We start from the raw sequence: 72089 nt of genomic DNA on the forward strand, positions 1-72089 counted from the left end.
ACCGGGAGACGATCCCTTATTTTGTTCAAAGACTACATCCATTGCCAAACTGTATGTACAAAGCAATGAGATTACTGTAGAAGTGTCTATGTTTTAATATATGACATAGAGATTTCTTGGCTATTTTGGTGCTAGAGCCATGCTATTATTAGTGATCACATGCTAGTCGATGCCCTTATCATTACTCCATCACTCTCTGGTTTACTGTATACAGCAACATGTGTGCAGCAAACAATAGCTATACAATTGGCAGAGGTTCAAGGCACTCCTCGACCAATTTGTCTTCTCGAATAAGGACTTAAAACTGGAGGTCCAGTGTACACATTTTTCTCGTGTGCACTTTGAATAACTCAGTGCATTACGGAAGAATAGGGGATTCTCAGACCTTGTCGTTGTGGATAGACGCTTGGTTTGGTCGCTTCACTTGAATACTAAGTGATCCTGAAGGGAAAATAATGTTGTTGTACCTGTGCTCAATTCAGTCCAGTACAGTGTAAGTCGACACTTTAGGTACATTTATATTAATTACATTTTCAATAAATAAAAAACCCACCCACCTTGCTCCTCTTCTTTAAAAGTACAATTACTTCAATGTACAATTGTTAATACTGCACTGCAGCTTATGACGATTCTTCCTCTCATAAACCGTACAATTTTACTTGTAATTTGATCCAGAACGCATTAAGTATAGCAAGTCTTTCTAATAAGTTTCTTAATAAGAATCATCTTCATCAATCAAGTCAGTAATACTGTATGTCTCAAAATATATTCACATACAAATCTAGGATGGATGTGTCTGACACGGTTTTAAATTCTAAAAATACTTAATACTATAGTTTAAATATTTAGTATTTTTTGTTTTGTATTTTATTTCTACAACAAATAATGCTTTCCCCCAACTAATTATGTCAGAGAGCTTGAGCAATTTCTTGATGTCTTTAAAGTTCTCTAATCGTCTACTAATTTGAACAGTTTTCGAAATCAAAATCTCAAAATGATCAATGATGTCTTTCCCTGTCTTTGTTTGGAGTTTCCCACTTTATTTTCAGTATTTTATTCAATCATTGACATAAAGCACCATCACTGTAAATAAAGTAATAATGTATGCGTATATGGTACATTATTAATAATGGCTTATCATAAAGACAGTAACTTGATCCATAATAAGAAAGGATCTAGCCATAATAACAGTAAAGCAAACACAGTCTTTAAATCAGTAATAGAGGAATATGAAGGAATTCTTTCTTGTGTTTGTCATGAATGCCCATGTAGGTGCACAGTGTTTGACAACTTGGCTCGGTTTAGTTGTAAAAATCGTATGACGTAATATAATTAGATTGCCACCGGGAAGAGGTCAGGTTTTCGCGGGAACTTGAGGAAGAGGGTTTTGGAATTGCTTTGATGCTTGGAAGAACACAGTATACAATCTGTAGTGTAAACATATTAATACTATAGCTTGATTATATCAATGTAATGGAAGCATCTCACTGTTTTTTGGCTTGTCTGCATACAATAGTACCTTTATATTTTGAAAAGACAATAGTCAATATTTACAGTTATTATAAAAATAACATTTTTTTTTTCTTTTGACTATATATCCTGTTAATTGTCAACCAATGGAAAAATATAGGATATATTTAGGTCTTGGTCTCTGTGTGGCTAAACCTATTTAATCTCACTTTCAACCAATTCAGAAGCATTTATTATCATCAATAATACTATGTGATATAGTCCTCCACATGCAAAGCTAAATAGCTCAAAGCACTTCACTCCATTGACAAAGGTTAAAAGGTTAATCAATATAAGATTTTAATTCATTCACAAATTTATATTATAATAATACTCAGATTTCTCACAAGGATTTTACTTCTGGAAAAGTATAAAGTATTTACTGTACTTGAACAGGACACAACATAACATTTTTAAAATGATACAAATACTTACATTATACTATATAGTAAAACACATTCAGTCTAAAAATAAAAATTTGATTAATTCACAGTATTTACAGTAAACTTTAGGACCACGATTAATATTACTGTATATCTAGTCTTTAGGTAGTATTAATTTAGCATCATAACCAAAGTTTCAAATAAAATTAGCACATTAGCATGAAAAAACAACAATTGTTCTACAAAAAACATGCATATGCTGTCAATTCGTTTTGGGCGTGTGGCGCAGTGTGTTGGATGCTGGATTACTGATTGCGAGGTTGTGGTTCGAATCCAACTCTTGCCGTATTGCTTGTATCCTTTAGGAAAGAAACTTTACTTACATTTGCCTCTCCCCACCCAGGGGTATTAAATGAGTACCCGGTTAGATCAAGACACAACTTTGTGCTGATTACTAGCTAAATTATGGGAGTATGTTTCCATACGTGAGTGTTTGATCCAAAAAATGACCGAGCATGCCTTTGAGCATGATTACTCATGAAAAGGGCGCTATATAAATGTGGTATTATTATAATTCCGGCCACCAACGTTTTTATTGGTTATGAGTGTATAGTGCGTGAACCTCCTGCAAACACCACTTCTTGCTCCACTATTGTTGTACTACCGAAACAGAAATCCATTGAGACAAAAAACTTTCAAATGCCAGCGTGGCATTCAGTGTTTTTGATTGTGTGTTATACTTCGGTAATCCAGCGGGTAGTATTCTTATCCACAAACTTCAATCATAAATTTTTTAAGGCAACATAGCAAATCAGCCACCACATAAATGCCTGTTTATTATAATTCCTGCTTATCCATTAAACACTATGCCCAAAATACATTATGAAAATTTGGTACTAATGAAACTAAACAATTTTTTTGCTTTTCACCAAATTTACTATTTGACTTCATTTCATTAAATGTGTATATTAGCGGAGAAAAAAAGCAATTCTTGTATCAAAAGTATACTGTTTAAGTGTAATGCATTTTGCATGTTATCCTAGTCTGTGTTTTGACCTTCACCAGGCATCCATGCTGCACAGTTACAACTGTTTATGAATGAACTAAAATAACAATATGTACAAGGTATTGTACTGCCTGTAAACTTAAAAGCATGATTTAGTACAGTACAGTAGTACTCATGGGTGATGCTGATAATACATTGATATCAGCTTCGTACAGTATCCTGTCATATCTATACCTTTTGTGCAAACCAATTCATTTCTCATCCATTTTTCTACTGCTAATCAACCTTCTTTAATCTGACCTAATTCATTCAATTCAAATGTATTCATCAAAATATTTACAATACTAATAGGATTTTAAAAAAACATAATAAAAATGAAAAAAGGGACATCAAATTAGAAGCTCAAATGAGCTTCTAAACAAACTTGATATTCATATGATACAGTAAATTATTCAAATTAGCTAAATTTGTAATCATAAATGAACAATTTTAGTGTTATATCTCTGACCTTCAGGTATGCTTGGTTATCAATGAAACTAGCAAACAATACAAGGTGTACACATGTCAAGTTACTATAAGGTTGACTCATCACCATTAGTAATAATATGCATATTGAAAATTTCCCATAAAATATGCACATAAAACAATTCCATTTTATATTACAATTTAATAGTTATGCACAATAGTAAGTCTTTATATTTGGATTTCTTTTAAAGTAAAAATACAGTTATAAAACGCAAAATAACAAATTAATTATTAATTACTATCAAAAGATATTATTATAATTAATTTGATTTTTTTTCAAACAATAGCAGTTGTGATGAAAAACAGTTTGACAAAATCTAAGCTATAATTTTTGGTTTTTAAATTAATTAATTATTTAATTATTTTTAACTTTAAATTTGTACATAACTGTAACGATATTTTGTATGGGGACACTTTGTTGGATCCCATAATTGTCAAAAGGTGTCCCCTGTTTATTTATACACATTTGTCAGAAAATAATGTCTTTGATTTTAAAGAACTGATTAACAATAATCATAGTTGAACCTACAAAGGAATTAATACAATTTTTTTTAATTTGGTACCATTGTAATATTTGAAAAATTAAACCTTAAAACTATTGAGTATTCATATTCATTCATTTATTTTCCAGAAAACATAATTAACAACAATACAGTTTACCTCAAATTGTTAAAATATTCTAGTAGAACATTTTTAATATTAAACATAATCTCATGGATCATTTGCAAATATTTGACTCACTGACTTTTTTCCTAGAAGTATATTTATTGACTGAAACATTATAATAAGGAATCAGACATTTTCTTACAAAGGGAAATCAATATTTGGGCTATAAAGATCATTTTGGTTTCTCACATCACTTTATCAGAAATTGAACTAGATAATTAGATATGTTTGCTATTTCAATGGATGGTTCTATGCATATCATGATGTGTATCGAGGAAATTTAATGAAACAAATTTCAATTTTGTTTCTTGATTATAAAGAATACTATGTTATTATCAGCGTATTATTAAAGTTGAATTCTGGTTTTGAATGAATACTGTACATTTTTAAATCTAGTTTTCATTTTTAAGTACCTGTAATAATTTGTTTACTTTTCAAGTTAATTACTGAATGTACATTCTCTCCTATGGTTGGGAAATGGATTATGTTGTTTTGTTGTAAAATGGAAAATAAATTAAAGAAATGTTCAACAAAGTTAAATATAATGAAATGTGTTCATCTAGAATTTTAATAAATATCTTGATTCTTGAAGGAGTTCAGTGGGACTGAGTAACCTTTTTTAAACAAAAGTACAAAAACCGCATGATTAAGGTATAGTGTGTACTGTAAACTTCTTACCAAATTTACTGAAGGCTACTAATACTAAAATCACTTTGCATATTAATGCATTTTAAGAATCATATTTTGTCTCTTCACATTCTCATTAAATTCTGATCTTGTATATAGATGTTATTCATTCATTGGCTATTGCATACACTCACTAAATTAACATTCCAAGTGTGAAAGTTCAAGAATATTCAAAATCTCACATTGAGTAAGGCTGTATAAATACTATATTGACATAGCCTATATAAATACGTGAACGTGATTGGTTGAAACTGCATCACATGACTACTGATACGAGGATCGTAAATTGTATATTTCCCCGAGTCTGATGATATTGGCCGAGTAATTTTCGGGTGATTATCGTGTCCCTGTCATTAAACATACTGTATAAAATCCTGTAAATTCTTGAGAAGTTTGATATTGAAATTTGCGTGTGGCAATGCTCACGTTTGGCGATGACTTTAAATAGGCAATTTTCCAGTTTTAATAAAATTATTCACTGTAAAAAATTTGAGGTTTAAAATTTGTTTTCGATCCAGTGTTTGGTCAAAGTGAATAACTATATTAAAATGTCATATTCAACAAAAAATGTTAAATTTTTAGGGGGACAATCTATCTTTAATTATAGTTATTATTAGTATGTCATATTTTGTTTTTTTTTAACAACAGAATAAATTTTTGTATAGCTTTAAAATATAAAATGAGAAAAAAAAAGTGAATATGTACACTATAATGATTTAGTGTCCACCAGGCCTAGCAATTTGAATTCTAGTAATTTAATCAACAGTCTCACTAAAAATAATCCATCTTTTGAATTTTAATCAATTTCACTTTTCTACTAAATAACATGTAAAGATGAATCATCATTAAAATAAAGGACACACCCTAGTACAGTAAGATTTACTATAGTAGTTTCAAAAAATAGATAGTAATAATAAGATACTGAAGGTACATTATAGGCCTACAGTATTTATCTTTGTGTAAGAGTACATACAGTACTGTAATTCCTACATTAAGTTTAAGCACATACATATTTGTATGTTTATATTGAGTCAAAAACTACAGTAGGAGGACATTGTTTTTTTTTGGCTGTATAAATTGTACATATTTAAAGAGCAATAGAATTAGAGATACCTGGAATTGCATTTGAATCCACCTGTATCCGGACAACTACCCCCTGGACAATTACCACCCGGACAACTACCCGCTGGACAATTATCACCCGGACAACTACCACCCGGACAATTATCACCCGGACAACTACCACCCGGACAATTATCACCCGGACAACTACCACCCGGACAACTACCACCCGGACAATTACCCCCTAGGACAACTACCCCCTGGACAATTACCACCCGGACAATTACCACCCGGACAACTACCCCCTGGACAATTACCCCCTAGGACAACTACCCCCTAGGACAACTACCACCTGGACAATTACCCCCTAGGACAACTAACACTCGGACAATTACCCCCTAGGACAACTACCCCCTGGACAATTACCACCCAGACAACTACCACCCGGACAATTACCCCCTAGGACAATCACCACCTGGACAACTACCACCTGGACAATTACCCCCTAGGACAACTACCACCTGGACAATTACCCCCTAGAACAACTATCCCCTGGACAATTACCACCCGGACAACTACCACCCGGACAATTACCCCCTAGGACAACTACCACCTGGACAATTACCCCCTAGGACAACTACCCCCTAGGACAACTACCACCTGGACAACTATCACCCGGACAACTAACACCCGGACAATTACCCCCTAGGACAACTACCACCTGGAGAATTACCACCCGGACAACTACCCCCTAGGACAACTACCACCTGGACAATTACCACCCGGACAACTACCACCCGGACAATTACCACCCGGACAACTGACCCCCTAGGACAACTACCACCCGGACAACTACCACCTGGACAATTACCAACCGGACAACTACCCCCTAGGACAACTACCACCCGGACAACTACCACCTGGACAACTACCACCTGGACAATTACCCCCTAGGACAACTACCCCCCTGGACAATTACCACCCGGACAACTACCACCCGGACAATTACCCCCTAGGACAACTACCCTCTGGACAATTACCACCCGGACAACTACCCCCTAGGACAACTACCACCTGGACAATTACCCCCTAGGACAACTACCCCCTAGGACAACTACCACCTGGACAACTACCACCCGGACAATTACCACCCGGACAACTACCACCCGGACAATTACCCCCTAGGACAACTACCACCTGGACAATTACCCCCTAGGACAACTACCCCCTAGGACAACTACCACCTGGACAATTACCCCCTAGGACAACTACCCCCTTAGGACAACTACCACCCGGACAACTACCCCTAGGACAACTATCCCCTAGGACAACTATCCCCTAGGAAAACTACCCTCTAGGACAACTACCCTCTAGTACAACTACCCCTCTAGAACAACAACAACACCTATATCATGACACCTACACCTACAGGTATACCTCCATGACCTTAGGTTATGATTATGATCTTACTGAACATCATAGGGAGATAGATTGATCTTAAATGAAAGCTTTTGAATCTTTCAATATGCGTATTCGTCAGCAGTTATTTGACATTAAACGAGAATTGATAACGCTCCAAATGATTAAAACGTATTCCAATCTTGAAAAATAAAGGGGTGGGCTTATTTTATTCTTGCCTGACATAAAGATGCCGTACATAAATCTAGGAGCATACAGTTTACCTAGCTGCACCAGTCAATCGAAAATCTTTAAAAAAAGGTTATTTTCTATTATCCCCTTAATATTGATAAAATTGGCCCGATTTTGTTCTCCCTTTTCTTTTTCAAAACAAATGTTTTATCGTAAAGAGCTTATGTCATGTTGTTTAATGATATACGTTTACTGCAAGTCCAGTAATAATGGATTGGTTTGGCTGTTACTACTTCATAGAAGAACTTTAATTAATTTTTTTTTACATTTTCTCCCCACTCCTGAGAAAATAGGACAATAAACGTTTTTCTAAAGAATAATTATATCCATGATGTGTTTATGTCTAACTGTCTACTTATTTCATTTTATTTCAAACAACCTCCTAATTTTACTTTAGATTTAAAAAAAAGCCTATTATGAAAACATAGCTAACTGTGCCAATTGAGGAAATCGTTTTCATTGTTTGTCCTAGAAGTTTTATTTTTTTTAAAATAAATATCGGTACAGTTAAATTACAAAATAGACTACAAATCTTTAGATACATACATCGATATAAGATCGGTAGAATATTTTAATAATTTCAAGTCAAATATTGTAAAATGTATAGTGTGGTACACCGTCCTCTTAGTCCCCCCTCACACAATATGATTTACAATACAATTGGCACTAAAAGAAGCAGCTTGAATTGGTTACCAATCGTAGTTGTCCGAAGCTGTACAGTAGTTGTCCTATGGGCCAATTGTAATTTTCCTAGTGGAAAGCTAGAGGGTAGTTTTCCTAGGGGGTAATTGTCATAGGGGGTAATATTGCTAGCGGGTAGTTGTCCTAGGGGGTAATTGTCCTAGGGGGTAGTTGTCCTAGAAGGGTGATTGTCCGGGGAGTTATTGTCCGGGTGGTACAGTAGTTGTCCGGGTGGTACAGTAGTTGTCCGGGTGGTAGTTGTCCAGGGTGTAGTTGTCCTACTGTAGATCCGCCACCTAGGATTTATTTGTACTGTATCAAGGGCCCACAAATGTGAAAACGCATTACCCACAAATGTGAAAACAACCACAAATGTGAAAACACATCACCCACAAATGTGAAAACAACCACAAATGTGAAAACGCATATCACCCACAAATGTGAAAACACATCACCCACAAATGTAATAAAGAGCACCCACATTAATGTGAAAATGATCATTGTCCACAAATGTGATAACGACCACAAATGTAAATTAAAAAAAGAACTCTTCGACCACATGTATGTAAAAAATCAAGTCAAACTTAGTGCTATTTTCGGGGTTGAATTGCTTGAGTTGCTTCAACACTTGTGATAAACGCGTTGGATTACTATTAAGTCGATGTTTGCTATTTGCTTCTCACATGCACAATACTATTTGGTCAGTGTTATTTGCATTATGTACGTATAGTTCAAGTCAACATAATCACGTTATTTCAAGGTTAAGGTAATATAATTTTCTACTATCTATAGTGTGTGGTTGTTAACGCGTTGGCTTATTATTTATGTACGTATAGTTCAAGGTCAATAATATATACCATTGTATGCTACTTGTAGTGTATGTGGCTTACAGTACTAATGTACATACAGGCCTTGTCTTTTTAAAATTGTAGGTGTGCTACAAATTGCACCCCTCAATACATGCAGGGGTGCTGTAGGTGTGCCGTTTGTATTTTGGTGTGTAGAAGTTTACCAAATTTAAGTGTGTTGTAAATCACACTCCTCCTCCGCACTCACTCACCACAAAAGAAAAGGCCTGTACATATAGTTCCAAGTCGATGTTCGGTGTTTGTTGCGCGCATGCACGATACTATAAGGTCGTTTATATAACATTGACCTATAGTTTGTGGTTGTTAAGTTGTTGGCTTACTATTATCAGAGAGTTTTTGTGTATGTATAGTTCCAAGTAGATGTTCTGTGTTTATTGCCCTTGCAATACTGCAAGATATACCAATTGCATGCTACTATCGAGTTAACTACACACTACATGAGTAGTAATGGTAAACAACCACACACTAAAGTAGCAAAGATATGACATTGACCTTGAAGTAACGTGCATGCAATGATAACATTGGTTTAAGAATGTTCAAATGCAAAAATGCAAATCAGACGCGCTGAAATGAGTCAAATGTGCGCTGTTTATTTAGGTGGCCCCAATTAAAAAAACAAACACACACCACTTCACTTGCTTGTCAATTCTGCTACAGGACTGTTTTGCAAGGCCTAGGTGGTGATTTGGTCGCCTAGGTGGTGCTTGCTGTGGTAGGCATAATTTCTTTCTAGGCTACAGTTAGGCCTAAGTGTAGTCACCCAAAAAGGTAAGTGAAAATAGTTAGATAGACCCATATTATTTACAGCCGTTATCCGCCCCGTTTTAGAATACACGGTTCCAGTTTGGGAAACCTGTGTTAACGAATCTCAGAGTAAGCAATTGAAGCGAATTTAACGTAGAGCTTTGGGGATTATTTTACCTGGGGTCAGCTATGATTGTGCTAGAACATGTCTGAATATCCCACTCCTGTCAGAAAGGCGCACTCGGCTATGCAGGGATTATTTTCAAAGATTAAAATTATCGTCTCATAGGCTTCATCATCTTTTGCCTAAACCTAGGTTAAATCAGTACAACCTTAGACGTAAATATCCATTTCCTCTCCCTAAAGTTAAAACCAAACGTTCAAAAAAATTTATAACTAACTTTGGCCTCTTTAATTCCTGGTAGTGTATCCCTGTACCCGGGTGCCTCTTTCTGACAAGAGTTTTTATTAAGAGTTTTTATTTTGTATTTTATCATTTTTAATTTTGTCCTTTTCTAATTGAAATGTCCGGTCTTGTATAATACTGTACTGTAGTATTTTGCGTAGATTATGTATTTTTCTAAAAATTACTATATATTATTATATTTTTTTGCATACGATTTATATATTTTTCCATATTTATTTTTGTTAAACTTCAATTTTAATGTATTTTGAAATTGCAATAAACTTTCCTCGTATCTCGTATCGTATATTATAAAACAAATAATGCACTTGAAAGTCTAAATTCGTAAGTTAGTGGACATGATGTTTGGGTCTAGCACTAAATTTGCATGAATTGTTGTTTTTTTACATTTGTGGGCGAAAATGTCTTCTTTTTTAACATTTGTGGGTGCTGTTTTTTCACATTTGTGGTGGTTTTCACTTTTGTGGGTGATGTGTTTTCACATTTGTGGGTGATGCTTTTTACATTTGTGATTGTTTTCACATTCATGGATTCAACAGGTCCCCTTTATCAACACTAGGTATTTATCAATATTACACTGTTACAGTACTTTTTAAATTCATAAATTTAGTTTCATAGTAGCAATACCATAAACAATGCATTATTCTACAATACGCCACAAGTCAAGTTGTGTTGACTTGGTTGGTTAGATGATTTCTTCCTACTTCTACTGTACATTTCCTATAATTTCCTTGCTTCCACATCTCCTTTTCCACTTACACTACTCCGTCCTCCATTTACATATAATAATGATAATTTATTCTATCGTTACAATTATTGTGCATTCCATAGTTGTACAACATGGCTAAAGAAATTGCCATCCAACAAAATCAATATGTTTTGCATATTATTATTTGTCAGTCATTGAATAAATGAAAGTGATATCAAGTTGATCATGATACTATGATACCAATAATCCTCATTTCCATTCCCAAACTAATAAATTATATTGATAAGTTTATGCTTTAGAATTCACCAGCCAATTTGTATGTCTCTTGGGAAATTCTCATGTAAAGTGTTTTAAAGCAAGCAGAGAGGAATGACCTTGAGGTCATTAAGTAAAAGAGCATTCATGTTTTAAGAAGGTATTGAAAATCATGTATCATTATTATTGTATCTAAATAGATCTTTCATAGGCCCTGTTTCTGCTGCCAAGTAAATACCGTATTTAATACGGTATATTTTTAATACTGTATTATACAGTATATTTTTTACACATGGATAATCTATAGTCAACGAAAGTAAGGAACAACATTTGCAAATAATCGGTTGGGGAAACAAATATTTCGGGAAAATTAAAAAACAACAAACAGGACACTACAGCCAGAATTTAGCAAAAGTTAAAGGAGAGTATAGGGTGTGCGAACTTGTCGTTGAAACAAGAAGTCAATAACAAAACAAACAGATACTGTGAAAGCAGAGGCTACAATACAACATCGCCAACAATAACAAATTCTAATTCAGGCAAGGAAGGAATAACTTTTCCCCATTTTGGGGGATCGAAATGCAGGTTGGGTAAAAAAGATGAATTTTAACATGACCACCCAAGATAATTAATACTTCTACTAGCAGAAACAGGCTACTAAAAAATATGGTATAAAATATACCGTATATTATACCATATTTTTATACCGTATTTTGAGGATATGCACAAGAAACAGGCCCACACTGTAAATTCTATGTTTTCACAAAAATAATTTATCTAGTTTCAGTAGTAAGATTTGACGGAAACTAGCAAATTAAAGTGAAAGATAGGGTGTGTTCAGGCTTTCCCGAGTAAAAGTTGGCAACCTGCAGAGTACCCACCGAATTTTACGATAATCGGTTCATGTAGTTGATGTGCCTGGGTAAATAAGCCAGAACTGGCCCAAAGACACTCAATTGGGTTCATTGCCTACAGTTACTTAAATGTAGGGCCTGTTTCAGCTGTCATCAATTAAGGTTTAAAAAAAATAATAATACATTCTTGATTTTGACCAATCATGATTCAGTCAAACAAGATCATGTTCAGTGTTCTCACACAAGCTGAGAATTTGGTGTGAACCAGTCCAAACAACACAGGACTATTAAAGAAAAAAAATAAGGCTAGGTGTGTATTTATTTAATTTCCCCAAGGCAATCACAAACAAAAAATGGATGCATCAATGCATTCTGTCTAGTGGTGGTTGATGACTAATGGAAACTGGTTACCTTTACCTCAACAGTAATTAAACTTATATTGATTTCTACATTAATTAGTTATCACTTTGCATATAAGAAATTATAAACAGAAGAAGTTAGTAATAACAATGAAAATGGTGAACAGAAACACTGTACATTGATAACTACAAGTTCAACATATTTTTTATACAGTAAATTTAATGGTATCTACAATACAGGCAAAATAATTCGGTCTGCAAAAAAATTGATGTACATCCATGAATACCGCCGGAAGATAGTGTCTATCACAAAAAAGAATCTTAATCGATAGTCATTTACATGCCTCGCGAGCTGATCAAGAATGGCATGTCATGGGTCACTATCGATAGAATCCGCACTTGAGAAGTCGTCACATGATGGATCACAGTTCACGAACCAATCATCCGCTCATGAGCCATAGGAATGCAGACTATTAGTGGGTTAAGATTATCTAGGGGTAAAGTACAGTACTTCAGGGAAGGTACTGTAGATAACCATAGCTTTATTTAATAGCAGCTAAATAAACTTGGATATTATCATATGGTACCATCATACTGTACATATCTCTAGTTTTATAAATTATAATAATTTTTTAATGAGAAGCTTAACATTCATGAATTTCTCTGTTGAAATTTCACTTGGCTGAAATAAAGATAATAACTAAAAATAATCAATCTTAATTACGTTTTACTAACTAAAATAATGATTTCTCACATAATTGTCAAAGTAAATTTCAAGGATTTATAAAAACAGGACTTCCCAAAATTCTGCAGGCCATTTTACATGAGGCCATCCTTTTAAGTTGTCGGTTTAATACCACGTAATAGAGATTCTTTCTTTGATATACGTATACGTACGGTATCATAAACACACAGAATTCTTTACCTTTGCACATTTTTTAAAGCCCAATATTCAACACTTTTAAACGAACATTATATGACACACACATTAAAAACTATGAGAAGAGGCAGCCTTTTATGTACCGTATTACCCTTTGATGCATTCCTTTCACGTCTTTTAGGTAAGACAGATTGCACTGAGTCTGTAATCATACATAGAATCGTGCATCTTTATTTTTAGTTAAAAACAAACCAACAATTTATTTAGATATAAACTTATATGAACACAATGGTCTACAACAATTCATTAACGAATTTTCATTTTTAACGACAAATTCAGCCATTCTAATCAGCAGCTCGCTTGCGGACGTCTGTCATGTTGGGTCATGTTCTATCAAAATGTGACTTTTCCTCACGCCAATATAAAATAAAATGAAACAACGACTTACCTGTGTTTTTTAACCAATTATGGAAAAATAAACCGTTCCTACAGTGTATGAAAAACAGTATTTGATATAAAGGTTATATATCAGTAATTAAACAGGCTAAATATTATCCAAAAATCAAATATTTGTATAATCAAATTGAACCGCGGTTCAGTCGTTGTGTATGCTCTGTTATGTTGTTCACAACAAAATTGGCAGCATGTGTTTTTTGTATATTTTGACTTCCGCCCTCTATGTTTACATTATTGACCATTTAAATTGTTGCACAACATTCGGACACGCTTCTTCATTTTGGTACGGTGTGTGTGGGAAGAGAGGTACCACAGTAGGCTTATTAGGGGCGCCTATGTAATAATATTTGTTGTTATATCGTATAAGAATATAACATAGGGTAAGTACTGTTTAGGATCCCAGTTTTGGATAGTGATATTGGCGCTACTGCAGTTTCGCACCACACTGTTATATCTTCGATTTCTCACCTAATTTTTTTTCTCACACCCACATCATACAATTTTGCCATTATGTAACATGTTCCCATGATTTAGCCACCGTTATATTACCTTTATCACAATAAAAAATGCCTTTCAAAACAGCTCATTTTCCTCGAATACTTCGATCGAACTGTGGCCATTTTAGAATCAGAAAATTGCCAGAAATCAATGTATGTTTTATTTTCTGTTTTTTAAACTGCAGAGTGTGGTTTTTATAAAGAACCAGCTGTACATATCAAAACGGCGACGATATAACATTTTATTTTTTTAAAAACAATTCAGTTTTTTCCTATAGTTCATGCATTATTTTTAGATTTTTTTGTCTATGAAATAACGCTTATATTCCGTTTTTATTTTAGTAATTAATTTTATTAATGGTATTAATTTGGTAACATATATATATTGTGTCTATAATAACAAAAGAATAAATGCTAGGGCCTACATGCAAGTCAGGATACATCAAAGCATGAACCAACACAAAAAACACACAAATTCACCCCTCTTTTTATACAGTATATGGCTCTCTGTGTGTTTTTGACACAAACTTTCAGAGACTCGTTCATCATTTCATTTGTAATAATTTGCCTTTATTATTTTAATATTGTTCATACCCTATTCAATATATTAACAAATATATCCACGACACTTTATTATTTTATTTAGTCATCAAAGCATGCATTATGAATTGAAAATATTACATAATTGTTATTAATAGGACGTAGTTATGAGATGTTTCGTTCCAAAATCAATCAATCGAACTTTATAATGTACTAGCGCACGCGCGCGCAATATTCTTTGCCGCAAGTACTTCTGTACGCTGTGCACATCGATATTTCACCGTAAAATGTGCAATTACATTTTTTTAAATATAAGAAAAAGTTTAAAGTATTTTCTTGCTCCTATACTTTACATGCATTAACGGAGACAAGTTTGACACAAATTGATCTGCATATCACGTGACTATAATCCAATGTCGTAACTCTTTATATATATGGCTCTGAATCGGATTTTATAACACTGCCCTCTATAGTTTCTACATATTTTGGGGAAAATGAAGCATACATTCTGGCAATTAAGTGATAAATATAAGATGGCGAACATTTTTGCAGTGTGTTGACAGCGAGTTCAGTATCGTTTAAAATGTTTTGAAAAGTATTGTTATTAAAAAAAAATTACTTCGTAAGTGGTCGAATCGTATAAACATGTTACATAATATTATGTTGTGAGTGTGAAAAAGGAAAGTTTGGGTGAGAAATCGAAGATATAACAGTGTGGTGCGAAACTGCAGTAGCGCCGTGATATTGTGCATTTATGTATTATATTTACAATCTAAAGACTACTAGGGCCTACTACTAGGCAGGGTTAAGCCAAAATATATAGGCCTCCAACTAGAGCTAGGCTAGTTAGGCCAGCTAGGCCTATACTAGGCCTGGCCCTAGCTGGTTATCAGACGATCGGGCCCACTTCAAGAGGATCGGACCCATCAAGGGTGAAAGATGATCGGGACCAGAGACGATCGGGCCCATGAACATTCTCGGAAGATTAAACAAGATAATTATTCGTCAGAAGTCAGAAAAATATGAAAATATGTAGGCCCTAGTAGGCCTATTACCAAATCGGGTTTCACGCATGTGCTAAATTTTGTCGCGAGAGAAAAGTCAAGTTATATCACAGTACTGTACAGTATAGGCCTAGAGCAAAAATTAAATACGGGAATACATACAACCAACACAATAACAATCAAAATCAATCACATTTATTCATAAATCGAGAGTATTTGGTAAGAAAAAAAAAACCAGTAGTGTTAATTAGGGGAAAATTATGATAAAATCAGAAAATTTAAATCTTAATTTACGCAATAAAAGCACGTTGACACTAAGCACTAGGCCTAGGAATGAAATGTATCACATTATTTTATATAACACAAAAGACTATCAGGCCCAACGCTAAGACGATCGGGACCAACTGGTAAGACGATCGGGCCCAACATGGTTCTGAAAATACTGGACGATCAGGACCAACTGGTAAGACGATCAGGCCCAACACATAAGACGATCAGGACCGCACAATGTGGGCCACGTCGTCCGTGGTCCCGATCGTCTGTTCCCCGGCCTAGCTAGGCTAATAACCCTAGAGGCTAGGTCTAGCTAGGCTAGACTTCTAGAGTAGAGAGAGCCAGCTAGTCTGCTTGGCCCACCTGGCACCACCACAAAGCCAAAACTCTTGTGCTTTTTAAAATTACCGTTATTGTAAAAATATGATTCTTTATAATAATAATTTAATATAATGTTATGTAGTGGTAGGAGATGAGAGTTTTAGATGAGTAAACTTTCCTGAGCGCCTGTTGTTCTTCAGCATGTGATTTTGTTGACCGTGACACAATCCGGGGATTCCCCTTAAAATAAAACGTAGCGTGTTACGGACTAAACATGCGGTAACAGTTACCTGCCAAAAGTGGAAACAGTACAAATTTATATTTTTAATTAGGTTCTCTGTCATTATCATTGCAGTAAAATAAAAAGCAAATAAAAGTCTTATACATAATGTTAATGCCGTTTGTAATTATAACATCTGGTTAATTTCTGCATGTACACTTTTGTGGGTAAATCGCCCGACTTTTTATTATGCTTTTATCCATAGTGTCTTGTCAATACGCTACTGTAGATCTTTCCTCAATCTATGTATACTAAGTATTTTATAATAAAATAGGCCTACCCTAAAACATGTACTCTAGTATATCCCCTTATATTGTAGGCATAGAAAGAACGTCTCATTGGTAATAAATACTAATGTTACTAATTATAAACTATTTTTACAATGATTTTCAAAGAGAATACATTCACAAACGTGTTGCAACCTGTAAAATAAATTGAAAACAAAAATTATATACATTAGCTAAATAAACATTCATCCCTTATATTTACATAACAAATATTTACCAGAACCAATTACAGAGTTTTAAAAAATGTTCAATAAATAATTGTTAAATTGGTTAACGTCGAAAATGTATCTAGCCAGAACATATAGGCCTAACTCCTGAAAGAAATAAAACATGAACACAACCGCAAAAGCGTATCAGCGACGCTCCATACCGAATGTTGATTTCTATTGGAGCCAAAATAAAACATGATCGATTTTATCCATATTGAACACAAGACTATCGGGCCCTTGGCTAAGACGATCGGCCCCAACAAATAAGACGATCGGACCAACATGATTCCTAACACATGAGACGATCAGGCCAACATATGAGACAATCGGGCCCAACGCTCGGGACCACATTTTCTGGGCCCGATAGTCTGACAACCAATGATACTAGGGCATGATAGAGGTTTTTAAACTTATACACTTGATTGAATTTCAGCGTTTCTTCAATATCTGAGACTCCCATCCTGAATCTAGGCCTAGGGTCACTTAGTAATTCCTTCACGAAATAACACAGAGACTCTTTTTTTAAATACTAATAAGACTTAAGAGTGATAAAGCTCTGGCACAAACTACCCACACACATGGTTTATGCACAACACTGTATACTTTCAAACCTATGAAAATTTTATTCTTTGAGAGGAGGCCGTCTCCACGAGTAAAAGAAATTACTCTAGTCTAAGGCCTCCTTATATCACTATGGTAAGATATCACTATTTAGGACTACTGTAGGCCTAGCCTAGAGGCACTAGTCAGCTAGGCTAGGTAGGTAAATCCTACTATCTAGGCTATCTAAACAGGCAAGCTTGACACAGTGAGTATGTGCTATAATATACGATAGGGCAGACTAAAGATTTAAATAAGCAAAGAAACATTTCCTAATCATTGTAACAAAAAGTTCGTTTTATGAGACCCACTATTTTATTTGCCTAGCAACATAGTTATTTATATGGTAATCAAAGTTAAAATTGCTATCGAAGTATATACCGAGATCTTTTTCAATAGCAGTCTCCACAATATTGACATGGGTCACATTATCTTGTACAAAATACTCTTCTTACTATTTCTCCCTATATACAAAATCTTACACTTTTTGGCATTGAAAAGTAGTTGCCATTTTGTCAACCACCTGAACATATTATCAAGTGAGATCTGCAAATTTTCTTTGGATTCCCATAATCAACACTTTGGTATCATCAGCAAACATCTTATCTTCTGTTAGTGCAACTTTGGGTAAATCATCTATAAAAAGTAAGAATAAAATCGTACCAAGCACACTTCCTTGCAAAACACCACTTATTACATCCGACCATATCGACAGAGTCCCATTTAACATTACTCGTTATCTTCTTCTACCCTTTAAAAAATCCCAGATCCAATATAGACATTTCCAGAAATACCATTTAGCTTCAACCTTCCTTAACAGTCTCATGTGAGGTACAGAATCGAAGGCCTTTTGAAAGTCCAAATATGCCACATCAATATCAGGCCCATCATTTTAAAGTTTAGTCCAATGTTCTACTATATTTATTAATTGTGGTGTTGTGGATCTCCCAGACCTAAAAACCATGTTGATGACAATAAATTATTGTTGACAAAATGCAAATTAAAATCAAAATGATAGATAGGAGCCTGGTATCACCTGTTGTTAGGATTTTATTTTATAAATGACAATTACATGTTGTTAATTAAATTTAACTTCTATATATTTTTCTTTCCAGAATCAAGTTACAATCAGTTATAATTGTTATGTTAAACTTTTCATTTGTCACATCAACAACAAAACAACATATTTTGACAATTTTTTATATTTAAAAATGTATAAAACATACAATTAAATTAACTAAATAGCAATACCCGTCAAAGATTAGCATGACCTATTGACGTTGATGATGTTTGAAATTGGTTGCCTTTTTTTTATTTTGGTCGTGATATTTAGTAATGGTGTGGAGCCCTGCCAACTATGTTTTTGATCATATAAGTCGTGCTTTACTTTGGTCACACTATTTTTTAATTTGAGACGAATAAATGAAATGAAATTTTTTAAAAATGTTATTTTATTGTGAGCAATATAAAACATTACCTATTTCATGCCGCCCACCCAAGCCTACAAGGCCTACTGTACAACAGAATTGGATAGTGTTGAATGTGCCTAACCCTTTTTGAGAGACTGTTAGAATGTCAAAGGAATAATGTATGATTGTGTTATCATATGGTATATTTTAATGACTTTACAATCCTTAATTATCTCAACAAATTAAGCCTCATATGTTTATTCTACAATTTCTTGTTTTCTAAATGGTACTTTAATTGCATCTTGTAAGGTGTATCTACTTTTTTATGCATTTTAAGCAAATATGTAAAATAATCAATTCTCAAAAATCATATTATTTTAGTAGCAATTCACAAAATTTACAGCATTACAAGCCTCCCTCTTCAGTTTGCAAAAGTAATAAGGAGCCCATCTCGAAAAGAAGCCCACCCAAGTCCTAAAAAGAAGAAGCCCATGTGCTTTTTTTTCAAAGTTTTCCAGTATTCATTGATGATTTTCAAAATGTAATGTAACTGTACTGATAATGAAATCAATATTCAACTTAATTGTTTTCTTCAGTGTGAACTACAAAATGGCAAGTTACACATGCATAACATGCCGAGTAGCATTTGCTAGCATTGAAGTCCAGAGAGGACATTACAAATCTGACTGGCATCGTTACAATCTAAAGCGCAAGGTTGCAGATATGTCACCCATTACTTCGGATGAGTTCCGTCAAAGAGTGTCGTCACAACAAGCACAGATAGCCCAATCAACCCAGTCAGTTAAAAGTTACTGTCAAGTTTGTAACAAGAATTTCAACACAGAAAATGCTTACGCTAATCATATGCAGTCGAAAAAACATAAAGAACAGGAAGCAAAAGTTACTAAAGAATTGGAGAAACAGAAGGAAAAACGACAGGAGAAAGAACTTGAAGAAGAAAATAATGAAAAGAATATATGTGATGATTATGATAAAAAGAAAACAAAGAATCAATCAAAAGCAAATGTTGACAAGAACAAAAATGCTGCAGCAGCTGCAGCTGATAATGAAGGTATTATAATGAATTAAATATTTATATTTTTTAATTTGGTATTGGTCAAGTAACTACTAATATTGTCTGCATTTGTCAGAGCTTTATGATAATAACCCAGTGTATAGTTAAAGTCTAATTCTAGCCTGTTTTGTGCCATTTTAAGTCCTTTAGTAGAGAAATAAGCATGTATAAACCCATTGGCCCGTATTCATGAAAGAGGACTAACTTTAGTCCTGGACTATCTCGAAATGGTATTCATGAAAGGGGACTATCTTTAGTCCTGGACTAAACCTGGACTGAACCTGTACTAAAACCGGCAAAAGACAGTCCACCCAAGGGGTAGGTTTAAGAAGGTTAGTCCTGGACTATCTCAAGAATAGTCCAGAACTAGTCCAGGACTAGTTAGTCAAGGTTTCATGAATACCATATCAAAGATAGTCCAGGACTATCCTTAGTCCTGGACTAGATAGTCCAAGACTAGAGATAGTCCCTTTTCATGAATACAGGCCAATGGGTTGAGATGAGATTAAAACTACAGTTTAAAAAATAACAAATCCTAATTCTAGTTGGGTTGGTCCATTTCATTGCTTTACTTCCTATGTCACATAATAAATTCCACAGAAATGGACTAACTATCACACATGAGTCAATGTATACCCAGGCCATGGGGCTATTTCTCATGAAAATTATTCCAAATTTTAGGGATGGATTTATACTATTAATATCATAAATATTGGTAAGCATACTATTAACACAACCATTTTGGAAATTATAAAGTATCAACGTTTTTCTTAGATGATATGGAAGTGGAAGAAGTAAGCGATGAAGAGTGGGAGAACTATGAAGGTGATGCCATACCAGTTACTGACTGTCTATTCTGCTCTAAGTCTAGCAAGACAATTGAGGAAAATTCACATCATATGATAGTCCATCACAGCTTCTTTCTCCCTTTTATTGAGTATTTAGTAAACCTTGAAGGGCTTCTCACTTATTTAGGTGAGTTTGATTGGAGTGCACACTTCTCACAAAAATTGATCTGCTTTTATATTGAATATAATAATAGTATTTATTGCCAATATTAATAAATCTTTCAGTCCTGAAAATTCTTTCCTATAAATCATATTATTTGTTATTTTTGCAAATATCTGAATAAAAAAAAACTCAATAGAATAAAATCTCATATTCCTGTTTTATTCACAGGTGAAAAGGTAGGCTGTGGGTTCGTCTGTTTGTGGTGTAACAAACAAGGCAAAACATTTTATGCGTTGGATGCAGTACAACGACACATGAGAGACAAAGGTCATTGTAAACTGCAGTTTGATGGAGATGCTGCTTTTGAGTTTTCAGATTTCTATGACTACAGGTTAGAAACACTTTATTCTGTAAATGTCATTAATCCTAGTAATTGGAAGTCACAATCAGCAACTATAAGTGCTTGTGAGTCTCATAGATTTTTGTATTAAAATCTTGCCTTGGTATGATTGTTAATGTTGTGTGTTAAATCAATACCTCAGGTTTGCTCAATAACACCGCATGTCTAGTATGGTAGTGTATGTTCCAAAACATAGCAAGAATAGCCCTGGTTTGTTTGGGTATTCTGTTGTTATTGCTATCAATTGCCTTGTGTTGGGTGAGAAATGATAGTTTTGTTGGCTCATTGACATCCTTTGCCTAAGAATGTGTGTCAAAGTCTCATAGATGCTTTACTTGCCTGAAAATCTTGCTTAATATAGAGCAAGAATTGTATTGCTGTATCTTCTTAGACTTTTCTTGACACATCTATAAAAAGAAATTAATTTTAGAATAACATATTTGTATGCGAACCATTCAAATTTTACTCTCTATCATTAAACATATTGGGTTAAATCATACTGAAACATATTGATTTAACAGGAGTAGCTACCCTGATTACAATCATGATGGAGAAAAGAAATATGATGTCGACATGAAGGAGGTAGAAGATGAGGAGGAGATACCAGAAGATGTGCTACAAAGCACAACAGATGGATACCAACTTGTACTACCTTCAGGTTTGTTGGCACATTTGTTGCATTCACTTTTATCATATTTATTAGTTGGAAGAAGTGTAATAATAATAATAATAATTTTGGCTTTCTGAGATCTTTTCTCCCTGTTTTTATAAAACAAAGTATTGAAACATAGAGAAAAGATCTCAGCAAGATCGAGGAAAGCCGAAAAGGAAACATGAGATTAAAACACAAAGAAAAAGATTGGTTGAATAGAAAATACAGCCTCGAAGAGAAAGGCACTTTCCAAGTTTCAGACATATTAAAGCAGAAATCAAGGCAGGAGGAATTAAGGTTAGGAGATATGATGAAATATGTCAACAGTTCAAACAGAACCGCCAATTTAGAACAAACCAGAAACGGTTTTATCAAACTCTGGATGGAAAGGGAAAAGATGAGGTAGAACAACCTGACCCAATCGAAGTAGGTTCCTTTTGGAGAAAAATTTGGTAGGAAAATATTAAGCACAATGAGTGTGCTTCTTGGCTAGAAGAAATTGAAGTAGGGTTCAGTGCAGTGAAATACAAGATGATATCAAAATCACTATGGTAGATATCAAAACAGCAGTTAATAAGATGGCAAATTGGAAGGCAGCTGGACCTGACCTAGTCCAGGGATACTGGTTTAAAAATTTGTATTGCACAACAGATTAAAATTTCACCTGAATGAATGTATGTCCCAAGAAAATGTGCCTGAGTAGATGGTAAAAGGAAGAACAGTAATAATTCAGAAAAATCCTGCAAAGGGTTCTCAGGCAAGTAAATAGCGTCCTATTGCCTGTCTGCCAATAATGTGGAAACTACTCACTGGAATCTTGGGAGAAAAGCTGTACCAGCACCTTGACAGGAACGACATTCTAGCTGATGAGCAAAAAGTCAGATGAACTAGAAAAGTTATGGTAATGAATGGAAGTATGCATACCAGAAGTAATGTCATGAGACTATATTTACCGAGGAAGGAAGCAGGAAGAGGGCTGATCAGCATTGAGGACTGTGTAAGGAAAGAGAGTAAGTCATTGCATGGCTACCTAAAAAATACTACAGAGTGGATGCTGCAATTTTCTTTAAAGGAGAAGGTGTTAAATGGAAAAAAGAGAATCTTATAGAGGTGAAAAGATGAGGAAACCAAGGGCTGGAAAGAAAAAGCCCTACATGGAGAGGTTGTGCGACAAACAGCAGATGTATCGGGTGAAGATTCTTTGAGATGGCTTAGGAATGGTTTTTTGAAGGAGACAGAAGGTGGCATTGCAAGTTCCCTGGGAGATTTGCAGAAAATACGGAATCGAATGTACTGACAAATGGTATGCATCAGCCATTAGCAGTCGCAGAGAATAAAAACATTCAAATTACTTGGGACATGACAGTTTACACAGATAAGAAATTAAAACATATTTGACCTGATATTACTATTGTAAAGAAATATGAATGGACATTGGTTGACATAGCTGTGCCAGCGGACCTAAACATCATAAACAGAGAGAAAGAAAAGGTAGAAAAATACCAAGAACTGACTTTTGAAATCAAGAGCAGCAAAAGTTATAGTGGTTCCAATCGTAATTGGCGGTCTTGGAACAATTTCAAAAAATGAAAAAAAATTGCATGAAAAGTTAAATCGTAGAGAGTGCTCAGATGTCGGCCATCCTGGGAATAGCACACATATTGAGGAAGGTGTTATGTCTCTAAGCTGCGGGAAGCAGTTGAGACATGACCAACTACCCAGAAGAACACTGGAAATAACCGATAAATAATAATAATATCCTAGATTTATAAAGGGCCTATTGTTGTGAAACCTCTAAGCCTTGTACATATATTATTACTCCATTCATTTTTGGATCAAACATGTGGAAACATGCTCCCATAATTCTGTTAGTAATCAGCGCAAAGTTGTGTCTTGACATAATACCAGGTACCCATTTGTACACACCTGGGTGTAAGTAAAGTATCTTGCCTAAAGATACAGGCAATGCAAGCATTGGATTCGAACCCACAATCTCTCTAATCTATACATGAAACAAAACAGTTAAAATATTGTTCTCTTGCTACCTAATTAAATTGTGGCTCCCTTGAAGCCCGATTTCAACTTTGTACCAGTAGTTCTGCAGAATTACATTTCTTATGTCACATTCTATTAGGACTGTACCATTATTCTGCTGTTTGAATGAGGTGCCAAAAGTAGAACTTCTTTAAATAGGTTCAATTTTACAGTTTCATTTGATCACAAGAACATTTACATATCTTTTAATTAGTAACTCCAGGGCACTATTAATTGGTGGTCAGTTACAACTAGTTTAATCAATTCAGTGTCAGATGGAAAGGAGGACAGAAAAGATATCCTAGATTTATAGTTACAGCACACATAGGCCTTCAGCATACCTTCATTAAAAAAAATAAGAGGAGAGCACTCAATAGCTTTATTAGTCGCGTGGACGCGACTCTATAGTTCACTATGTCGGTCGGTTGGTCTGTCTGTCTGTCTGTCGGTCTGTCTGTCTGTCTGTCTGTCGGTCTGTCTGTCTGTCTGTCGGTCCGGTATCACTATGCATTGTAGCACGCGACTTAATGGCTGTTGGCCTTGTTACATTTATTACAGCTTTTTTTAATGCAGGTGTTTTCAATATTGTATGTATAAAACTATAAAAGTGCACCAGATAATACTGTAACTAAAACATTAAAAATGGCTTTGGATTTTATGTGACTAATTATTATATTAAGAGTTATCATAAGAGTTCATTAAGAGTTTTGTTTAATCTATACTCTGAGCTGGACTTGACGTACAGTACTAGCCAGGTGTAATGTCGACAAGTAAAAATGTACACATTTCTCATAATTTATTCAACAATTTTTTTTATCATAGTACATATTTAAATTCATGCCACCTGATTGATTAATAGCTTTAGAATATTATGATTTTTTTATAGAGGGCACATGCCTCAATTTAATGTTGGTAGTGTGATGAGCTAGCTAGAGCTGCTTGGGTAGCTTGCTTTACTTTTGGTAATTTTCTATGGCTATGTGGGATATAGGTTTAAGATTAGACTATAATTAAATCAGTATAATATATTCATCCCAATAGAAACTATTATATTCCAATGTGTTTTTAAAGATTGAACCTTTTTGGTTTTGGGAGAGTCAATTGCAGTACTATTACTTTTAAGGTATATCAATATCATTGAATGATTACAGTCATTTTCAATAAAATGCTTTCATAGGTGCAAAGATTGGTCATCGAGAGCTATTCCGATATTATAAACAGAATGTTCCACCAACTAGAGAGGTAGCAGTAAGGAACAACGCCACCATAAACAGACTAAACACTCACTATAAAGCACTGGGCTGGTATGGTAGTGGAGGTAAGACTTTAGTACCTGTTTGATGGGCTTAAATTCTAAATTAAGCTACTGTAAGCTATAATATATGAACTTTGACATTAGTTATACAGTCGACCCGCCGTTGAATCTAATGGAATTGGCATAAAAAGTTACATAAGGTCAACAGGCGGAGTTTACTGTATCACCAAAAGTTTTCCTTACAAATGGTTCACACTGGAATTACAGATGAGCAGTCAAATTTTAAGGAAAATGTTGTGTTTTTTACACAACTACACTACAATGTTGTACTGTAATTTGGATACATTGATTGAAAAACTATTTTTCCATTATTATTTTTTTTTTTTTTTTTTTCAATTATTATTTTTAGCATATAATTAATACAGAAAAGTATTAATAAAATTGTTGTATTCATTCAAGTTTTGACCAAATGGAACACTTAAAATTTAAAAAAATCTCCTTTCAGTCCACTTAAGAGAAATTCTAAATCCTTACTATTTATTTTAAGGGAAATATCTCACTTAAATGTGATTGGCTAATACGTCCACATCTCTATGCACTTATAAACTTTCTACTAAACACTTATACCAACAGTTGTCGGAACAATTGTTATGTAATATTAAATATAATGCTGTATTTTATTTTAATCTTGTCATTTCTGTTTCTACAGGTAAAGTCGGTGAGGCGCGACTAGCAGATCTACGATTTATGCAGAAATTTAAGTCTAAACCTCATCTCACAATGGGAATGAAAAATAACAAACTGAAACAAAAGCATTACAGACCGCAGGTTGTATTCTAGAGAGTGCGTTCAAACAATCAAACACTATGCAGATGACATTAATTTCTTTTTAGATATATATTTGCCACCAAATTTCATTTTTGAATTGACAAGCAGGTGGGATGTCAAAAGAGACATCAAAATTAATTTAAAAAAAACTAAACTAAATTTTAACACGAATTATAGGTGATCATTTTTATCATTTTACTGAAATTAATTTTTTTTAAACATGCACATACGTTAACATACGATCGGAAAATGTTGATGTATGCCATCCTATTATACGCTTACAGTATAGTGCTGAGTTGTGCCTATATGCCATATACAATATGTACAGTATATACTGTATATCTATATACAGTGTAGCATAGGTGAAATTACGGGACACACATGTTCTAATTTTTTGGCATGATGACGTTATCAAACTAAACTTTTAAGATGACAATTTCGAAAGATAATTAATTGAGCAAAAAAATATAAGATTTGGAAAAAAATTTGGCACGTAGAAGCGCTGTGTGCGCTCTTTGAAATGTGTATAACTTTGACGAAAAATATGAAAAAACTACTTTTTCACTTCAACTGGCCATATGTTAACGTCACAACATCCGATAGTCTTAATTTTTATATGAATTAATATCTACATTTCATCAGCTTTCATAATAAATTATAATCATCAAGGTAACCTTCAATTCTGAAGAGCTGTAAGATATTCAAATTTACTGCGAAGGTGAAATTACACGGCCTACGTTATTCAAGTTTTTACGCGTGATGACGTCATTAAAATGAAAATAGTGTCAACTCATGATAAAGATAAGTAATTAAGCAAGCACATACTGAAATTTGTGCGAAATTCGAGAACACATAACCAAGATGCGCTCTGTTAAATGTGATAATCTACACAAAAAGATAACAAATCCTAATTTTTAAATTCAAGTGGCCATTTGATGACGTCAAAACATTTTGTACGTAAAATGTGTACATGAATTCATATCTACAACTCAATGGCTTCCAGAATAAGTTAAAAAATCGGGGGTCATCTTGCATTCTGAAGAATTATTTTCATTTTAAAAAAGACCTATTTTTCACCATTTTCAGAACTTTTGTAAAATTAATGTGCGCATTTTGTCATTTTTAACGTGCTCGTATAGCATTATTTTAAGTCGGAACTGACTCAAATTTGGTGAATGTACTAAGGATGGTGAGTAGAATGAGATTTGTAAAAAAAAATCATATTTTTTACACTTTTTAAGTATCGCGCGCGCAAAATTTTTTTTTCGCAGTAATTTTTTGGAACACGCAAATGGCCTAATTCATGCTCTAAATTGATTAAAACTTAAATTTTTAACGCGCAATTTCATGTGCATGACCCTACGTGCGCGTGCGTTTTTATTTGCTAATATTTTTACCCTTGACCTGAAGTTTACGTGTAGTGAATTTCATTAATATGTGATAATGAATTATGGAGATATGATTGATAATGTGATTTCGCAAAATGGCGTATAAATGACGTCACGGATGAGTGATCACGCTGGAAAGCTTATTAGGATTAAGTTATATTATTTGAAAGGTATTCTGAAATTTTGGTAATCATTGACATTATACTTTTTGAGATAATTGTTACACAAAATAGTGTACAGAAACAATAAAAAGAAAAAAAATAAAGATTTCATACAATAACAATAGGTGATCATTTTATTCTAAATGATCACCTAATTAACATTGTCTCAAATAAGTCAGTCAATTATTCCAATATTATATGTATATCCACTGTGAGAAAGATTGTTATACTATTTTCTTTAATATCACAGTGAAATCAGGCCAGACATTTAGAATTGTATTCTTTCAGTTTTTAAGCAAAAAAATGTATTTTTGAATAAAAACATTGAACAAAGATGTCCACATAAAAAGTTAATAATGTTTTAGAGAATAGAAGTAAATAAAAGAATGTGATGTTTAAAACATGCATTATATAATTTAAACATTTTCTTTTAAATATACAATTGAAACAAACGTATTGTCTCAGAATGCTCAAAATAGTAAACTTCATTCTAGCATTTTCTCTTCTAAAAAATGTCAAAACTTTTCTATGAGATGTGTTAAGCACTGGACTGGTATGGTAGTGGAGGTAAGATGTTCACTTTAGATATGTTAAGGCCAAGCAGTGACAGTAAAGTGAAAAACAAACATATAGAACCTATTTCTTATGACCATTTAGTGGAGCGAACAGGCGGTTGAGTGGAAATTCGCTCAGGATAGAAGCAGATTATATTTTGTCAAAACACCTTCTTTCCACCACACCTCTCGCAAATTTTGCACGCTATGTAAATGCGAAAAGCCAAGTGGTTTTTTGCTTACCATTACAACTTACCGTTACCACTCATCTGCACAATGTCTTGGCATTCAACATTTTAAGTAAGTAAGTAAGTAAGTAAATTGGTATCAAAACCAGTCACTCAGTTCCAGATTCTTAGCTTAACATGAAAATGCACTCTGGAAACCAGAAATTTGAAGGGCAGTACAGGGGTGTCTAATTATTGAAGGGGTTGACTTTTATTTAATTTGTAATGGATACACAAATGCCTTATCTATTATTGTTAATTAATTATAATTTTAAATATAAATTTATAATCTTTTAGAATGCATGCGACGTCAAATTTCTTTAGTTCTCAAAAAAACTTTCAATATCTTCCAGTAGAATGGGATTTATTGTATAGAAAGAATAATACATTATTTCTTTAAAAAGGAAATATTAAAACAAAATATTTCTCAATTGTATGTGATATTCTGTCGCATATGTCATGTTTATGGTTGGATTTTATGAATAAATATTAGTAATCAAGAATACTTGTATAGTTGGCATTTGCTATCCATGATGTTTAGTAAATACCTGAATTGCAGTGCTGTATCTCCACATACAAAAATATTGATCAATATGTACTTGTGTATTACAGAGTATTCATATGATATATACTGAAAAAATCTAGATACAGAAAATCAGGTGTAGTAAACCAACACAATGATAATGTTACATTGTTTAAAAGATTACATGGCGAGAAAATACTAGTAAAGTAAGGTTTATGAGACGCCATATAATTTTCTTAAAAGGAAGAAGGTAAAGTTTAGGATTATCTCAACAAAACTTAATCTTTAACATGTTTCTACTTCTTTTTCATCACATTATTTTCTCCCATTTCAACTGTTAATTGTAATATTACACTGTCACCTTTTTTTTAGATTACACAACCAAAAGTCCACAAGTGCTCTATCTGTTCCGTAGCTAAAATTTGAACGTCGCATTTTTACATAGCACAGCATTAACATTCAATTCATAAGGCGGTGGATATTATACAAATAATGAATGTCCTGAAAGTCAGCAATACCAAATTTTTACAGGAAACTGCAACTCATCTAGTCATCATTATGTTTAAACAAAAAAAATATTTTCCAAACGCGAACAGATTTTTTTTTTTCGTACACGAAAAAAAGTACTATTAAACGATCGTTTAATAGTGCGTACTATTGCACGCAATGTGACCCACAATCGTCAAATGACAGGAATTTATTTAGGTGATGCCTTTATTTGCAATACTGTGTTTGACAAACCAAATTGTATCTGTCGCCCTCTGTAATAAAATGTTTGCCTCAGTGATTTTAGGATGGGACGAAAGTACTGTATACAATTGAGTACACACCAGGAAACACAAACAACATCACTATTTGGAAGTGACGATCGAGCTGACATTTTAAAGTCTTCCAAATGCTATAGGGTAAAACTGGCTTTATTTTAGGATGAATTCTTCAGTTTTGAAGCCAGTTTTAGGACTAGCCATACCAGGTATCTATTTAGTATATAGATATCAACAGCTAAGGAGTGAAAAACAAGAAAAGAAAGATAAGCGGAAAATCACCGAAAAGGAGTTAGATATTCTGAACAGGAAAATTGTAAGTGGGAATATGTTATATTGTTGATTGTTTACATTTTGTTGACATGCTTTTAACTGGAAGTCAACACACTAGGGCGGTACAGTATAACCCTTCCATGGGGACACCCCTATTAAGGGGACACATACGTTTCTGTGAACAGTGAAACGAATGAGAGGCAATGATACAACCAACCATATCTATGATTTATGAATTTGGGAGATTACACATGCAAATTAACATGTTTGATGTCACATAGGCCCTGTTTCTGCTGCCAAGAAAATACCGTATTTTATACGGTATTTTTTGAATACCGTATTTATACCGTATTTTTTTGGCAGCAGAAACTGCGCTCATAAAAAAAATACCGTATTTTGTATACCGTATTTTCCCCACAAAATTTGTGGATAAAATACGGTATTTACAAATTTATACCGTATTTTTTGTACCCTTTTCTGCTGCCAATAAAAAATACCGTATATTTTTTGACCTGCGACATGAGGTCAACATCGTGTTTTTATTTTCTGTCGCTGTGAGCTGTTTTACACACGTGTATAGATATATTCGGCGAAAATGTGGAGCGAAGACGTCACAGTATTTACTATATAAATCTGTATGGGGAAAAGGGGTGTGGGGAAGGAGGGGAAGTTAAATGTCCGGCCAACTAAAAGGTAATAAAAGGGACAACCACATTTATAAAGACATTTCTAAAAAAATAAAGCAGGAGTACGGAATAGACTAGTCTCCAAAGCAAGTAAACTCAAAGCTGAAGAGCCTGCGAAAGCAGTACAAAATTGCAAAAGACAATAACTCGGGGAGGGAACGAATTACTTGTCCCCATTACGATGTTTTTTGTGCTCTCACAACATCTCTATCACTAGGGCTAGCCTGTTGAAAGTGAGGCGTAAAACTTCCTTTATTGCGACTTTTAATTATCGACCAAATAAATGAATGGCAATTTGGGTAAAAAGGATGAAATTTAACACGACCACCCAAGAAGTATTGTTAGCAGAAACGGGGTACTGAAAAATACGGTATAAAAAATACCGTATTTTATACCGTATTTTTATACCGTATTTTGAGCAGTTGCAGCAGAAACAGGCCCAATGTCTGTCGAAATTATAACACTCGTATATTTTGATTGATCACATGGTTTTTTGCAAGACTACATCAATTAACATTTGAAAATATTAAAAATGTTGTATGAAACATAGGATGATAACGGTCGACGATAAATGGATAAACATACATTTTTTCTTACATAAAACAAAAGAAATTCGAAAAGTTTTCACTCTAAATAGATATAGATAGCCATTCATGCTATTTTTGATAAAAATATTTTTTTTAATCCAATCAAATGACGTCATGATGAAATATTCTTGCTCTTGTACTGATCAATACGTCATTTGATTGGACGTGTGAAAATATTATTTTCATCAGAGGCAGCAGATGGTTATCCTACAATATAGTCATATGGTGAACAATTTTTAGATTTCTATTTTTTTTAGAAAAGATCCATATTTATCTATTTATCATCAATCGTTATCGTCCTATAAGTGTAAATGGGCTGGCCTTAACTAAAAATTGGATTTAAAAAAAAGCAGGAATTAAGATTCAACTATTGGTCAATAACATCTGACCTTTACTGTTTCCCTTTCACTGTTCATTTTTTATGACCGGTTGTTTCTCTGTATTTTGCATAGAAGTACATTAATTAATATTATACAATCATGGAAGCTTGTGTAAATCAGCTAGTAAGGACAGGTAGCGGTTTTGAGTTGGAAGGGTTAAATATAAAGAAGAGCCCAACAAACACTTAAAGACACTTTACCAATGTTTTTACGATCTAATTTCAGATCACAAACTACATTTTTGTGTAAAAATAAATATTATGTGTGGACCTATTGCGATAATTTTTTCATATTTAAATGGTTACAAATCTTTTAGCGCCTCAGACCAAAATGCATTGTTTATGAATTAAAATGACGTCATTTTTAAAGTTTTAGCTCGAACTACGACTAAAGTCCGGTTTAAGAATACGGGCGTAAGACTGTCTTTGAGAGAACATTCAACACAGTTTTTCTCTTCTTATCACTAATTAACCTTAGAACATACATAAAAGATAAGGAATGACCTGGTTTAATGTTTTTTAAGTTATATATTAATTTTTTTAATAAAGAAAAAAATACAATGTGACATAGAATATTGAAGCATAATTCAAATGCATTTCTTATCTTTGTTTTTTAAGTATGTATATTAAAAAATATTGTGTTGGTTTCATTTTTAATATATTCATTATACTAACAATAAATAATAAATATATTTAAAATGAAAACCAACATAATATGTTTTAATATAAATACTTAAAAAACAAAGATAAGAAATGCATTTGAATTATTTTTCTGCATATTATATTCCAAAATGACCAAGTTTGCAGAATGTTGAAATTGGATGATCTATCTAGTAGGTCATAGAATGCATCAATTGCATGGACCATTGATTTGTTGAATCAACTGTCAGAGTTTGTAATACAAAGCGCGCTGTATCCGTATGGTTTATACAAAATATAATGAGAAATGCCACTTTAATTAAATTCTCGCACTTTATGCCTATAATTTGTTTTACCCTATCCTACTGTGGTTTGAGGTTAAATGAAGGTATGTAATAAATATATCTATTTATTATAACATAATAATCATATACACAGAGATGAAGAAGGAGGCAGTTTATACTGTGAGCAAATAACAATTGCATTATTAAAATAGTGCAATGGCACAGATCAAATTTTTTTTTAATGGAGTGTTTTTGAGCAAACTTTGAGCTGGCGGCCAGATAGACCGCCAAACTCTGAGCACATAGATATGGTAAATTTTTTCATTTTTAAAAAGACCAATATATTATCGATAAACATTCTAAAACGTGACCAATTCATTCAGGTACAAGACGACTTTTCCCCGTGTGACCCCATTAAGGCTTCGTCCCTGGACCCAAATGGTAGAGTCTGTCTGTCTTAAAATCCCCGATATTGGTAACTTTGGGCCTGTTTCTATTGAAAAATAAAAAAAGAACGGTTTTCTTGGATACCAGTTTCGACAGTTGTTTATAAATAAAGATCGCGTTGCAGCTCGATTTTTACTCCCAATAAAACCGGTTCTGTCAATGTGCATTCGTTATGAATGATGTCATTATATACCACAATACAGTTCCATTAGGCGGATGTGCGATTGGATTGAGGTCATACTTTTTTTTTCATAGTGCAATCCCCAAGAATTGCATCCAGTTCGTCATACTGTAGAAGGGGAAGGTAATCGTGTTATTACCTGACATGGTATTGTGGTCCTTGGTTAAAATTTAGGTACGTCACACCCTTTTCAATTTACTTGTCACCTGCGTAGCCGATATTGTCAAGTTGAACTCGTCTTTCACACACACACAATATTACACAATAAGTCTTTCCGATTCCTGACATATTTCTTACGAATCTCAAATTGCATCGGTCCATATTTTTTAGTTAAATAATACTCACTATCTATAGAAATAAAAATGACTAGGTAATCGACCCAGTGCAGCAGAGTTAAGTTTTAGGGTCAAATTGAGACCGTGATTGTGTTGCAGCTAAAAATTGCTCCATGGAAACCGGTTTCATAACGGTTCTTTGCGATCAAGACCAGAATTAATTGGGGTTTTTTAAACCGTTTTTAATTAAGATCGGTTCTTTTTTATGGGAGGCCATTAGGGCCAAAATAGACAAATATTTCCGTACAAACAATTCCGCTCCTGTAAGCCAAACAATGGTGTTAAAGACATAATTCCTCGATTGACAAAGAAATATTGCTGTACGGACACACACATTGCCATATGAACAAATTGGTGAAAGAACAAATTGCTGTGTGGCTGAATTGATGGTATGGTTAAATTGTCGTAAGGACAAAATTGCCGAAAGGACAAAAATTGGCGTAAGGACAAAATTAAAACGTTGAGGGTAGTATGCAACCACTACGCAAAACAGGGGTTATTTTTAGCACAGGAACATGAAACTTTTCTGTGGCGCGAAACTTTTGATTGATTAGAGTCATATTTCCTCATGTTCAAATTTTTTTGAGAGAAGTTGCAAGGCGCTGAATTCTGTTTTCAATGTTTGTTACAATTCTCCCTTCCATGATTATTTTAAATTTAGTTAGACTGTACGCCAATTTTTGTCCTTACAGCAATTTTGTCCTTACGCCAATTTTTGTCCTTACAGCAATTTTGTCCTTACGCCAATTTTTGTCCTTTTGGCAATTCATAACCATATATCAATTTAACCATACAGCAATTTGTTCTTTCACCAATTTGTTCATACGACAATGTGTATGACCCTACGGCAATATTTGTTTGTCACTCGAGGATTTACGTCTTTAACGCCATTTGTTTGGCTTACGGGATAGTTGACGGTTGATAGTACCGTTTTAGCGTACGACGCTACTGTAAGTCAACGTTGTATCCAATCAGAACGTTTCCTGTTATGACACGAAACAAGGTTTGACCTATGATGACATCTTGTATCGTCAATTGTTGTATTCGATTGGGAACTTTCGTTGTCAACGTAAAGATTCGTTGAGTACTTTTTGTATTCGAATTGTAAATTTGTGCTCAACAGAAAGTCATTCGAATAGAAAACGTTGACAACGAAAGCTTTTTCATTAAGAACAATCTCAACGCTCAAAATACTCCGTTAAAGAAGTACTCAACGGAAAAACTGTACTCAACGGTGAAAGTCTAAATCGAATACGACAAATGTGTGAGAGATGGATTTCAACAACAAAAAGGGCAGAATAAATAAGGCCTAAGTAGACTACAAATACAACTGTTACAAAGGCTACAAACTACTATCAATTGATTACTATTATATTTTCTAACAAATTACATAAATAAATGCACCTTGTATTTAAACATAGTGACTACAATCCCGTCCCCTATTAGGCCTAGGCCTAGCTAAGAGCCATTCACGCATTTCATTCAAGCTAAAAACTAGCGTGGTGGGACATCAAGTCACTGATTCATATATACAAGGCAGACTAGACTGGAAAAGTTTAATGCTGAAAACCCACTAACTCCTAAAAAATTCAGTAAACAAACAAGGGGAACTGTGTCATTTTTATTAGCATGTTAAGGGGTTTTTTTTAACTGACTGGTCTGGACTAATCACAATCGATTTTTTCCACCCATGTGGTTAACACAATCTCTATCTTTCTTCATCATTAGGAGGCCTGCTTTATTTTCGTAACACCAGAACCTGGGGAAAATGTTTTTTACTACAAAATAAAACAATAGAAACAGAAATTTGGCTTTACTATATTTTTCTTAAATAAATGCTGAGGTATGTTTTATTTACGGAAAGTTTTGTCATAATTGTAGGGCTGAGATCTAGGCCTATATACAGTGGAAATAATGATGAAAACACGTGGGTAAGAGCACATGAATATGCAACTAGAACCAACCTGAATGACGCACTTCCGTTGTAACGATAATCGTACGCTATGGGTCTGAACACCTCATTTTTTTCTCTGCGGTTTGTAATGTGACCTTGTTAGTAACGTTGTACGCTAAAACAGTCTAACGCCATGGGTCTGAACATAGCCTAAGTAGTTAATTGTAAAATGGCCCTGGAGAAAAAGTTGTGTTTAAATCAATCATTATAATACTATGTCCATCAATCAATAATATACTAACCAATAACTGAATGCCCAGTCAAGAAAATGACCTTCAACTAACTCATAAATGTCCAATCTTGTGGATTTCAATTAAACATCATAATCAGGGAGATAAACATTTTAAATACAAGTGCAAGTAAGAATTTATCTAAAACTATATGTTTAAAGCATACTGTATGAAAGTTGTAGGCTGTCTCTAATCATAAAGAACCGATTTTTAAAATGATGACCTCTGAATTTTGATGAAGAATAGGACAAAGTACCTGAAAATTGTGGCTGTCCATATAGCAGTGTACTCACCACTGCCAAGTACTACTGTCATCATTATAATATATTGTAGTATTCCTCCTGCACATAATCAGACAAAACAATATTAATTTTAAATCCAGCTTATATAATGGATTCTGTTCATCCCGTAAAATCAAGATTGTCATCACGACATTTGAATTACCTCATTGAAAAATTTAGCATGAAATAAAGTTCGCAAACTTAAAAACAATGTCGACTGATTATGAGTGCATACTTAATGGATTCAAGCACCTCTGGTTCGGTAACCTACATTAATGTAGGTAACATCATTAAGGTTGTCCATGCTTGCCTGAAACGATACGTGTATGATAGTGCAGTTCGCTGACAGCCTTTTTGAACATGTATTATAATCATACCAAAGTAATTGTTAAAGACAGTTGCCGTAACTGGTAGTGTTTTTGTGTCTTTGTCTTGTGTTCATGAATCTAGGGCGCAGCTTCCTCTCCCCTCCCTCTCCCCTTCAATTGAACCAGTTGTTCATGCATACACAAAATGTTTCTTCTTTTTTCATCAACCTCTTACTATTAAATATTCTTGGTTCAAGAATATTTATTTTGTTCCTACTTAAATGTTCTAAAGCTCTTTATCAGTTCAATAACATTTAGATGACATAGAATATATAACTGTATTTGTTAAAATAAATAAAAGCTCTTCTTCAGTGCAAAGATTTTTTTTATACACAAAGAATATGATGCGACTTGCTTCCTGCCAACATCTATCTACGATGCAACTTGCATCCTCCCAACCTGGGTGTGTAGAAAGCGACGACCTCGAATTGGACGACCTAGAATTGGACGACCCATAACACGAAACCGACGACCCCTATAGCCTAGCCTAGCCTAGGCGTTAGGCCTAAGTGTGGTATAACATCCCGAAGCCGAACATAGCCAAAGATCTATAAACCATACCTTATATAATACGCGCAAGCAAGCAATTGATTGAAAAAATACAGAAATATCGCCATTTGATACTGAATGTGTCGAAACGAACAAACGAACAGATATGGAACGCCAAGAGTGCATCATTAAAACTGCATTCGACTCGATTAGCACACGAAATATCATAAACATGGCAAACCAGGTCAAAACGGCCCCTTTTTCATCGGCGGGTAAGATTTGCTCAGTGGATTGGTCATTGGTATTTCGACAAACATATTAAAAAGAAATTCAAAAGAAATAAATATTATACATTACATGGTTAAACCATGGATGTATAATTACATCTCGTCTTCATATAACGAACACTATAGGCCTACCAAGCAGCGTGTTGCGAACATGTGCATGGGGAGGGCCATAAGAAAGCTTTACATTTCACATATGCATTGTATACCGTCAAACCTTACCCGCCGCTGAAAAGGGGGCCGTTTTGACCTGGGTTGCCATGTTTATGATATTTCGTGTGCTAATCGAGTCGAATGCAGTTTTAATGATGCACTCTTGGCGTTCCATATCTGTTCGTTTGTTCGTGTCGACACATTCAGTATCAAATGGCGATATTTCTGTATTTTTTCAATCAATTGCTTGCTTGCGAGTATTAAATAAGGTATGGTTTAAAGATCTTTGGCTATGTTCGGCTTCGGGATGTTATACCACGCTTAGGCCTAGGCTAGGCTATAGGGGTCGTCGGTTTCGTGTTATGGGTCGTCCAATTCTAGGTCGTTCAAATCGAGGTCGCCCGGGTCGTTGGGGTCGTCCAATTCGAGGTCGTCGCTTTCTACACACCCCTCCCAACCTCATTGTAAGATGCAACATGCCTTCTGTGATTATAAGGCATCAAAACAAAAGAGTAGTTTGACTTAATCATGAAAGGAAGATTGTAAAACCCTGTGACAAGATACAGTAACTGTCATTAATCTTACATAGCTCCATATATGATGCAATTCCTGCCATACAGTACAACCTCATCGTTCGATGAATCTTTCATCCATTGTATGATGAAAATGGCTTTCTTTAATTGCACAAAACATCAAATATTAGGGTTTCATGAAGGAGGCATTTGAGATAAGTTGCTATCACTTGACTATTCTAATGAACGAAAGTCAAACAATGCTTAATAGTAAGTGCTGACATGTCTTTACATGTATGTCGTAGCACACACAGGAAACTAAGATTGAGCGGTTTTTTTGTACATTTATTCTTCATATTCTAAACATTGCCCTACAAATTAGTTTGTGAAAAAAAAGCTAACAATTTGAATTTAATGAGAAATAAGTTCTTTGTTATACAACTGTGGTCATCATCACTTTACTAAAATGAGAACCATTAAATCAACTAAAATGAAATGAATCAGAGTTCCTGGTAACGAAATATTGTTTTTGAGGGTCTTTTTCTGCTGAAAAAATAAAAATACTCGATTTTTCCAAAGTACCACAAACCACAGAATTGACCGGCGTTGCAACTGAAAATTGTCTTAGATGTTAATCGGTTATCTGGTAACCGCTTTTTAAAAATCACATCATCCATACCCACAATGCAGTTCAAGTTATGGAAGGCCAATGAGAGTTGGTTTGTTTACATCCTATTGCTGCCTATGTAGGATTAAAAATTTAAAAACTTATACGTATTAAGCTATATTATTTGTAAAATAAACATCTAGGCCTACTACCGTACCATAACAACAGAATAATGATGTTATATTAATTAATAAGGGCACGTCGGCAAGAAAGTTCATTTCGCCGTTGGTTCTGCTCCACTAGGGCCTAGCTAGGCTGTATATTTCTACCGAAAACAACAGGCCTAAAAAAAGTACATGCAAAACATCATTAGTCTGGATTGGTGGGATGTAATGGTGTACTTGTAATGCAGAATTCTGGAGTCTCTCGGTATAATTCTCACCCACAAAATAATAACAATTAAATGTTATCTCATTGGTCCACATCGTTGTTTTGCTGATCGTCGTCGATCGCGCAAATAAACAGCATGTTTTGTGAGTGAAGGTTGCCATACTCTAGAGGTCAAAGTGTGGTAAATAATCACTATTTGTGTTGCAGCTAAAAACTGCTCCGCAATAATCAGTTAAAACAAGAAATAATCGGTTAAAACATGCAATGGATTAAGTGTTTTTAATCGGTTATTTTTTAATCTGTTATTTTATTTTGCACCGTTTCTGCTGCCCAAAAATAATCGATTATTCCTGCTCAGCAGAAACAGGCCCTGCGTCCAGTTGGTTAATGGTTGTGAGTGGTATTTTCATCTATTATAATGTAGCATTTAGTAGCATAAAACATTCCATATAATTGCTTCACATTTATTCTCTTTAAACCACCCATATTTCAATTCAATAATAAGTTAAATAACAACCTCTATGGCTAAGGTCACACTGCAGCTTGCGACTCATTGCGATTGAGATTTTTGTAGTGTGACCGAACGTGGATCGACTCGCGCCTGGCTTAAAATCGATTTTAATCCAGGCAACTCAACCCAGACGCGCTACCCAGATTGCCTCTGTCTGCGGCAGGCCTATGCTTACGATCAGTCGTTACATAGGTGACGGTCGATCTCAATGGAGATACAAAAAAAAAGCGCAAACTAAATCAAAACGATAAAGTAAAACAGCCAGAAAAGTTAGCAGAGCTTTCGGGCAACACTAGCCCTTCATCAGTGCAAGTACACTACATATATATAACGGTCGCGTTTTTTCCCCTTTTTAAAAAAACACGCACTAGTGTTTTTGTGAAACGATGTATATAATTTACGTATATACATCTAAGATAATATAGTTTTTAATTTGAATATCTTTTATTTCTTCATTTATAATAATCGTTTAATGTAAATAATTAAGTACAGCTCAGTTTCTCACATCCATACGCCGTTCGTAAATCTAAATGTTTAAATATCAGTGCAGATTACCTCTTTGAGGAGTCGTGTCCACCTTTATTATCCATCCATTATTATTCTCACATCTATCATTGTACATCATAGTCATACTGTATAGGCCCAGTAGATTGATTTATAACGGCATATTATCTATATATTTTATAATTATTATCCTTAAAACCATGCTCACGTCAGAGTGGTGGATATCGAACTTAAAAATCATCGTCATGCATCATCTTCATTTATTGCATAAACCTCATTGAGCTGGCAGGTTGCAGGTTGCAGGTATAGAACGAGTTTCGTAATTAACTGTGATTAAACAAGGCCAACAGCCATAAGTCGCGTGCTAAAACGCATAGTGATACCGGACCGACAGACAGACCGACCGACCGACATAGTGAACTATAGAGTCGCGTCCACGCGACTAAAAACAGGCAATAGGCGCGTCTGTCACATCACCTTCACCTCAGTGAAAGCTAGGGCAAATTGGACCACTGGACAGCAACACTTGTTTATACTTGTTTATAGTAACTCCCATTAGAAATCCCATTAGAGCTATTATAAATTCCACAATATACCAACTTAGACCCCATTTACACTTACGATTTAGGCCGGCCCTGGGTCGGCCCTGGGTCGGCAATTGATAAGTGTAAATACTCCAAAAAGTTAGGCCGGCCCTGGGCCGGACGCAGATCTGGGCCACCTCTCCAGGTAGGTTCAGGAGCGGCTTTTACGTTTTGGGCCGGCTTACGCAGTGAACCGTGAACAACGTTTGACCTTTTTATGAGGTGGTTGTTATGACGATCCGACATTCTCGGTACATACCTTCTTTTTCGCGCGACAATTTGTTTTCTTCATCATTTATATTCCGTAGTTAAATTTATTTGTACCAATTTTTATAAGATGTCTGAAAATCGTGGTTCCAATTGGACATACGAGGAGGTACTTGGGTTGATATTTTGTAAAATGAACCTCCTCTTCATTATCCTCATCTGTGACTTCTTTCAATAAAGTATTCCTCCGCTTGTTTCGCATATACATAAAATACAGCCATATATATATAAAACAGTGGGGTTCATTTTGTTTTTTTAACGGGACGGGACAAAAAACAACAACAGTATAAATATAAAATGGTCGGTTCGCGCGGAAAGTTGAATTGACGATCGAGCGAGAAAAATGTAAACAAACTGTACTTCGTATCCCAGCATGCAATGGTACTTCCGATAAAATTATTTACGACCAGTAATCTGCGTCGGTAGTGTAAACGCTCTGGGCCGGCCTAAAAAGTAAATATTTGCAACCGGCCCAGGACCGGCCCTGGACCCAAACGAAAGTGTAAATGGGGTCTTAGTGAACAGTTAATAGATTATCATATTCTCTCCAGTCTTCGGACAACCAACATTAAGTTCAATCCAATAAAGCTTATATGTATTCAACAGTATAAGTGTATTACTTGTTTTAATGTAAAACAACCGTCAACGTATATCAGAAGATATTACATGGTGGCAGCGGTGGGATATAATAATAAAACCTTTGTGCTAGTACAGTTTAAAGGAATTTTTGTGTCAAAAACCAACGCATCATGGCGGATAAACAACCACATATGGATTGGAACTCTGCAAACATAGGCGATTCGTTTCGGATGTTTAAACGACGAACTGAATTGTATTTTACTATAAAGAATATTTCACAGGAGGACCGCATCAACCATCTATTATTAATGGTAGGTGAAGAGGGACTTAAAAGATTTGATTCGTGGGGACTAACCGAAGAAGATAAGGAGAATATCAATACTATTTGGGAGAAATTTGAGGAGCAAATAGAGCCACAATCGAATTTCCGTGTCTCAAGAATGTATCTTCAGAAACTAAAACAACAACCGGGTGAGTCGATTGATGACTACATTACTAAACTTAAATTCCATGCAGAAAAATGCGCATTTACAGCCGCAGAAAAAGAAACGAGAATCATAGAACAAATGACCATAGGAACCATATTTAAAGATCTCCAAAAAGAACTTCTCACAAAAAACCAAGAATACAGACTTGAGGAGGCCATAACGCTAGCTAGGGGACATGAGGCATCCCTCATGCACCACAAGCAATTAGACGAATTTGAAACACAACATGCAAAAATAAGCTACGTGTCCCGTGCCAAAAACAAATGTAAAGCGTGTGGACAAATGCATCGCCCTCGAGAATGTCCAGCATATGGCTCAACTTGCCACAACTGTGGTAAATTAAACCATTGGGCCAAAATGTGTAGATCGTCGAAAAAAAATGTGCATCCTCGTAATGATCAAAGTACCGACCGTCATCAACAAAAACGACAAAAACCAAAAAGCCATGGAAAAGGCAAGCTAAAATCTAGAAGTGGAATACACTCAATGAATCAATATGAATCTGATTCGGATGATGACCTACTTGAACAACATATGGAAAAATTGACATTTGGTTCAGTGCGCATGAGCAGCATCAAAGCTAGTGAAAAATTCACTAAACTTGACATAAAGTTACCACTTATGGAAAACCAAATAGCTGAACTGAACATCAAAGTTGATACTGGAGCTGAGGGTAATACTCTTCCATTGCGAATATTTGGAAATATGTACCCAAATCATATAAACGCACATGGATATCCCAAAAGCGGAATCCTAAAAGAATCAAACACTAAACTTACCGCATACAATGATGCACATATTCCTTGTTATGGAATATTACCGATACAATGCAAGCATCCAACCAATTGTATTTATACAGAGGAAACATTTTACATTGTGGATTGCAAAGGCCCAGCGATTTTGGGATTACCGACGATACAGAAACTAGAATTAATAAAATTCAATTGCAGTATCACAACAAAGGAAAACAAATCAAGTCCGATAATAGGCACTGCAGACCTAAAAAACAGGTATCCTGACAGATTTGACGGTATGGGAGATTTTGCGAAACCGTACCACATAGTAACGGACAAAAACGTCACACCCATTGTGCACGCTTGCAGGAAAACACCGATTAAACTTGCAGGACAGATCAACGCCGCACTTGATGATATGGAAGCAAAAGGTGTAATAAAGAAAATGAACCAACAGATTGGGTAAGTTCAATAACGTACCCAATCAAACCAGACGGGTCAGTGCGAATCTGTCTTGACCCTAAAGACCTCAATGAGGCAATAAAGAGAAGCCATCATAAGACTCCGACCTTAGAGGAACTCACTCACAAACTAAATGGAGCAAAATACTTCTCTAAACTTGATGCCAAGAATGGCTACTGGTCGATACACCTTGACAATGCTTCTCAAAAACTAACAACATTTAATTCTCAGAAAGGCCGATACTGTTTTAAACGCCTTCCTTTTGGTTTAAACGTATCACAAGACGTTTTCCAACAGAGAATGGATATGATATTAGAAAAATGTCCAGGAACAATTGGGATAGCCGATGACGTAGCAATATTCGGCAAAACTGAAGCCGAGCATGACGCCAACCTCCACAACCTGATGGAAATTGCAAGAGAGTCAGGATTAATGTTCAACTCTAAAAAATGTAAAATTAAGCAACGAGAAATAACATTTTTTTGGTATTGTCTACAGCAGTGAAGGGGCACGACCAGACCCAAAGAAAATATGTGGCAGCAAACTGTAATGAACTGAAACCAAATGAAATGAGAACATACATATTGGATCAACTACATGCCGGCCACCAAGGCATAACAAAAACATGACTAAGAGCAAGAACCGCCGTATATTGGCCGGGCATAAACAACGACATAAAAACAATGTGCGAGAGATGCACAGTTTGTGAACAATTTCAAAACACTCAACCTAAAGAACCACTAATTCCTATGAAAATACCAGAACGCCCATGGCATACTCTTGGAACTGACCTTTTTCATTTTAATTCAGAAGACTATCTAATCATAGCAGACTATTACAGCAAAATGTTCTTCATACGGAAGATGCCCACAAATGTGACGAGCAGTGCTGTAATTCAAGCAACGAAACAAATTTTCGCAGAACAAGGGTCACCACACACTATCATCTCCGACAATGGCCCACAATTTGCTTCGGAACAATACAAACTATTCTGCAAAGATTGGAAAATAATTCATACCACCAGCTCACCTCACTACCCCAGATCAAACGGTTTTATTGAACGCATGATACAGACAGTAAAATCAACACTTAAAATGATCAGAAGATATTACAGCATCTACTTGTTTAACTATTAAATTATTTAAACATTTTCAAAACTTTAAAACAGTGGCATGCCAAACTTTTCAAAAATATTCAATAAAACATTTTTAAAACGATTTTCTAAATGAACACATTACAATTCATTGACACCTGTAAGATAAAATGAAAACACAAATTATTTATAAATAATGAGATAAATATTTATATTTACTGTAATATTATCCTACATAATGTACGGACATAAATAAAATAGAAATAAATATAAGGTGATCGAATAGTTGTTAACGACATGGAGATGATATTTCTGCCACAGTATACATAAGTATAACAATGGATACGCTGGCTTTACGGGCTATACATTGTAACAATTATTGTTTTTAAATAAATTGTTTTCTTTTAAGTAATTGTTTGCATAATAAAAGACAGACGTATATTCTCTATATAATGTATTAATTACAGTACATTATAAATAAAGGTAAATTATTATATGCCTATTATATAATATTTAAACGTGTTTAGAAATGGCCATTTTGAAAAGACACGGTCCTTCTCCGAGACGTGAAATAAAAAAAAATTAATGATTGTTAATAATATTTATTAACCAAATAAAAAATATCCACATAAATAATCTAGTTCCTAAAAAATATCAATTAAATCTATATAAACGAAAAAAATGTATATCATGGATCTCGCTCCAACCAAAATAGCGCGACCGATTTCAAACGCGACTGCTTTCAAACGTGACCGATTTCATCGTAAACCGTTACATATGTGTTTTAAATTTAAATCATCTACAATAACAACAAAATACATAGGCCTAGTGAATTCTAAATAAAATTGTAAGTATGTACTACAGATTGGCTCATGTAATTTATTTAGCTAGCCGACTGATTTCCGGTTTCGTTCGGAGAACAACCCAACAGAAATCGAATTGTGTGACTGCCCAATAAACTTAAGCCTGGCTTGAAATCTCAATCGTGGTGAGTCGTGCCAGGCTTGAGGCTGTAATGTGACCATAGCCTTTATTGTAGAAGGTCATTGTAAAAGCAGGGCTATAAATTCAAGCTGTATGCACTCTTTGGCCCTGTTTCTGCAGCCATGAATATACCATTTATGTGGTAGCAGAATGGGACTATATATATACCGTATATTTATACCTTATCGTTTGTGGATATCATACAGTATATTCCAAAATATACTGTATATTTCTTGCACCATTACTGTTTCAATGTGAATGTAGGCCTTCCTTTTATTCAATCTGATTCAAATGACAGCCGTCTAGAAATATAACTTTTCATCCACCTCATGCCATTATTTGTACCATTCCACTAATAAAAATTCATTATTTGTATAAAATGTCACCAAACATATGACCAAAATATGATATCTGCTATTCAAAATCATATATGGTAGGTCTACAGGGTAATAGGAGGTGTGGTTGTCACCAAAGCAAGTGAACAGTACAAGCATAAAAAATAAATAACTTGGCCATTGACTTCAGTTAAAGACAGGGTTATATACCCGTCCAATGAATTGCTCGGCGAGATTTTGGGGATCAAGCCATAACTATGCCTTCCTCAATCCTCCGACAAAATAGTTCCAGCTGAAATGGGTCATTGAATTATATAGTATATACCATATATTATTTTGATATTTTAACACCATATATTAATGATATGCAGCAGAAACAGGGCCATAGTGGAAATACTGTTGGCACACAAGTTTGAGGCATGGATCTGATGGAAAATAGCCCCTCTGCTAGCGTGATCGCATTTGCAATTCAATTAAAAAAAATTTTTTTTTAGTAATTTTTCAAAACCAGCTCATTTACTGAATGATAATAAATAATAGTGAGATTAAAAAAAGTTGTACTGTAGATTACGCACAACATGCGGGCGAGACCCACCAAGATTCCCATCTTCTAGATCTTGAAAACTGCGGCTTCGAGCTAATGAAATGTAATGACGTCCAGAAACTTTGCGAACTTGCTAAAACAAACTTACATGAGTTGTACAATAATGAGACTGAATAGAAACTTTAAATCTTATTTCATGTCTTCTTATTTTTCAATAGAAACAGGTCCATAGTGTATTTTTTTTATTTGCAAAAGTCTTTACCTAAATACTTGAACTTTTGGCCAACTTGAAAAATGTGTTCTACAAAATTAAAAACATCTAGAATTCAGAAATAATCACCATTACAAGTATTGTAATTAGTTTGTAAACATTTTGACGTTATTATTTTTACAGTTATCTTTATCTTTTATTCAGGAGAAGCTTCTAAAGAAACTAGACAAATATGACCTGTCGGAGCCTGCAAGTTCAAAAGAAGAAGAGGTATTGTATTTCCATTTGTTGATTGTAACAATATGATATTTAACAACTTGTTTTGAAAGTTAGCAAAGACAAAACAAATTATAACTCTTGCCTCTTGTACAAAAATGATGTTTTTTGGACAAGTAGTTCTCGAGAAAATGCAATTTCAGTTTCAGCTTTTGAAAAATTCTGTCCTATCTTTTAACACTAGCAGGTCTAAAAAGTATACTAAAAAGTGCCTAAAATTTAATGGAATGGTCATTGACCACATATCTATCTGTATATTCATTTTGGTAAAGATCTTGTAATTACTTTTTGAGTAATCCTGCTAACAAACAAACAAACACGATCATTTACATATATATCCTTGGCGGAGGTAAACTACAGTATATGTACATATGCCAGGGTAGCATTTTACTCCCTATATTGACCTGGCCCACACTGTCTATAGGCCTACTACCTACGGATAATGATGCAACATTAAAAGTTAATAGCATACATTGCCTGCTGATATTTTGTATCAATATTATAATATAAAGAAAGAATTATGAAAATCTGACTAGTAGTTTTTGAAATATAGGGTTCAAAACATCGACGAAAATAATCGTAAATAAATTGCGCCCTCAGTAGGCAATTGTATTATATTTTTGTATATCAACATTGTAAAATTCAATCAAATATGATATTACATGTTTATTCAATAAAAAAGAGTGTTTATTTAACCTCATTCAAAGAATTTCAATACATTATTTTCCTGACGCCCTGTTGGACATGCAGTCCTCAAAGACAACATGACTTCACGGCACACACATAGACTCTTTTCCCAGACGTTTTTTGGGTCCAGCAGCTTGGACCTATAGTCAAGTTTACAAAATTCCAAAATTGTCAGCCGTACATATATAGCTTTCGCGTTGATAAAGCTTCTTAATGATTATGTCATCTGGGCGAACAATTTAATTTAAGAATAAAATGATAGCACAAACAGCTTGCATGATTCACACAATTTTTTTGTAATGACAACAGTACATAAAAAGAACAACATAAGAAACATAAATGACCTTTAACCTGACATAACAACTTTGAAATAAAATATTTTGATATATATGCAAGAACTATCCATTAAAAACATATCTTGGTATATATGCTTGGTTGCTTTTGAAGCGTAATGTGCTCATCTATGTTTGCAAAGCCATTACTATAGTTTATGACATTTAAAGGACTATGACATAATCAAGTTGTGACAGAGACAATTATCACATCAACAAATGTACAAATGACCTCTGACCTCTACTAACAATAGAATATCAGGCTTTATATTGCTCGTAAAATGCAAGAATAGCAAATCTTGTTAGAATATCAATTACTGCAGTATTTAATAGGAATACATATTTAGAGATTATAAAGATAAACATGAGAGCAAAACACTTTTTGTATATACTGTATTAGGAAGGATGTTCTGAGCCTAAATACTGTACTATTGGAATAAAGACAAAAACCACACAAACATACTGTACCCCTTCAGTTACAAATAATATTGACAGCCATTTTTAATTAACAGGTGGTCCTATAATGGAGTATCAAGTTAAATAAAATTTAAAAATTGCCAAGAAAGCCACTGATAAAGATATCTATTGAGTCAAATGGCCAAGCGGTTAAGGCAGGGGTGCAGTTTATCATACCTAAAGAGCCAACAATATCGGTATGGGTTCCAGGCACACTCTTTTAAAGTCTATATTATTGGTGATTTCAATATTGATATTCTCAAAAATTAAACAAATGCCTTGGCATGTCTTGGTATCATCTTCATATTTTCCTTCTAATATACTTTGTATAATTTAATGTTCCCTAATTCTTCTTATCTGAGCTACTGCAACAAGATCTCAAGATCCTGTATCTTTCTGGGATCCTCGATCCTTCTTCCTCTTCCCCCCAGATTTATTGTTATTTGTCTTATTTTTTCCATTGTTGTTTAAATCTTAAAAGGAAGTAAATAAAGGTTATCTCGAATTGAATTGAATAGTTCTGGTGGTGGAGCAAGTCTTCTTGGATAAGGACTAGTTAACAAAGTTTGTCCGTGTGCACTTTAAAGAACCCAGTTATTTATTTATTTATTTATCACAATTTCTTTAGATTTAAAGGAGTCACCTCTTTGAACGCGTTAAACCAGGATCTGTTGAGTAATGTAGTGTAAATATTGTGATCACCGATTCTCTGAATACAGTCGTTTGAGAAGATTGTAAGATTATTTATTGTTAAGTTTATGTGAGTCATCATATCTACTCAGGTATAATGACTGTACATGCAAACCAACATGCAATCTTTATCTTCGTTAGAAATCGGTATTACTCTTACATTACAGTATGTACTTTAAGTATGAAATTTAATGCTTAAATGTAGTTTAAATGTAATCAAAATAAACCGTTGTTTCATTTATAAATCACATTTAATGTATTCAATGTAATCTACAGTATCTTATTATTTTAAAAATCTCTCTTACTTTTGGTAATATTTCATTGGTAAGCATTACTGTAGAGGTCAAAGTGTGGTCAATAATCGCTATTTGTGTTGCAGCTAAAAACTGCTCCGCAAAAGGTTAAAACGAGAAATAATTGGTTAATACACATGCAATGGATTGAGTGTTTTTATCTTTAATTTTTTAATCGGTTATTTCATTTTGCGCCGTTTCTGCTGCCCAAAAATAATCGATTAAAAAAATAATCTGTTAATAACCGATTATTCCTGTTCAGCAGAAACAGGCCCTTAGTGTTTTAGCAACAGCCTGTTTATAGATTGATATTTGAATATTGGTGATGTAGTTAATGTAGAGTGTGGTAAACAATAGCTGCAGCTGTCAACTGGCTTCTACTTTACTATGCTTAATCAATGAGAAACCAATACAGTCTAAATACATAATATTCAACAAAAATATAAAACTAGTAAGTCAATAAATATGTAGTAGTCATATTAAAGTAGTTTGAATTTGTTGTAATGTAGAAATAAATTAAACTCTCAGTTAAACTAAAATAAAAAAAAAAAATTCACTGTGTTGCTTACATGTCGTTAGGTACCTTCTAATTTTCAGGATCATTCAAAAAAGTTAAAGTAATATTTATCGTAAATATTTTGTTGGAAGTAAAATAACTTGATATTTCAATAAGCTTTTGCAATGCCACCAATATTTGATTTATCTGAAAATTAATAGTCATGGTTGTCTACTTTTGGTTTATACTGTATCTATTTATATAAAAAAAAATTCAGGATGTCAAAAAAAAATTAAATTCATGAGTACTCCGAAACTGAGGGAAATATATGAGAAAGTGCAGAGAGCAACAGAGGGTGTACAATTTTCAGATCCCAAATGATGATACAAAAATAACTCAAGAATTTAATAAGTAGGATAGTTGCATAGTAAAAAGGAAGGGCGTTATAAACATCTGATCTAATAATAAATTGACAATGACAAGTAGGGGTTTTCCACTAAAAGGGAAAATATAATGCATATAACCTATTGATTCTGTCAGGATCTTTATTTATTTATTCTTTCCTTAGCACTATTTTGTCCGTCAATTATTTTGATATCAATTTCATCTAGCTAAGTCAATTTTTCAGAGTATATTCCTTATGGCCAGGAATCGATGTGGTTATGTTTTCACGGTGAACAATCAAAAATTATGCGGTCTAGGCGCGATTTAACGAAATCACGTTTGTAATCATATCTTCACAGGCATGAATCACAATTACACAAAATTTGGTACTCATAAATTTAAGGTCATATTTCATCATATGGCAATACAATTACGAGTGTAGCACATAACGCATACGTATGTGTGCTTAAAATTTTCAAAATTGTCAAAATTTATTTTCGATGAAATTAGAGTACGTTTCAGACAATTTTAAGCGTTTAAAAAATTGCCATGAGTGCGCAGATTTTTGCACGCGCGTTAAACGTTAATATGCACTCTTTTTGCCCGATTTCTGTTTTAAAACCTTTCTTTAATAATATCATCATATTTGATTCACTTTTCAACTCGAAATTGCGTTATACGAGCACATCAAAAGTGACAGGGATGCATGTGTAAGTTAACAAAATGGTAAAAATATGCTAAATTTTAAAATTAATATAGATCGTCAGAATGCTCGGGAACACCTATTTTTCATTTCATTTTCTTGAAGTGTATGTATCATATGTATGATTTATCATCAAATTAAGAGAACAAAAGTTGATTAAGTCATCATTAATTGCATATTAAATTTAAAAAATTTAATTCCAACAATCAAACAAATTATGACATTTTCTTGGCACCCAAAATAACAAACTTAACATTAACTTTCTTCCTTAAAATGTTCATATATTAAAGTTAAAAGTATATAGTTTTACAGTGCATAATTTTTTTTAATTTTTAAAGATGTCATCATAGTAAAAAATTATAATTCATTGCTGTATGTAATAATCTATCTGCACCAAAGTGGTTACTGTATAGTAAATACACGGAGTAATCTTTCTACAACTTTTAGTCAGTTGTGTATGGCTCGGTGGTCTGTGCTCGTGTCTATGGCAGTCAAGGTACCGAGATCGAGTCTCACCTTGGGAAACGAAACGAAATAAGATTTTTTTTATTATCCGTATTGTTTGTTCAATTTTATTTCTTAGTAGATTATACACATGATTTATAATGAAATCTAGATAAAAAGTAACTTATGTCTTTATTATTATGTAACAAATGTGGTTTATGACATTATACGCAGAGGGATCTTTGATCGGATTGTGATACCGGCTATTGTATTTGCGTTAACAAGATCCTATCATATATTATAAATAATTAAAGATTTTGAGAAAATCAATCAATCAATATATGTTTTAAAAATCATTTAAATTTATTTAAATCAATGCATATAACCTATAATTCGTCATCGTGACGAATTAAATCTAGTTCATATATAGATTTTATTTTAGATATAAAAACAACTATATGCATGCATAATGTACTATGTCATATTATGGGAAGGTGGAGGTGTAATCACAGAGGATGCCCTTATGTTAATAAAGATATTTTTATATTCTATAATCTACTATAATTATTGAAAATAAAGCATATTTGTGAAACAACTTCTTGTTGCTGTACAATCTATAGAAAATGATATATCAGTTATTTAAAAATGATTGTTAAAGTATGTGAGCATTTTTTTAGATCCCGCAGTTCATAGTACACTAGCTGCGTAGGTAGAATGAAACGTGCATAATAACAGTACATATAAAACTTGCACACAGCATGACAACTTATTAAAACATTTTATACTCCTACAAATTTTAAACATTTTTGTTTTGTTTTTCTTATAGTGTGTTGTCTGTCTGAATACAAAGGCTTGTATTCATACGTTTCCATGTGGACACAAGATAATCTGCCGTAAATGTTTTGTGAAGACCATTCAAATTGCTGTGTCGCAACGTGTCCTACCTTTGCGTTGCGTCATGTGCAGGACTCGTATTGATCGACTTAAGCATCCAGTTCATAACGCTATATTATTGTGAAATGATTTCAAGATGCCAGACTAAAACTTATTTTATGTGCAGCAAGAACCACTTGTCAAAGAGAGTCAAAAGAAATGTTATTTCCTGCGAAGACTAACATAAAAGATGAGACTCGCTCGTCCAAAATCTATGACCATGCTTGATATATTCAATTATTGGCGACATGTAAACATTGTTTAGGTATAGAAGGATCAATCTTGAGTATGGTAGTCTGCCCAAACCAATCTTGCAGATTATTGTGTTGATCTGATCTTGACAGTGTCTTCTAACCTTCAAAACAAATATAAAATTCCTTGCATTCTATATAAAAAAAAAGCATATAATTTTATCAAATTTAAAAAGAAACATTATTATGAAGATTGACTGTGATGCACATCAGTGTTGAAAGTTGTGTGTGCAAAGTCCTTGGTCCTTGCTTTGGGTCAATAGAACCCAGTAAAATACATTACCTAAGGCATGCTAAGATGATGTGGATGACCATACCTTAAATATTATTATGGTTCTACAATGGAACTGTCATATCAATGGATGACGCAATCAAACATTATTTGCTTTTATACCGTAAACTTGCTATTGGTAATATACAGTAAAGCATATAAGTAAGTCAATATCAAGGATTATAACCTTATACAAAATAGTTTAAAATAAACTGTAGTCAGTATTCTGAAGCCATGAATCTGAATTTTAAAAAAAACCAACCTACTAAATTTAGAAAAATATATTTCCTACTTTTTCATATAAAAACATTGTAATATAATGAATGTATTCATGTGTAAACAAACTAATCAAACCAATTACCTATAATGATACAGTACAATTAAAAGTCTATACCTTTGTATTTAACATCTTGATAAATGGTAAACTTGTGAATATAGGATAGGAACATTACTGTTCTGTTCAGTATGAATTTACTTTATAATTTAAAAAGTGGCTTTGCTCCATTGAGCACAGTAACTATTTTATAATTACAAGAATCCATTGAGAAAAGTCGCACTGATCATTTTAAAGTCATGAACTATAATAGAGTTCAAGGAACTCCATGCAGTCCAGACAGTAAAGGTTGTTGTATTGTGAGAAACAGTGGTTCCGATTCTTCTGAGATGCATTAATTCTTCTACATTTAAGTGTAGAAATAATTAAAGTGTTAGTGTTATGTCTGGAAACATGACTTGTGCTAAGTATAAAAATGGTTACTGCACGACTGGATGACTTCTATAATCAAACAAAAAGTATGGGATGCTAACAAATAATGACCAACAGAAACATATCTGTATATTTCAGATTGAATATATATTGGTAACAGTGCTCAATAGTATTGGTTGAGCTACATATTATACAAACAATGAATGTTTATGAGTTGGATGGTGAGAATATTTCATGAATTGCAAGATTTACTTCTCTATTTAATGAGGCAACAAATACAAATCATTATTTGTTTTATAACACACATACTGATCTAAAATAACTTGAATGAATGAATGATGAATACATTCAGGTGTGTTATAAAACTTGGTGTAATAGTACATATTATATAATACCTAAAATAAATTCCTGTCATTTGATTGGAAGATTTTGGGTCACATGGCATGCAATAGTACGCACTATTAAATGATCGTTTAATAGTACTTTTTAAACATTTCTGTGTACGAAAAAAAAAAAACGTTTCACGGATGAAAAAAAATCTAATGTACAAATTACTGTGAAATACAACAGCGCCACCTGTTTGTAAACACCACCGAGTATATGCAGCAGTAGCAGATTTTTGTGTACAATTTGGAGATACATATGTACTAATTTCATTCAAAAAGGCATTTAAATTAGCTTTAGATCGTTTTTAGGATTTTTATTAAGTAATGGGGACATCCCTACAAGACGTGGAATCGTTGGAAAAAACATAATTAGCCTATATATCATATATAGGCTAATTATGTTTTTTGAGTTCCAGTTGAAGTTTCGTATTGCTGCATCCCAGCTAAGCCTAGTGGGCCTAGCCTAGGCCTGTTAGTATTAGGCTAGGCCTAGGTGTTTTAGCCTTGCTAGGCCTAGGATTGTTTGGTCGTTTGTTGACATAATTAAAACTACAGTAGGTACGTTTATAAAATCCATATAAATAATAATATTTAATATTATTATAAACCAAATTTTACTGTTTTAATCAATGTGAATCAAATGTAGGCCTTGGCTAGGCCTACCTTTATTTGATTCAAATGACAGGAATCTATTTAGATTTAAACAAATAGTGAATGTTTTATATTCGTGTTATGGTACAAATAATGACATTTGGTGAATGATGAAAGGTTGTCGCCTCGTTGATATATAACCTTTCATCATTCACCTCATGCCATTATTTGTACCATTACACTCATAAACATTCATTATTTGTATAATATTACACTACAAATCTGGTCATGTGAAAGTACAACCATAACTAAAATATATTAATTGTATTATTTTAATATTATCATGTTGTTGATCATATAAAGTCTGCGATACAGCCAAACATTGAGTAACTACATATTAATTGTAACATTCAAATAGTACAGTATATTTGTCCTGTTAATATTTATCTTGATTTTAATGTACTTATTCAGTCTAATTGCCAAATGTGTGATCTTCCTATAAAATACCTTCCTCTCCTTTTGATATGTCGTTTATTTATGGACATGGATAAATGTATGAAGTTAGGTCCTGTAGTACTATATCTTGTACTATATATCTATAACTCCCTTGTGCCTTTAAATCAATTAATTCATGTAGAGAGGCCTACAGGTATGTGTACATGTGTTTTTTAATTTAAAAGAAAACAATTGCAATCCATTACCTGGTATTTAGTATTTTTAAATGGCTGAAACTACAAATGTTACAATTGTTGTCATCCATATAGGCCTACCATATTATTGTAACAAAATATATAGATTTTATTTAATCCCCAAAATGCAATGCCCAGTGCATAGATTGTGCAATGTATTGACATTTTTTAAAAGTACAAAGAGATATTTGGTGCTTTTTTTCGTCTGTTTTCCCAATGTATTATTAGTATTATTATGACTTTATTTGCTTCTAGTTATGGGCCTAATTTATCGATTTTGTTCAGCTTAATAGATAGTAGATTTACTGCATATTAACTTTGGTATAAAGTTTTACTGAAGACTTAAAATGGTCAAGATGTTATAAGGGTCATTCTTCAGTAAGTGTCTAATTTCAGGTTTATAAAAAATAGATTTTAAAACATGCATTTTTTAAATTATAAAAGGTTATTCAGATAAATGAAATTACATGGCAAGTGCATGTTTGGCGCAATCTGTATTGATCATCGATCATAAAATTAAAGATGTACGATCGGGACATGAGGTTTTAGGGGGTTGCCTGAAACATTTTTATAAAAATTAACAATATCAATGTTATTATCTTTGGTTTATGTAATTAATTATATTCACAATAATGTTGATTATGATATAAGTCAAGAATTTTTATTTTTTAATGATGTATTTTCAGTCTCTATCTCGCCAAAGTATCGGGACACGATTTTAGACACTTACTGAAGAATGACCCATAAGTGTCGCCATAATCAAAATGCCTACTACATTTCCTTACAGCAAATTTGTAATAGTTTACAAACATCATGTTGTAGTTTAGTGATTATATGTTAAAAATGGAGAGATATTTAATGTTAAAACATGTAGATAATTAATGGCTACACACAGTAACCAGTTAACATAAAAAAACATGATTGATTTATATTTAGTTTATTTTTTTTAGTTTTAAGTTTTAAAATCTGTGATTGGCATAGGAGGAGTATGCAAACATCTCAGTGCATATGTAGTAACAACAGCCATTAGTCAATACCATAGCCGCAACACATGTTGTATTTATTATTGTTCATTGAACATTAGGTTAGGCCTACAATTTGCCGGAATACAGAATTTAGACTGCCTGGCCACCAGAAAAAATAAAAAATGTAGTCAAAAATTTAAAAAATGTTGTACTGAGACTGTCAATAGGCCTACAGATAAACAAATATCTTCTTCAGAACATTGATTTCTGAAACTAGTATCATAATACTTTGATATAAAATGTATGCTCTCAACTCAAATACACAACAATGTCCTAAATAAGCAGAAACATATGTTAACAATATTTCAGACTTACATTTCTAAATTATCTTAAATCTATATTTAGTAACTAAAATCATTAGAAAATTATTTTGTAGATGTCATAGTGTTGTGTTGGGTTTTGCCACACACGCATATAGAGCTAATTGCATTCAAAATGTCAGCATATTTTCATAATAGAAATTTGAAGGCTAATGTTCATGTTACAGGGTTAAGCATTCCCCCTTAATGTTTGATGCAGTTGTTACCTATATTAGGTGTACGAACCTTCATAATGCCAAGTTCTGCCGAGTAGATTAGAAATATATAACATTCCTTTCAGGCCTATAGTTAGGCCTTTCGAGTTGAATCCATTTTGTAGTGCCTTACCTTAACGATACGGGCATACTGTAGGCATCAGTAAAAGCAGGGCCTAATAAATACAAGCCTTCATTCTCCTATTTATTATTATTACTGTTTTTTAATATTAAAAAGTAGATATTGAACAACTATATATTATGAAAAATAATTATAGATAGGACATTTGTTGTCAAACAGGTTAGAAATATCTGCTTATTTTGATATTGAATATTAAAAAATAATACAATGAACTTTACATGTATCACTACTTGTACAATAATAATATTTATTTCATATTCATCATATGCTACTTTGGGGAACTATTCAGCAGACACTTTCATGTGTCCCCAAGATGACCCCTTAATAGAGGTTCTACTGTATATAATGTAATCAATGTTTTATCTTATACAATTATTTATTTTTACATTTTAACCGCTTGTACTTTTAAAAATAGTTCATGCTTTGCAAATATATTAAAGATTTGTTTTATTACTTAACCCTCTTATGATATTTTGCACCCTTATAATTACAATTTCTATAATATAACTTCATAATATTATGTGTTAATTTTGTGAAAGTAAAAGTAAGTGTGTAGTATTAGAGAGGCATGTGTTGCCACCTTGCCTAAACTTATTTAAAAAAAATAATATTTCAATGGTTGTTTAGAGACCACATTAGTCTGGTTCACATCAATAAACGCTCCTCAGCTTAATATTTAAAAAAATTATACACTAATTATACGCTTAACCAACATTTGTTCAGTGTTATTTGAACTACAAACTATGTATTTTATGTTATTGTCCAGAACAGTACTTTACAATTAATCCGTGAATAATACTGTAGTATATACTACAATGACATTTTTACAATAGGCCTACAGTTTTTACATTCCCGTAACTCCCCCCACCTGTAAACTTACTAGTTTCTTATTTTAACAACAATAATCTACTGAACATAGTTTGCATGTGAACCAGCTTAAAGTTGTGAATTTATGATTAATTTTTGTTGGAAATATATGTTGTTCTTCCATTGCTTAATTATATTAGTGCAAATGTTGTAAACAATTGTTAAGATAGCTTAAAAATGTATGAATTTTACTACTAGACAGAGCTTCAGAAACATATTAAGCATATCCACAATGCTATTAATTAACAGATTTAGCTCTTAAACTCCTCCTTGCATCTGTGAGTTTGAGAGTGAACAGCCAAATACAGAACATTGGGGAAAACAGAGTGTGTTAAATAATTGTTTTCAGATGTTGGTTGTTTATAACCTATTGGTACTTTAGGGAAGTGGGTGGGGACGGGGTGATTTATCCATTTTTTTTTCAGAAAGTTATCGCTTTCCTAATGATTTTGAGTATATAATATGGGGATGGGGTATAATTTAGCCATTTTCTACATTAAGCTTTATCATCATCCATTGATAAAGTGCATATTCAGAGAGCGTGTCTCATTAACGCATTTCTACGATAACGTGAAGTGCATCCGACACATAATGTGCATATGCCGCAACATTATTATTATTACTATACACATGACAATTTAAGTGTAGCTGTACTTGAGTGAGTGGAAAGATATTAATAGCAATAAATAATAATTGTCTTTGTTTTAAGTTTCTGTTGAGCATTCTGTGTATGACAATGATTAATAAACCAATAGATCCGTCAATTCTCAACTGGTGTTTTATTTGCATACATTAGCATCAAAGACATGACAATGAAATTACAAACTGGGACATATCTGTCTGGAAATGGTGTATCTGCATATTATTAACATATATTCAACAGTGTACTATGTGAATACAGTATTATAAGAGAACATAATAGCCAGTAGTAGAATATGATTTTTGCATACATTTTATACCTAACATCTTGGTTTGAGCGACTTCCCTCGATCTTGCAGATATTCTCAATGTTACTATTACCGTATACTATTTATTTGTTTGTTTTATTGCTAGATAGATGATTTTGGATCTAGGTTTATATACAAAATATCAATCATTAATAGTACAACTAATTAAACTACAAACATTTAGATTAAATATTTATTTTGATTTGAATCTTTGCATTAACCATAGAGATATTATAGTGATAATATCTCTATGCATTAACCTATATATAATCATGGCCCTATAGCCACCAGTACAGTTGTTGAGGTTTCAACATGACCTCTTTTTCACAGAGGCCTTTGACAACCCTGTGGCCCACACACAAGATTGTTCTCTTTTCTTACTACACACCCCCTTATTTCTCGTGGCTCATAGCACTGAAAATAAATTTTGTATGTGTAAAATTTTAATTTATATATATTATACACATACAAAACATTTTATTTAGTTTTATTTTACCACAGATAGTCTGCAGAAATTAAATACAAACAAATGAAATTACACACCAAATTGCATTCTAATTTTGAATTTGAGTGTATACATTACATAAAAACTAGAGTTGTATTTTGTTATGTAGTTACAGTTTCACAAATGAAGATAAGTTGTTCTGAAAGAACTAAAGTTTGCATATATTTATTGCGATAACTAGATTTAGTTCTTCTCGTTTGACATTTATAGTTTTCCATTTGGGATAGAATGCTAGGAAGCAATGAATTAAAAAAAAAATGTACCTTATGAATTAGCTCACAGAATTTTAATAAAGTGTTTTAGATGTTATTTGGAATGTCAAATCCTAACTAACAAAAGTCTTTCTTACAATACAATATCTCATTGTGTTTGTTTTTATTTCAACACTATAGTAAATCCTAGGTTCTGATAATGACCATAACAAACAAAATCTTAATTTAATTCTTTTGTGGGTGTTGGAATGTAACTTTTTCAACATTTCTGTAGCATTCTAACTTTAGGAGCTTTGGTCTCTAAGTAGAATCAGTTCAAATGAATTGTTGCCTGTTCATTCAGTTCATTCTTAAATTGGAGGATCCTGTATTGGAGGGGCAGACATAATGTCTTGTTGGAAAGACAGACTAGCACTATTTAAAACCAAACATCCAATGTAGCAAATTGTTACTTAATTAGTATCAAATATAGTTTATTATATTGAATAAAAAAGGCCGGATATTAATAATCAAAATATAAGCTTACCAAAGTGTGTTTTTCTCCTGCTGTACTACACGTCCACATTAAGTAGGCCTACACAGCAATACTATAGCCTACTAAAACAAGGTGGCAGTGCATAAATTAAGCTACCTTTAACGACTGTTTAGAAAGTTAAAACTGAATAAGGCATTGCAGATGTGTATATATCTAGTGAACACCTTTAACTGTTCTGTTTTTTCTTTTGGCTCAAACTTCTAAATCAAAATGCATTAGTAGAAAGTAATAGATCCAATTGTGAGCTAAAAATGCTAATTGTGCAATTGAGTTTCTACAGCATTCAATAACTATTTTAATGGCATTTCCATTATTGCAAAGCGTATGATCAACAATTTGGTAATAACTAGATTAAGCTGTTTTTCTGAATTTGTATTTTATATGCCTACTATTTTTCAAAAAAATATTTTAATCTAAAAATAGTAATATGGAATTGGACAATTTTTGAAGAAATTGGCATTTGACAATATCTATCTGTTTCTATTTTCTGAAAATTTCTATTATATTGTATACATTATTTTACATTTAATTTCAATACATGAGGCCTGTACACCGAGGGGCTGTATTTATAAAATAGACAATTAATCCATGAAAGTGGTAACTTACTATTTTGATATATAGATTATGCAATGCAAGTGCATAATTTAACTGAATAAATAACAATGTAAAATTTAATATTGTATTAAACATTCTTTCAAATATCAATGCAGGCCTACCCAATAACACAATAATCAGTATAAAATACATTTATTACATTTGTAGTTTTTTTTTTAGGATATGTTTATATCAAAATATTAGGCCTACAATTTTATTTCATATCTTAAACGTTGCCTGATATTATTTAACAGATAAATGCAGGGAAAGGATTTAAATTATGGTAAACTATGTTTGATTTTTAGATTTAAGCTTTATGGGCCTTCTTAGCAGTGTCTCTTTCAGTTTAATTCAAAATCAGTTTAATTCCTGCTTTTTCCATGATTGACTCTGTAAGATTCATTGAATGGGATCTAGCTATAGCATTCAAGTAGAATATAAAAGCAATTTAGCAATGTTAACACAACACACTTTGATTTATTTTCTTGTAATTGTCACCAAAGTATGTCACATTTACACATCACTCAGATGAACAATTTAGTTGGTAAATGTGATTCTAGTATAGTGTCTTTAATATTCTAGTGAATTATCATATGGTTTTGAATTTACATAGTTTTACCAATGTGAAATGATGTATTACCATACAGTGTATTCTTTTTTATTATGGCTTTTATTTTCATACTCTTTGGCAAAAAAAATTGAATTGTGAATTTGATTATAAATATATAAAACAAATATAAAATTATAAAATGTAACAATATTAGTATACAGACTAAAAAACATTATAATACAAAACCACAAACGATCTCATTTAGATATAAACAACCATTATATACAGCAGAAAAATGACAGAAATTACAATGTAAAAAAAAATTAATTTATGAAAGGGTGGATTAAAACTCTTCATTATGGAAATTCCACATATATAAGTTTTATACTGTATTCTTATAATAGCTTCGATAGAGGGATGGTTACTTATTTATGGTTATTTATTTTTGTTTATCAGACGACATAGTGCCGGGAAAACATGAATTTCTATACCTTCTAGTTGCAGAACAACATTGAGGTGTTCCCGGTTTCTAAGGACTTTCCCACATGTTTCTTCTCTACTATTTAGGTAATACATGGGGCAAGACTAGATCAATGCCTTTAGCAAACTTAAAGACCCCTTCCCTGCAATTTTGGACGTTTTTTGGGAAATAATACATATATATCACTTTAAAAACATTAAACCATGTCATTCCTTGTCTTAAATGTACGTTTTATGGTAAATTATGATAAAAAGTGAGAAACAATGCACTACCTAAGTAGCTCGCGGCGATCGACCTCTCGTGAACGGTCTTTAGGCCTAGCTTAGTTTTGTAGGCCTAGCTGGTAAACATCGGTAACGTACGAACATCGTACGTTAGCTATATACCTAGCCTGACGTTGTATAGTTGCTGCATTAATTGTCTTTCTATTTTTGCCAGACTCCGTTGATACAAATTGGGGAAAACCCGGTATTTTCGCTGAAAAGTTAGGAATCTTCCATTTGTTTTGGCCTCACGATCGATCGAAAAGTGGGCGAATTACAGATGAAAAACAAAAATATCAATCCGCGCGCAATGCATTTTGGGATTTATAGCGGGCCGCTATAATTATTAGAATCGACTTATTTTTCACATTTTTAACCGTTTAAAGACGAAAAAAGTTATCGCAATAGGACCATATAGTATTATTTTTACATTAAATATAGTTTGTGATCTTAAATTAGATCTAAAAAACGTAGGGAAGGGGGCTTTAAGCAACAAGGTATCTCGTCTCACATTAAGTTGTGGTACAGTAAGTTAAGTGTCTGATGTACATATGAGTCAAATTCTTGACCCAGTATAATCTTACAAGTGTATTTCTGTATACATTCTAATTCTAATGTGATATAAATTTGTTTAAGATGATCACATGGCATACTAAATTTGTTTAGGCAAGAAAGTATAAACAGTTTTTTTTCAGCTTCGCTAACAAATCTATATATAAATTATGGTTAATTCTGACATAGGCGAGCACAATGCAAAAACTTCGGTACAAATCTCCGCCATGGATACCTACCTTATCTATCTCAGATGTACCGCGAAACGTAGATTTGATAACATTAGTTTTCACATCGACGCTATTGTTCCATATTTCTATTTTAGAAAGATATTATAAAGGGTTTTATAAGACATTTTCTGATTTCAATCGGTAAATTTTAACTTTACGCGCGGTAAGTTATTTCCGGGTTCACGGTAAGGTACTAGCAAGTTCCCTGCATGGTTGGTTTCAACTAAGTTGGCCGTTTGGTTTTTTGTTTATTTTCGGACCGCGCGTGTGAAGGTATAATACTGTAGTACATAAAGATCAAATTAAATATATTCATAAAACATAGGAGTAAATTGTGGGAAATAATTATATAAAGTTACATCGAGAGAATTGATGATAAGAGCTTTTGTTTGAAATCGAATGAAACCCCGATAGCCGAGTTGTTGAGTAAGCTGCCAGGACTTTATGTATACTATGCGCTATCTGTGTCCCGTCAGGACCCTGGGATACTTCTGCCCATGTTGCAAGCTGTCTAAAACGTCTTCCTTCTTAGGCCAAAACGGCTCACTGTGTCGCGGAATAATGTATTATATACCAATTAGGATGGTATTTATTTGAATAAACGCCCGGAACACCTCCCCAATAAAACATCAATTAAAATAATTATCGCCACTCCCCCACCCCTCCCTCCCATCCAAATACCATCTAATTAACGCCCATCCACATTTATACACACAATATTATATTATATTATTATTATGTATATATACTATGCGCTATCCGAGTCCCGTCAGGACCCTGGGATACTTCTGCCCATGTTGCAAGCCGTCTAAAACGTCTGCCTTCTTAGACCAAAACGGCTCACTGTGTCGCGGAATAATGTATTAATATATACTAATTAGGATGGTATTTATTTGAATAAACGCCCGGAACACCTCCCTAATAAAACATCAATTAAAATAATTATCGCCTTTCCCCCAAGCCCCCCCCCCCCCCCACACACTATACGTAAAACGCTATTAATCATCTAAGACACTGTGAAACAGGTTAGTGAGTAGGTTTAGTTTTACGAATATCAAAAGCATTTAAATAATGGTAACCGATCGAAATCTAAAACTTTTTACCCGAGTCATTATCATTCCGAGAACCATCGTCTACACTTCCTAGAGGGGGAGCGAGCGAAGCGAGCTCACCCTCTAGTATCATTAATTTGTTTATCCCATTTTAAATAATCAACCAAACCCCAAGCAGCTTAAGATTGTCAACAATCTTGACCTCTTCATTGCCAATCCTAAGCGCCTGGTACTGGCATAGACCTATTGAGAATAATGGAGTAAATAAAATTCTAGAAAATGTAAACATATTGAATTATGGTTTCAAATATTTACTGTTTAATAGGCCTATATATATAGGCCTATATGATTATATAATAACAGAGTGAAGGGGGCTCAGATAGGGGAATTGTAATATATAGGTCTATAAAGAACACTAAATATGTATTGTAAATCATTATGGTATAATAAAATAAGAGTACTTTAAAATTAAGGAAGCTACAAATGTTATTACAGTAACGCATTGCGTATGATGCTCAATTTTAACCACGACATAATTATAGTGCACCAGCTATTTGTGAGTAATGGTTTGTTATCTTTCAAAGAAAACATCAGAAAATCTATTAACCACTCTAATAATGTTTTGGTTATGTGCATTATGAGAAATGCCCTTTATGGCTCACTAACAGATGCAAACTGGGGATGTTTACTCCAAGAAGAGTTATAATGATCTATTACCAGTTTGTGGTCCGTGGGCTGTTTTTATTTATTTATTTATTTTTTAAAATATTTTATAAAGAGCTTTTATGTAATATGTTCATAAAATGAAAATATCAATTATACAAAGAATCAAGAACATTTAACATTTATGCCTGAATAACTTGGGTAAGATAAAAATAATTCAAGATTACCTAAATCTGTGATTGAACTAACAAGATAATTTTCTGAAATAATCAAGTAGTAGTAACTAAGTAGCTTAGTGCATATTAAACAAGTAAACAAACAAAAAAACCACCCCGAATAATATAATATAATATATATAATAATAGCCGAATGTGACAAAAAGGAATTTAAAAAAAGTTAATTGAGAGAAATTCAAAACTCCATATACATTATTCTATATTTAATGTGAATATACTACCAAAATAAATAAAATAGCCAAAGGCTTGATTCCACTTTACATAAGCCGACTAAGTAATATTTTTTAAGTTTGAGCTTTTTATATAACAAATACTACATCTTCATACATAAAGCTTTTTAGAACAACATTACAAGTTTCAGTAGAGACAATTTCAGGGAACACTTTATGACATAAGTTCTATTGAAAGTCTAGATCACAAAAAAGAAAAATGAATAAATGTTGCAATGTGAAAAGCCATTAATCGAACGGATCTTCTATAATATGTTTGTTTGATCAAGCGTGTATTACTGTGAAGAGTGTCATGCCCACGCATATGTGGTGATGACGTCCAATGGGGACTACCACCTGCTCTCGTTCACGTGAAATGACTTCCGTTTCGTGGTAAGCATCATCATTTTCACTCCTTAAAAGTAATGCATATTTCATAGATATCTTGCGTGAGGTATGGTCAGATACTTTTCATGGTTCATGGCAGTCACTATCATATACTATGGAGCAACAATACCTAACTCAATCTCCCCTATGGGGGATACTATATTTGAATATGTAATATTTCTTATAATATTCATTTTAATGATTAATCGGATTCACTTTCAGTGTTGGTGCATCAAATTATATAATATAAAAAAATTATACACATTGCAAAGAATACTAAAGGCTAGTGGTATATCAACCTATATAATCCTATATACGATAGGCCTAATAAAATGGGCCAACTGTATAAATGAGATGCAGCAGTTGCATTTAACAGAAAATCAATCTTAAACAATTAGCGATTTAAAGATAAAAAAGATCAAGATTCAAAATGTGACCCTCTGCTTGATAAATACAAATGCATTTAGGCATCTGTCATATGCCTACCATAGGCCTCTACCATGGCCCTACCACATGCATCTGCCAAAGGCCCTACCATATGCATCTACCATAGGGACCACAGGCAGCTGTCAAACAGCCTACCACATGCATCTGCCAAAGGCCCTACCATAGGCATCTACCATAGGCTCTACCACAGGCAGCTGCCAAAGGGCCTGCCATAGGCATCTGACAAAGGCCGTACCTTAGGCATCTACCATAGGCCCTATCACAGGCAAATGTCAAAGGGCCTGCCATAGGCATCTGAAAAAGGCTGTACCTTAGGCATCTACCATAGGCCCTATCACAGGCAAATGTCAAAGGGCCTACCATAGGCATCTACCATAGGCTCTACCACAGGCAGCTGCCAAAGGGCCTGCCATAGGCATCTGACAAAGGCCCTACCATAGGCATCTACCATAGGCCCTATCACAGGCAAATGTCAAAGGGCCTGCCATAGGCATCTGACAAAGGCCCTACCATAGGCATCTACCATATGCTCTACCACAGGCAAATGTCAAAGGGCCTGCCATAGGCATCTGACAAAGGCTGTACCTTAGGCATCTACCATAGGCCCTATCACAGGCAAATGTCAAAGGGCCTGCCATAGGCATCTGACAAAGGCCGTACCTTAGGCATCTACCATAGGCCCTATCACAGGCAAATGTCAAAGGGCCTGCCATAGGCATCTGACATATGCCCTACCATAGGCATCTGCCATATGCCCTACCACAGGCATCTGCCATATGCCCTACCACAGACATCTTTCATATGCCCTAACCACAGGCATCTTTCATATGCCCTAGGAATCTTTGCTGTCGGATCTGAAAAATATAGGAGTGGAGTACCCACTACTTGGACCATTATTATTTATTATATATGATAATGACATTTTTAAAACATTGCATCTTTTTTCATTTATATTATATGCCGATTATACAAATATATCTTACAGTAATGATGACATCAATTACATTATATTTGTGAATGGTTTTAGGCTAATAGATTACTATAGTATCATTAAATTCAAGGAAATGTAATTATATTATATTTAGTAATAAGAATAAGAAGGCTGATAATTTTAAAATTGTACTTAACAATGATGACATTCAAAGAGTAGAACAAAATTTCTCGTTGTTTTTATACCATATCAATATCGAAAAGTATAGGAGTGAATCAACAGGATTAAATGTTTAGTTTCTATAAATATCCTTTGCACCTTATAAAATTCTCTTGTTCTTCTTTATTTTTCATATTGTAATGTAGTCTGGGTAATACTTTTAAATCAAATCTTACTAAATTAACATTGCTTCAAAAAAGAATCATACGTAAATCTTTTACAGCTAATCCGGGTCCTCTTTTTAAGGAACTTAATATAGTGTCACTTAAAGATATAAATACTTATCAGCAATATATCTTTGTTCATAACTGTATTAATCATAATTATCCTCATAGATTTTAGGATATGTTTAAATTTAATGTTAATTTCTATAATTACAACACTAGGTCATCCTCTTATATTCATGTCCCAAAACACAGGACTACTATATTTCACCAAAGTATTAGGTACTCTTGTGCAAAACTTTGGAATGTTTTGCCTCTTTCGTTCCAAAACACACACGTAAATAGTTTCAAAAAGATTGCAAAATGTTATTTATTATCAAACGATACTTAGCGGCCATGCTTTTGTTAATATATTTACCTCTACCAATTGAAAACACATTAGGCATAGAACATTAATTCTAAACCGCCCGGTGATATACTGAAATTTAATTAATTAATTTGAAATGATAAGATGAGGAAATCTGTGATAATGAGGAAAAGTGTCGAACCCGGAACCTTCTACTTGATATGCAGATGTCCTAACCTTTTAGACCACATGATATTGTTCAAACTCGATTGGATAGCGACTCTCTAACATTCTCGGCGTGGTTAATTTGAAACGATAAAGATGATGAAATCTATGAGAAAAAGTTTCTCCAACCGTGACTCGAACCCGGAACCTTCTACTTGATATGTCCTAACCATTAGACCACTAGGGCTATATATATATATTAATTTTAAAGTGATCTATATATATATATATATATATAGATCATACTTTAAAATTATAGAGTGCTCATATTCAAAACATGATCTCATAATCGCGTCGAGCATAGCTCATCGGCAAAGTTCCGTAATTTTAGTTGTATGAAAAAATGTCTCTGGCGGGATTCGAACCTGTGACCTCACGCTCACAGGGCGTGTATCATACCACTAGACCACAGAGCCATATATGGTACTGTGATAATACTATTATCACAGATTTTCACCCACCAGATACATTCTCTCATACAACAAACGCCCTCACAATCAGTGGAGGCCTAACTAGTCAGAATAAATTCCAACTTTAATACAAAACGGTTTTTAAAATAATATTGTGTATATGTAAATCAATTGTGTTGCGTAGCACTGTGTAAATTATATATCGATCATACTGTCAAATTATAGAAACAATGCTCATATTCGGAACATGATCTCATAATCGCGTCGAGCATAGCTCATTGGCGAAAGTTCCGTATTTTTTAGTTGTATGAAAAAATGTCTCTGGCAGGATTCAAACCTGCGACCTCTTGCTTACAGGGCGAGTATCATACCACTAGACCACAGAGCCATATACCGTAAAACCTCGAAAAGAAGCCCATGGGCTTAAACCTCGAAGCCCATCTCGAAAAGAAGCCCCCCCTCTACAGTTTGCAAAAGTACTCTAAAAAAGAAGCCCATCTCGAAATGAAGCCCCCTTGGCTTCTTTTCAAGATAGTATGGGCTTCTTTTTGAGATAGACTACTATACTGTATTAAGAATGTAGGTTTATTAACTGAACGTCAAAGGAACAGAAATAAACAATACAAACATGTGATTAAGAGTTACTGTAGTAGGATAATATAATGCCAGATGCAGACTGATGATAATAATTAATATGTATTATCATGTTTATCATACATTTATGATGATAACGAAATGATTGTATTTGACGGTGAATCATAGGACTGTTTTTTTTGCTTTTTTTTTTCATGGTTGAAAAATGTCTCAAAAGTCATATTATTGTAGTAGAAATTCACAAAATTTACAGCATTCATTTTGAAAAGAAGCCCCCCTCTACAGTTTGCAAAAGTACTCTCGAAAAGAAGCCCATCTCGAAAAGAAGCCCACCCAAAGTCAAGAGCACTTAAAAAAGAAGAAGCCCATGGGCTTTTTTTCGAGGTTTTACGGTATGGTATTATCACAGATTTTCACCCGGCAGATACATTCTCTCATACAACAAATGCCCTCACAATTAGTGGAGGCCTAACTAGTCAGAATAATGCCTTGTTGAAGAATAACTTGTTTATTGCCAGTGGTGATAGGCCTGTCAACCCCTTAAAATTAGTTTCTTCAAATACTAATGGTACCTTACATGTTGTAACTTCATTGACAGTTATTAACTACTTAAGTTATAATATGGTTTTACTGTGTTCATTTGTCCTAATTTTTAGTACAAAAAAGTATTTTACATGTAGCAAAAAAAGAGGACAGCAAAGAAAGCTTATTGTATATTCTAGAGCATATTTACTGGTTATAAAAGCATAGGCATGACATATTATTGTATGTTCAATGGTTACCCTCACTTAGATATATTAATGATACATCATCATTATAAATTATTATCATCCACTTTATCATCTCTATCATATTTTCCCATCAACATAAGTGAGCAGCAACATCATCAATACCATAGTCATCAACATTATCAATACCATATTCGTCAACATCATCAATACCATATTCATCAATTCCATATTCATCAACATCATCAATACCATAGTCATCAACATCAATACCATAGTCATCAACAACATCAATACCATAATCATCAACAACATCAATACCATAGTTTTCAATACCATATTCATCAACAACACCAGTACCATATTCATCAACATCATCAATATCATCTTCATCAGCATCATTCAATACCATAGTCATCAACATCATCAATACCATAGTCATCAACATCATCAATACCATAGTCTTCAACATCATCAATACCATAGTCATCAACATCATCAATACCATAGTCATCAACAACATCAATACCATAATCATCAACATCATCAATACCATAGTCTTCAACATCATCAATACCATAGTCATCAACATCATCAATACCATAGTCATCAACATCATCAATACCATAGTCATCAACATCATCAATACCATAGTCATCAACATCATCAATACTATAGTCATCAACATCATCAATACCATAGTCTTCAACATCATCAATACCATATATTCATCAATACGATATTCATCAGCATCATCAATACCATAGTCATCAACAACACCAGTACCATATTCATCAACATCATCAATATCATCTTCATCAACATCATCAATACCATATTCATCAACATCATCAATACCATAGTCATCAACAACATCAATACCATAGTCATCAACAACATCAATACCATAGTCATCAACAATATCAATACCATAGTCATCAACATCATCAATACCATAGTCATCAACAACATCAATACCATATTCATCAACATCATCAATACCATAGTCATCAACATCATCAATACCATAGTCATCAACAACATCAATACCATAGTCATCAACAACATCATTATCACAATAACCAACAACTTAAATATCATAGTTATCATTAACCAAATCAATACCAATATATTATATCTATAATTATAAACCAAAAAAATACAATTAATATATTCTTTTTTACAACAATTATTACCTGTATATTAAGAAAAAATAAAAAGAACTACAGTATTCTGCATAATACTGCTTAAATATTGCACAAAAACATTTTTTATTTGATGCAAAATATTTGAAATGGAAAGTCACTTTTAATTTGCAGTTTATAGCTATTTCTGATGTTTTTGATAATTTCAAGTTTGTAATATTGATAACATGTTTCATAGCTATACATCAAAGCACTGAGAAATATGCAGACAGTTAGGGTTTTACAAATCATGTTTCAAGAAGTATTATATACTCACATTAATCATAATAAATAACTAGCAGCCTCAGTGAATAAGTCCAGTTAGATTTAACATTAAACCGAGTTAAGTTTTTAAATTGGGCTGTTAAATAAAAACCAATCACAAAGATGGGTTTTTTTGTAATAAATTATTTTATGTAGTGAATATTCATCCATAATGAATAAATTGAAGGTTTGGATATAAGAGCGAGCCAAGACATAAATGTGGTGTCATTATTTATTTTCATGCATTTTTTCAGAACATTTAAAGATATATTGTCCCCCAAAAAAACCACTTTTTTAAAAAACATTTTTTGGTTGAATATGCCATTTTAATGTCACATAATAGTTATACACTTTGACCAAAAACGGGATCAGAAAAAAAATTATTTTCCTGATAATGTAATTTAAAGCAATGGTTTTTGGTTTAAAATGTTGTCTTTCTTTTTATAAGAGAAATGATTATTTTGGTTGATTTTTTTTCTACAGAAATGGCTTTATTTTTCAGGTTTTTGTGGGACAATACATCTTTAACATGTGTTAATTTAGTAATAAAAAACAATAAAATCTACAAAATATTTCATTACCGTATTTAAGTTATGATTACTACAATATACATCACTCACATACAAAAAAGTAGGCCTATTACTTTTTTATGTTATGTTGTGGTAAAAATGAATAAATCATAATTTCCAAACCTGTCTCTGTAAAATCTAAAACTTTATTTTTTTAAATAAAATAAATTATGATGAAGAAACTGAAATAAATTTTATGAAGGTTCATAATCTTGGCCCAGTAAAGCGCATACCATAATTACTATTCTGCAATCAGATATTCATCAAAAGTTATATTGTACAAATTGCATTATATTTCAAACACATATTAAACACTAAATAAATCTTACAAATCCATTTTGCTATTACAATATTAAACATGCATTATATCACCTAATTTCCATTAAGAGTGTGTGAATTTGACACCATTATATATTTTAGCAATCCATGATATATGTGATAATTTCTAAGCCCTAATTCCGCATGGAATTTAGAACAGAATATATAAATCTAATATTGATGGAAAATAAACTGTATAAAAAGAAAAAAATACATTTGTTCAATATGCTATTTATTGTACATAAAAAGTTAGTTATTTTCTTCTATACATAATTAGGCCTACTATAGATGCATATGGTAGGGTATATGACAGATGCCTGTGGTAGGGCATATGACAGATGCCTATGGTAGGGCATATTGCAGATGCCTATGGTAGGGCATATGACAGATGTCTATGGTAGGGCATATGCCAGATGCCTATTGTAGGGCATATTGCAGATGCCTGTGGTAGGGCATATGACAGATGCCTATTGTAGGGCATATTGGCAGATGCCTATGATAGGGCATATGACAGATGCCTGTGGTAGGGCATATGACAGATGCCTGTGGTAGGGCATATGACAGATGCCTATGGTAGGGCATATGACAGATGCCTGTGGTAGGGCATATGACAGATGCCTGTGGTAGGACATATGACCTATGCCTGTGGTAGGGCATATGACAGATGCCTATAGTAGGGCATATGGCAGATGCCTATGGTAGGGTACATGACAGATGCCTGTGGTAGGACATATGACAGATGCCTATGTTAGGGCATATGGCAGGTGCCTATGGTAGGGCACATGACAGATGCCTGTGGTAGGGCATATGAC

General features: G+C 33.5%; 2 protein-coding genes and 1 long non-coding RNA gene across 3 annotated transcripts; 2 read left to right on the top strand and 1 right to left on the bottom strand.

The window, feature by feature from the left end:
* The first annotated feature begins 13983 nt into the window (after nt 1–13983).
* Nucleotides 13984–26886, top strand: LOC144840080 (cytoplasmic 60S subunit biogenesis factor ZNF622-like). The gene is made up of 7 exons (XM_078695743.1): nt 13984–14099; nt 19736–20211; nt 20989–21189; nt 21394–21556; nt 22087–22223; nt 25429–25569; nt 26216–26886. The coding sequence occupies exons 2-7, from the start codon at nt 19749–19751 to the stop codon at nt 26344–26346; spliced, it is 1236 nt and encodes a 411-aa protein (XP_078551869.1). The 5' UTR covers nt 13984–14099; nt 19736–19748; the 3' UTR covers nt 26347–26886.
* Nucleotides 26887–29916: 3030 nt separating this feature from the next.
* LOC144840089 (uncharacterized) lies at nt 29917–52105 on the top strand. The gene is made up of 3 exons (XM_078695754.1): nt 29917–30267; nt 46531–46596; nt 51914–52105. The coding sequence occupies exons 1-3, from the start codon at nt 30115–30117 to the stop codon at nt 52103–52105; spliced, it is 411 nt and encodes a 136-aa protein (XP_078551880.1). The 5' UTR covers nt 29917–30114.
* Nucleotides 52106–63524: 11419 nt separating this feature from the next.
* LOC144839584 (uncharacterized) lies at nt 63525–65579 on the bottom strand. The gene is made up of 3 exons (XR_013611767.1): nt 65561–65579; nt 64274–64306; nt 63525–63626 (listed from the first exon to the last, which is right to left on the bottom strand). It is a non-coding gene; the product is annotated as an uncharacterized LOC144839584 (long non-coding RNA).
* Nucleotides 65580–72089: the final 6510 nt, after the last annotated feature.

The sequence above is a fragment of the Antedon bifida genome, chromosome 4, assembly GCF_963402885.1.
Source record: "Antedon bifida chromosome 4, ecAntBifi1.1, whole genome shotgun sequence".
NCBI lineage: Eukaryota > Metazoa > Echinodermata > Crinoidea > Comatulida > Antedonidae > Antedon > Antedon bifida.

Excerpts from the sequence above, each read along its gene's own strand:
- LOC144840080 (XM_078695743.1), top strand. The coding sequence starts at position 19,749 with ATGGCAAGTTACACATGCATAACATGCCGAGTAGCATTTGCTAGCATT. Across the intron at positions 22,224-25,428 it reads CCAACTTGTACTACCTTCAG|GTGCAAAGATTGGTCATCGA; the intron begins GTTTGTTGGCAC and ends ATGCTTTCATAG. Across the intron at positions 25,570-26,215 it reads GGGCTGGTATGGTAGTGGAG|GTAAAGTCGGTGAGGCGCGA; the intron begins GTAAGACTTTAG and ends CTGTTTCTACAG.
- LOC144840089 (XM_078695754.1), top strand. The coding sequence starts at position 30,115 with ATGAATTCTTCAGTTTTGAAGCCAGTTTTAGGACTAGCCATACCAGGT. Across the intron at positions 30,268-46,530 it reads ATATTCTGAACAGGAAAATT|GAGAAGCTTCTAAAGAAACT; the intron begins GTAAGTGGGAAT and ends TCTTTTATTCAG. Across the intron at positions 46,597-51,913 it reads CAAGTTCAAAAGAAGAAGAG|TGTGTTGTCTGTCTGAATAC; the intron begins GTATTGTATTTC and ends TTTTTCTTATAG.